Source organism: Arachis ipaensis, chromosome B2 (assembly GCF_059453495.1).
Source record: "Arachis ipaensis isolate K30076 ecotype BB chromosome B2, ASM5945349v1, whole genome shotgun sequence".
NCBI lineage: Eukaryota > Viridiplantae > Streptophyta > Magnoliopsida > Fabales > Fabaceae > Arachis > Arachis ipaensis.
This window is the reverse complement of record NC_142437.1, coordinates 73,823,008-73,895,096: the sequence shown is the minus strand read 5'-3', so window position 1 is coordinate 73,895,096 and position 72,089 is coordinate 73,823,008. Positions and strand designations below refer to the sequence as shown.

The 72,089-nt window shown below is 39.1% G+C and overlaps 1 protein-coding gene and 1 non-coding gene across 2 annotated transcripts; both read left to right on the top strand.

Annotated features, from left to right (window-relative positions):
* The first annotated feature begins 1,801 nt into the window (after positions 1-1,801).
* LOC148574399 (small nucleolar RNA R71) lies at positions 1,802-1,909 on the top strand. Its single transcript, XR_015905824.1, has one exon. It is a non-coding gene; the product is annotated as a small nucleolar RNA R71 (small nucleolar RNA).
* Positions 1,910-52,708: 50,799 nt separating this feature from the next.
* Positions 52,709-66,892, top strand: BLI (protein BLISTER). The gene is made up of 13 exons (XM_088506375.1): positions 52,709-53,196; positions 55,205-55,934; positions 56,048-56,535; positions 57,693-57,812; positions 58,758-58,823; positions 59,729-59,839; positions 61,072-61,148; positions 62,082-62,149; positions 62,854-62,958; positions 63,392-63,549; positions 63,707-63,775; positions 65,603-65,758; positions 66,173-66,892. The coding sequence occupies exons 1-13, from the start codon at positions 53,119-53,121 to the stop codon at positions 66,251-66,253; spliced, it is 2,307 nt and encodes a 768-aa protein (XP_088362501.1). The 5' UTR covers positions 52,709-53,118; the 3' UTR covers positions 66,254-66,892.
* The last annotated feature ends 5,197 nt before the right edge of the window (positions 66,893-72,089 follow it).

The window sequence follows — 72,089 nt, the reverse complement described above, 5'->3', positions numbered from 1 at the left end:
ATTCTGTTTTTACTTTTTCAGTTGTTTTTGTGACTTCACATGATCATCAACCTACAGAAAATATAAAGTAACAATAGAAAATAAACAGATATAATAAAATAAAATTGGGTTGCCTCCCAACAAGCGCTTCTTTAATGTCAATAGCTTGACAGTGGGCTCTCATGGAGCCTCACAGATACTCAGAGCATGATGATGACCTCCCAACACCAAACTTAGAGTTTGAATGTGGGGGCTCTATTTGACTCTGCATTGAGAGAAGCTTTTCATGCTTCCTCTCCATGGTTAAAGAAGGAGATCCTTAAGCTTTAAACACAAGTGAGTCCTCATTCACTTGAAGGACCAATTCTCCTCTGTCAACATCAATCACAACTTTTGCTGTGGCTAGAAAGGGTCTGCCAAGGATGATGGAATCATCCATACACTTTCCAATGTCTAGGATTATGAAATCAGCAGGGATGTAGTGGCCTTCAACCTTTACCAAGACATCCTCTACAAGTCCATAAGCCTGTTTCTTTGAATTGTCTGCCATCTCCAGTGAGATTCTTGCAGCTTGCACCTCAAGGATCCCTAGCTTCTCCATTACAGAAAGAGGCATGAGATTTATGCTTGACCCTAGGTCACACAGAGCCTTCTCAAAGGTCATGGTGCTTATGGTACAAGGTATTGAGAACTTTCCAGGATCCTGTCTCTTTTGAGGTAATCTCTGTCTAGTCAAGTCATCCAGTTCTTTGGTGAGTAAGGGGGGTTCATCCTCCCAAGTCTCATTACCAAATAACTTGGCATTCAGCTTCATGCTTGCTCCAAGGTACTTAGCAACTTGCTCTTCAGTAACATCTTCATCTTCTTCAGAGGAAGAATACTCATCAGAGCTCATGAATGGCAGAAGTAAATTCAATGGAATCTCTATGGTCTCAATGTGAGTCTCAGATTCCCATGGTTCCTTATTAGGGAACTCCTTGGAGGCCAGTGAACATCTATTGAGGTCTATCTCAGTGGAAATCACTGCCTTTCCCTCTTCTATGCATTCAGCCATGTGGGACGTGTTCATAGCCTTGCATTCTCTCTTTGGGTTTTCTTCTGTATTGCTTGGGAGAGTATTAGGAGGGAGTTCAGTAACTTTCTTACTCACCTGACCCACTTGTGCCTCCAAATTTCTAATGGAGGACCTTGTTTCAGTCATGAAACTTTGAGTGGTTTTAATTAGATCAGAGACTATGGTTGCTAAGTCAGAGTGGCTCTACTTAGAATTCTCTGTCTGTTGCTGAGAAGATGATGGAAAAGGTTTGCTATTGCTAAACCTATTTCTTCCACCATTACTGTTGTTGAAGCCTTGTTGAGGCCTCTGTTGATCCTTCCATGAGAGATTTGGATGATTTCTCCATGAAGGATTATAGGTGTTTCCATAGGGTTCTCCCATGTAATTCACCTCTTCCATTGCTGGATTCTCAGGGTCGTAAGTTTCTTCTTCAGATGAAGCTTCTTTGGTACTGCCTGTTGCTGCTTGCATTCCAGACAGACTCTGAGAAATCATATTGACTTGCTGAGTCAATATTTTGTTCTAAGCCAATATGGCATTCAGAGTATTAATCTCAAGAACTCCTTTCTTCTGATTTGTCCCATTATTCACAGGGTTCCTTTCAGAAGTGTACATGTATTGGTTATTTGCAACCATCTCAATGAGTTCTTGAGCTTCTTCAGGCGTCTTCTTCAGATGAAGAGATCCTCTAGCAGAGCTGTCCAATGACATCTTGGACAGTTCAGACAGACCATCATAAAAGATACCTATGATGCTCCATTCAGAAAGCATGTCAGAAGGACACCTTTTGATCAATTGCTTGTATCATTCCCAAGCTTCATAGAGGGATTCACCTTCCTTCTGTCTGAAGGCCTGGACCTCCACTCTTAGCTTACTCAATATTTGAGGTGGAAGGAATTTGGCCAGAAAAGCATTGACCAGCTTTTCCCAAGAGTTCAGGCTTTTCCTTAGGTTGTGAATCCAACCATATTCTAGCTCTGTCTCTTACAGCAAAGGGAAAAAGCATAAGCCTGTAGACCTCGGGATCAACCTCATTGGTCTTGACAGTGTCACAGATTTGCAAGAATTCATCCAAGAACTGATGAGGATCTTCCAATGAAAGTCCACGAAACTTGCAATTCTGTTGCATTAGAGAAACTAATTGAGGCTTAAGCTCAAAGTTGTTTGCTCCAATGGCAGGGATTGAGATGCTTCTCCCATAGAAGTCGGGAGTAGGTGCAGTAAAGTCACCAAGCACCTTCCTTGCATTGTTGGCATTATTGTTATTTTCGGCTGCCATGGCTTCTTCTTGTTTGAAAATTTCTGTTAGGTCCTCTACATAGAGTTGTGCTTTAGCTTCTCTTAGCTTTCTCTTCAAGGTCCTTTCAGGTTCAGGATCAGCTTCAGCAAGAATGTCTTTGTCCTTGCTCCTGCTCATATGAAAGAGAAGAGAACAAGAAAGTATGGAATCCTCTATGTCACAGTATAGAGATTCCTTGAGGTGTCAGAGGAAAAGATGAATGGAAGAAGGAGGTAGAGAGGAGAGAATTCGAACTTATCAAGAGAGAGTCTGAATTGCTGATAATGGAGGAGTGTTAGTCCTTAAATAGAAGGATGTAAGATGAGGGGAAGAATTTTCGAAAACAAATTAAAAAGATTTTGAAATAATTAAAAGAAATTTTGAAAAATTGATTGATGATTTTCGAAAATTAGAATTGAGAAAGTAGTTAAGTGATTTTTGAAAAAGATTTTAAAATTAGAAATCAAAAAGATATGATTGAAAATTATTTTGAAAAAGATGTGATTGAGAAGATATGATTGAGAAGATATGATTGAGAATCAAATTAAAAAAAGAAAGTTTTAAAATTAAAGTTGATTACTTGACTAACAATAAATTAAAAGATATGATTCTAGAATTTAAAATTTGATCCTTTCTTAATAGGCAAGTAACAACTTGAAAATTTTGAATTAAATCATTAATTGTAGCAAGGATTTTCGAAAATAGTAAAAAAAATAGAAAATGGAAAGAAATTGATTTTGAAAAGATATGATTGAAAAGATACGATTCGAAAAAGATTTGATTTTTAAAAATTATTAAAATTTGAAAGAGATTTGAATTAAAAACAAAATCTTATCTCTTGTACCATCCTGGCGTTAAACGCCCAGAATGCTATCTGTTCCGAGGGTTACCTGAAACTGTACGCCAATCTCGGATTAGATCTTCTTGTACTGGTCAGAGATGACGTGTCCGGCTGGCTGGTGGCAGCCGGAGCTATTGTGTCCAACTTGTTGGACTGGCTTCACTTCTGATCCTTGGTCACCGGAGGGTGGGGGTACCTGCAAGAGACTCCGATGCTTAAGTTAGCACGGGTATTAAGCAGGTTTATTGTAGAATCAGAGTATGAGTTATACCTGGGTGCTCCAGTGTATTTATAGTGGTTGTAGAGTGACCTTTCTAGATAAGATAATTTAGTTATCTTATCTTATCTTTATCTTTGAGTTGAGGTCAGCTTATCTTCAAGGAAACCGCCCTTATCTCTATAGGCTTGGACGGCCTGTGGATTTGGGTTGTATTCCTTGGGTTGGGCCCTTTCTTGGGCTTTCCCGTCGATTTGGCCGAGCTCTTTTAGGAAGAGGTCGGATAGTCTGACCTGAAGAGGTCGGTCGTTTTGTCGCCCATCATCCCAGGTCGGATAGCTCGACCCAGGGTATGAACAGTGCCCCTGCTTGAGCTCGGTCTTCTTTTTTAAGGTCGAGTCCTTGACTTCGGTCCTTCTCTAGTGAAGCCGAACTCAAGCATTTAGTCGATTCCTTCCTTTGTAGAACCTTTTTGAATGTGGAACGTTTTTCTTCTAAAAGCGCGCGCTTTTATATCAGCGCTTTGTTCTTGGGAACGTGCGAGGGTTTAATACCTTCATTAATTGGTATTAATTGCCCCGTTTCCTTTGGCTTTATTTTGAATTTCTGCACTCAGAAAATGGTTTCTCTCCTTCATCTTTCTTTGTAACTTCTCCCTTCGTTCTCTCACCTTCTGCTTTTCGCCTACATTTTGCCTTTGCGGCGTCATTCAGCAATCCGGCGATTCCGTCTTTCCATCTTCAACCCTTCTGAGGCTCTGCTTTTTTCCAGGTTGGTTCCATTTGTAATTTCTTCTCGTCTTTGTTGCTTTGTCTTTAGTTTTGTGGTGAAGTTTTGATTTTGCTTAGAGAAAGTTTGGATCTTTCTTTTTTTGTCACGCCTGCTTGCTGTTGTAATGTGTGTTCTGAGAGTTTCTTCGTCCTTTGCATGAACCTTTTCGCCTTTCCTGTTGTTTGATGCTTCTAGGGCTTTGCATGTTCTACTGTCGCTTCTGTCCGATACCCAGAAAAACTGCATCTTTACTCACTTAATCGAAGATTGCCCCTTGATTTTTTGCCCTGTTGATAGCTTTCCCTGTTTGCTGCGATATTTGTTTTGGTTTTTGTTTGATTTTGAGAAAAGGTTGCACCTTTGACGATTTCCGCTTGGCATGTTTGATGTTTGGCGATGCTTTTTGCTGATAGACTGTAAAAAGATAGTGACTTTTTGTGTTCTGACTTTCTTTTCCAAAATGTCCGTTATTTGAAATCTTTTCTTGTTTGAGAGATGCCGGGACGTAAGCTGTGGATTTTTCCCGAAACCTTGCTTTGTTACTGCCTCCAAAGGATGCCCCAGGACTTTGGTTTGAGTCTTGGGGTTTTCCTTTTCTGTTTGTTCTTCTGTATATTAGTCGAGTTATTTTACCCCTCGTCCGAGATGTTTTTTAGTAATCCCATCTTCTTTTCTTATTGTAGGATTAGTTGGCCTCATGTCTTCTCGCAATAACATTGTAGAGATGTCTTCTAAAGTTCCCGAGGGGATATCTGATTGGATGGACTCCCTTGTCTTGATGTGTGTCTCTGTGGTGGACGCTGATTTTTGTGTAGAGCTGAGGAAACGTCGTAGGATTTATGGTAGCAGTGCCCGGGAGAGGGATTATGAGCTTGTAGCGCCCGACTCTGATGAGAGGGTTTGTTTTTCTACTTCGGTCAAGGGGGAGCGTCCCTTTTTCTACGCCTATGAATATTTCTTCAGCCAGTTGGACATTACCTTTCTTTTTACTGCTTTCGAGACCGATTTGTTGTGGTCTTGTAATATTGCCCCATCCCAGCTTCATCCGAATTCCTGGGGTTTTATCAAGATTTTTCAGCTGCTTTGCCAAGAGTTAGGCATAACACCTTCTCAGACTCTTTTTCTCTATCTTTTTGTTTCTGCCAAGCCCGGAGGGTCTTCCAAAAAGAAAGCTTCCTGGGTTTCTTTCAGGTCGACCCAGTGGCATAAAATTTTTACCATGTATGATGAGTCTTTTAAAGATTTTAAGAATTATTTCTTCCGAGTCCGTGCTATTGAGGGTGCCCGCCCCTTTTTTCTTGATGAAAATGATGAGCATGCCTTTCCTTTAGAATGGAAAAAGAATGTGAGGTGTCTCGCTATACATGGGAGATGCTTGATGAGGTTGAACGAGCTTTTGTAGTTGTTCTTGAAGATTTATGGGGAAAACCACCCCATCTTGATACAAAAAAGTTTTTGAGTGACTCGTCTTTGGTTCAAACTGCTTTGGGTACTATCTGACTTGTTTCGATACTTGTTTCTTAGTTTTGCTTCTTCTGGATTGTAACTCATCACTATGGTTGATTCTGTATTTTCAAAGATGTCAAAAAACAATGATTCCATGAAGGCCTACAAAAAGGCAAAGAAGGCTGCTACTGCTCAAAATATCTCGGCCAAGGTGGCGGGAGAGGGATCTTCTCAAGTTCCAATGAAGCCGCCCGTGCCGAAGAAGGTGATCCCCACTCCTCGAGTTCATCTGGCTGACCCTCCACAGGCTTCTGTCGCTACTTCTGGTGCTCCTCCCAACAAAAAACAAAAAACAATTGAGCCTTTTAACCTTGACGCTCCTGACTTTGATGCGGTGGAGTTTGTTGACCAGCAGATCGGTCCTTATGGTGTCGTCCCTACTGACGACGCCTCTCTCCTTCGCTATTGGACTTCATAACTCGGAGTAGCATCAAGATGGCCTTCATGGAGGATGCCAAACAAGAGTTTGATCGGATGAAGGGCTTGAAGGAGGAGCTTGAGCTTGAGGAGCTTGTCAGGTCTCTTTCAGGGATTACTTTTATAACTTGTTATTTGTAGGAGGTCGACTTCTTTACGTCGTCTTCTTCTAAGTTATTTTTTGTAATCCTCTTTCTTGGACCTTTGTCAGGTCTCTTTCAGGGATTACTTTTATAACTTGTTGTTTGTAGGAGGTCGACTTCTTTACCTCGTCCTCTTCTAAGTTATTTTTTGTAATCCTCTTTCTTGGACATTTGTCAGGTCTCTTTCAGGGATTACTTTTATAACTTGTTGTTTGTAGGAGGTCAACTTCTTTACGTCGTCCTCTTCTAAGTTATTTTTTGTAATCCTCTTTCTTGGACCTTTGTCAGGTCTCTTTCAGGGATTACTTTTATAACTTATTTTTTGTAGGAGACCGACTTCGTCACGTCGATCTTTTCTAACTTATAGCAATTCTTCTTTTATAGGGTTCGCCAGACCTCTTTCCAGGGATTTGCTGATAACTTGGGTTGACTTGGTCCAACTTCTCAACGTCGGCCAGTCTTTAAGTTATTATTAGCAATCCATAAGACCTCGTCAGGTTCTTTTTTCAGATCACTTTTGATAACTTCTTGCATTATTCTGTGTTCATCTTTGCCGATTTGTAGAAGGTGGTTTCTATCTTTCTTTGGTCGACCTTTAGATGAATCGCGTTTTTATCTTTATTGGTCTTTTATCGTGATCGTGCAGTGAATCTGTTTTTCACTTTCTGCCGATCTGTTGCTTTATAATCGGACGATGAATGCTTCAGATTAATGTGTCTTGAGAATTTGTAGAATATCTAAAATATATTTTATTCAAAAGAAAGTGCAAATATATACATGTTGGATTTTTTCATCCTTTTAAGTCGGATAATATCTGGATCTCAACTTGGTGCCTCATTAAAAAACCTTTTTCAGGAAAAAGAGTGCATCATATGATGAGATCTTTTACCTTCTCTAACTATAGTACCTTCTTAGGTTGCAGGCGTGCCACGATCTGGGAAGCTCTCGTCCATCGAGTTTGTACAGTCTGTAGTAGCCCTTCCCAAGTACTTCTATGACTCAGTAGGGTCCTTTCCAGTTTGCTGCCAACTTTCCTTCTCCGGGTCGAGTTGTTCCAATATCATTTCGGATTAGGATGAGATCATTCTCCATGAAACCTCTTAGCACTACCTTTTGATTATATCTTGAAGCCATTCAGCACTTTAGCGCTTCTTCCCTGATCCGAGCTCTTTCTTGGATTTCCGAAAGTAGGTCGAGTTCTTCTCTTTGAAGTTGAGAGTTAGCTTCTTCATTGTAGTGGACTACTCTAGGCGAGCCTTCCTCGACCTCTACTGGGATTATTGCCTCCACTCCGTACGCTAATCAAAATGGTGATTTGTTTGTGGTGGAATGTGGCATAGTTCGATATGCCCATAGGACCTGTGAAAGTTCTTCAGCCCAAGCTCCTTTGCATCTTGCAGTCTCCATTTCAACCCAGCCAATATGAATTTGTTGGCAGCTTCGGCTTGCCCATTGGCTTGAGGATGTTCGACGGAGGTGAATTGGTGCTTTATGTTCAAGTCGGCTACTAATTTCCTGAAGCCTGCATTTGTGAATTGAGTGCCATTGTCTGTGGTGATGGAGTATGGAACCCCGAACCTCGTGACAATGTTCCTATATAGGAATTTCCGGCTTCTTTGAGCAGTGGCATTGGCTAGGGGCTCTGCCTCAATCCACTTTGTGAAATAGTCTACTCCGACTATGAGGAAGTTGACTTGTCCTGATCCCTGGGGAAAGGGTCCGAGAAGATCGAGTCCCCATTTTGCAAATGGCCAAGGCGAAGTTACGCTGATGAGCTCTTCTGGCGGGGCGATGTGAAAGTTGGCATGATTCTGGCATAGGGGGACATGTCTTTACAAATTCTGTAGCTTCTTTTTGTAGAGTTGGCCAGTAAAATCCCACCCGAAGTACCTTTTTGGTGAGAGCTTGTGCCCCGAGATGATTGCCACAAATGCCGCTGTATACTTCCTCTAAAACTTCCCTTGTGTTAGAGGTCGGCACACATTTTAACAATGGTATTGAAATCCCTCTTTTGTATAGAGTGTTGTTTATGATAGTGTAGTACTGAGCCTCCCATTTTAACCTCTTTGCTTCCTTCTTATTTGTGGGGAGTGTTTCTTTTTTGAGGTAATTAATTATGGGGGTCATCCATCCTTGATCCTGACTTGTTATAGCTAGGACTTTTTCCGCTTCCGAGATTGATGGGTTCTGTAGCATTTCTTGGATGAGGCTTCTATTGTTGCCCCCTGGTTTGGTACTGGCTAGCTTTGAGAGTGTATCAGCTCGGGCATTTTGTTCGCGGGGTATGTGGCAGATCTTATATTCCCCGAGTTGTCCGAGATGTTCCTTGGTTTTATCCAAATACTTTTTCATGGTGGGATCTTTGGCTTGGTAGCTCCCTGTTATCTGTGAGGTGACTACTTGTGAGTCGCTGAAGATGTTGAGTTTTTGAGCTCCAACCTCCTTAGCCAGCTTCAAACCAGCTAGTAACACTTCATATTCTACCTGGTTGTTTGAGGCCGGGAACCCAAATTTGAGGGAAAGCTCAACTTGGGTTCCTTGGTTGCTTTCTATTATCACACCTACGCTGCTTCCAGTCTTATTTGAAGACCCGTCCACGTAGAGATTCCATTATGTTGGGGTTTCCAGGGTATCTGTGAATTCTGCAATAAAGTTGGCCAAGTATTGTGATTTGATGGCTGTCCGAGCTTCATATTGGAGGTCAAACTCGGATAACTCGACTGCCCATTGTAAAATTCTGCCTGCTAGATTTGTTTTCTGCAGTATCCCTTTTATGAGCTGGTCGGTCCGGACCTTAATGGTGTGAGCCTGGAAGTACGGACGTAGTTGTCGAGATATCAGTATGAGAGCATAGGCAAACTTTTCTATTTTTTGGTAGTTCAGCTCGGATCCTTGCAGCGCTTTACTAATGAAGTATACAGGTTGTTGCCCTTTGTCGTCCTCTCGAACTAGTGCTGAGGCTACTGCCCGACTTCCTTCCGCAAGGTACAATACGAGTGGTTCTTCCTTTCGTGGTCGAGTTAGGATACGTGGTCGTCCCAGGAAACTTTTGAAATCCTGGAAGGCTTGCTCGCATTCCATTGTCCATTCGAAGTTCTTTCCTTTCCTTAGAGTGGCATAGAAAGGAAGGGATCTTATCGCTGATCCCGCTAGGAACCTGGACAAGGCTGCCAACCTCCCGTTGAGTTGTTGTACTTCTTTGACACAAGTTGGGCTCTTCATGTTGAGTATGGCCTGGCATTTATCCGGATTTACCTCAATTCCTCTTTGTGTGAGTGGTGAGAGGAACCTTTGCGTGGTCTAAAAATTTGCGGATAAATCCTCGTTGCAAGTATAGTTTCTAAACCTTCGAAAGTCCTTTCATATAAATATTTTGGTTGTCACAAGTAACAAACCCCTTTTAAAATTGATAACCGAGTATTTAAACCTCGGGTCGTCTTCTCAAGAAATTGCAGGGAGGTATGTTCTTATTATTAATTATGAGTCTTGTAAATTAAGGGTTTTAGAAAGTAAGGAAGCAGTATGTTGAATGATAAGAAAAATAAAATAATAATAATAAAATAAACTTTTGGCAAGGTATTATAACTGGAAGTCCTATCCTGGTTATCCTTATCAATTGTGATGAGAATTGGATTTTTCTCCCACTTTGTTAACCTCTAACTATGAAGGTAAGTTAAGTGGATGAATTAATTTTTATTCCTCAGGTCCTAGTCTTTCCTTGGGAAAGGCTAGAGTTATTGGAACTCGAATCAATTCTTGAAGAATTCCAATTTTCAATCAACAATGAGTTTGATAACTCAAGTGTCTCCAATGACTCACCCAAAGCCAAAAGTGAAGAAAGTCTACTTGATTGAAAATAATTTGGATAAACAGAGAACATTAATAAATTAAAGAGAGCAATCATAAGTCTGAAATACCTCAAATTATATTGAATAAAGAAATCAATTCTAACATAGATATTCATAAATTAAATTGAGAAAGTAAATAAAAAGAACATTGAACCTGGGATTGAGAGTCACTCCTAAAACTGAGAGAAATCCTAAATCCTAATCCTAAGAGAGAGGAGAGAACCTCTCTCTCTAAAAACTACATCTAGTCCTAAAATTGTGAATTGTGAAAGCTTGTTTTTTTGAATGGATGCAATTTCTCTACTTTATAGCCTCTAATCTGTATTTTCTGGGCCGAGAACTGGGTCAGAAACAGTCCAGAATTCGCTGGTTGCGAATTCAAACACGCTGATTTTCGTCACTGTGACGCGTCCGCATGGATCACGCGGTCGTATCGCCTATCGTTAGGGAAACTATGACATATTATATATCAAATCGAAGCGCTAGACGTTAGCTTTCCAACGCAACTGGAACCGCATCATTTGGACCTCTATAGCTGAAGTTATAGTCGTTTGAGTGCGAAGAGGTCAGGCTGGACAGCTTAGCAATTTCTCCAACTTCTTGTATTCCTCCTACTTTTGCATGCTTCCTTTCCATCCTCCAAGCCATTCCTGCCCTGTAATCTCAAAAAACACTTAACACACGTATCAAGGCATCGAATGATAATAAGAGAGGATTAATATTAGCAAATATAATGTCAAAGAAGCATGTTTTCAATCATAGCACAAAATCAGGAAGGAGAATGTAAACTCATGCAAATAGTATGAATAAGTGGGTAAAGAGTTAATAAAATCCACTTAATTAAGCACAAGATAAACCATAAAATAGTGGTTTATCAACCTCCCACACTTAAACATTAGCATGTCCTCATGCTAAGCTCAAGAGAAGCTATAAAGATGAAGAGGAATGGTAGATTAATATGAAATGCAACCTATCTGTATGAATGCAACTACATGCAAAATATTTCTACCTACTTGGTTAAAAGCGAACAAGTTCTCCAAGACAAACATAAATCAGATTTCACTAATCCAAATTATACAATAAAAGACAAGTAAACTTGTAAGAAGATAGCTCATGAAAGCAGGGAACATAGAATTGAGTACTGAACCCTTACTGGTAGTGTATATCACTTTAACTCTCAAGTGTATAGGGTAATTCACTCTACTCTTCTCTAGTCATGCTTTCTAAACTTTGTTCTTCATCTAACCAATCAACAAAAAATTTAATGTACCAATGCAAACATCATGAGGTCTTTTTAGGGTTGTAATGGGGCTGAGGTAAAGGTAAGGATATATGTATGGCCAAGTGAGCTTTATAAAGTGAATCCTTGATTAGTCTAAGATCTCACCTAACATATACATATTTTATACAATTTTAAAATACTTTACCTAGCTACCCAAATTTTTCCACTTTTGTATTACATGCTCATGTATCAAATTTATTTTTGAATTTTGTCCCATGTGCATTGATTCTTTTTATTTTGCATTTGGGGTAATATTATTTTTCTTCTCTTTTTTTTTTGTATCCCCTTATTTAATTACTTAATATTTTTTTTTTTCAATGCACATGGTAATTTAATTATTTTGATTTCACATGAGCATGCTTCCCAAATTTTCAAATAACTCATTTAATTCCCTACTTTTTCATATCATCCCATGTTCCCATAAAATTTCTCATACTTAAATTATACACAATAACTATCTTAAGCTAACCAAGGATTCAACTTGGGATTTTTAATTTGTTTTTCTGCTTAAGGTTAGTAATGTGGTTACTGTTCATACCCTGGGTCGAGCTATCCGACCCGGGATGATCGGCGACACAGCGACCGACCTCTTCAGGTCAGACTACCCGACCTCTTCTAAAAGAGCTCGGCCAAATCGACAGGAAAGCCCAATAAAGGGCCCAAATAGAGGAACACGACCCAAATCCAAAGGCAATCCCAGCCTATAGAGATAAAGGCGGTTCCCTTGAAGATAAGCTGACTTCATCCAAAACAAGATAAGATAAGATAAGATAACTAACTTATCTTATCAGAAAGGTCAGCCCACACTACTATAAATACACTGGAGCACCCAGGTATAACTCATACTCTGATTCTACAAAAAAACCTGTTTAATACCCATGCTAACTTAAGCATCGGAGTCTCTTCCAGGTACCCCCCACCCTCCGGTGGCCAAGGATCAGCAGTGCAGCAAGTCCAACAAGTCGGACACAACAGCTCCGGCCGCCACCAGCCAACCGGATACGTCATCTCCAACCAGTACAGAAGATCTCATCCGAGATCGACCTCCAGTTTCAGGTAACCCTCGGAACATTGGCACCGTTGCCGGGGAACCTGAAAGTCATCCCAAAACCATGGCGGACAGCCATGACAACGACCACGACTCGGATCTGGAAAACAGAACACCGCACAAGAACGTGGACACTACGCTAAAGGATACTCCGGAATCCAACGAGGACAAAAACTCACCAAATCCGGGAGCCATAGAAGCACTTCAAGATCACTTAAAGCAACTTGAGAAAGAAACCTAGCAACAACGGGAGATCGGAAAAGATCTGCAAAGAGAGGTACGGCGACGTCGAGAACTGAAAGAAAAACTACAGCAATTAGAGGCCGACCTCAAATCAAAAGCTCCACGGACCACTCCTGAGGAAAATTCACACAAAGAACAAGATCCGTTCACCAGAGAAATCATGAAGACCAAAATCCCAAAAGATTTCAAGCTCCCAGATATGGTTTTGTATGATGGCACCACAGATCCCAACCATCATCTCAGCAATTTCAGAAGCAGAATGTACCTTACCAATGCCTCAGATGCCATTCGCTGCAAAGCTTTTTCAACGACTCTCACGAAAACGGCGATCAGATGGTTCGACAACTTACCTCCGAAGTCCATCTCAAACTTCGACGACCTGGCCAGATTCTCCATCCAGAAAGATAAGGCCAAGCACACACCCAACTTACTAGGGATCAAGCAAGGAGATCGGGAGAGCCTCCGCAACTACATGGAAAGATTCAACAAAACATGCATGGACATACAAAGTTTACCAACTGAGGCCGCCATCATGGGGCTCATCAATGGCTTACGAGAGGGACCTTTCAGCCAATCTATATCAAAAAAGCATCCTACTTCCTTAGACGAAGTACAGGAGCGAGCAGAAAAATACATCAACATGGAAGAGAACGCTCGGTTGGGAGAAACCTCAAAATTTGGGGCCCCCTACCGAGACAAAGACAAGGACACTAAAAGGAAAGAAGATCGATAGGGGGAGAAAATCAAAAATACCATAACTACACTCCCCTCAAGGCATCCCTGGTCGACGTGTACAAAGAAGTCTGCCACACAGAAAAAATCCCCCCAGCGCGACCACTCAAAGGCAAAAGGGGAGGAGGAAACTGGAAGGAATATTGTGAATACCATCGAGTCCGAGGGCACTCCACCAACGAGTGTTTCGACTTGAAAAATATCATAGAAAAATTGGTAAGAGAAGGAAAATTAGATCGATTTCTGGCTACCCGAGATGATGACCAAAGAAAGAGACGAAGAGACGAAGATGATGGACGAGCTGAACGATCACCTCGAACACCAGAAAGACATGTCCACATGATACACGGCGGATTCGCAGGAAGTGGGATCTCCAAATCATCCTGAAAGAGATATCTCAAAGAAGTATATCATGTCGAGGGAAAGGAGGAAGCACCCAACATCCCGGCAATAACATTCACTAAAGAGGACGCATCCGGCATCATCTCGGGACACGACGATCCCATGGTCCTCACTATTATACTGGCAAACGCCAATCTACACCGCACATTAGTAGACCAAGGGCGTTCTGCCGATATCTTATTCAAAACAGCCTTCGACAAACTCGGCTTAGACGAAAAGGAGCTTAGAGCATACCCGAACAATCTGTTCGGACTAGGAGACACCCCGGTACAATCGCTGGGATACGTATCGCTACACACTACTTTTGGAAAAGGGAACCAATCCAGGACCCTCAAAATAGACTACATTGTGGTCGACGTAAGTTCAGCCTACAATGCTCTAATAGGTCGGACAACACTCAATCAACTCGGCGCAATAGTCTTAACTCCACATCTATGCATGAAATTCCCAACTACAGAGGGGATAGCCACGATAAAAGTAGATCAAAAGATGGCACGTCACTGTTATAACGAGAGCTTAAACCTCAGGGGCAAAGGAGAAGAGTTTCATACAACTGAGCTTGGCGGAGCTCATCGACGAGAAGAACTCCGTCCGCACCCAGAAGGTGAGGTAGAGAAGGTTCAGATCGGAGACACCTCGGACAAAACAACTAATATCGGCACGGTTCTAAGAGGAGACTCAAAAGAATTACTGATACAATTCTTACGAGATAATGTCGACCTCTTCGCATGGAGAGCCGCAGACATGCCGGGCATAGACCCCAAGCTAATGTGCCACAAGTTGGCAGTCTACCCAGGATCTCGGCCGGTGCAGCAGAAGCGAAGAAAACTCGGGCCAAAACGATCCCAAGCTGTGGAAGAACAAGTACAAGCACTGCTGGAAGCCGGATTTATAAGAGAAGTCAAATACCCACTATGGCTAGCCAACGTCGTCTTGGTGAAAAAGTCGAATGGGAAGTGGCGAATGTGCACCGATTACACCGATCTCAACAAAGCTTGTCCAAAAGATCCATACCCACTCCCAAGTATTGACGCCCTGGTAGATGCTTCCTCTGGATATAAATATCTCTCGTTTATGGATGCATATTTAGGATACAACCAAATTCCCATATATCCACCAGATCAAGAAAAGACCTCGTTCTTAACACCAAAGGCAAACTACTGCTACATCGTGATGCCTTTCGGCCTCAAGAACGCAGGAGCTACTTATCAAAGGCTAATAAATAAAGTCTTCTCAGATCACATCGGAAAAATCATGGAAGTTTATGTGGACGACATGTTAATAAAGACACAAAGCGAAGACACACTATTGTCCGACCTGGCTCAAGTGTTTGACACTATAAGGAAGCATAACATGCGACTCAACCCTGCAAAATGCACCTTCGCAGTTAAAGCAGGCAAATTCTTAGGCTTCATGCTCACACAAAGGGGAATTGAAGCAAATCCAGACAAATGTCAAGCCATACTCAACATGAAGAGCCCAACCTGCGTCAAAGAGGTACAGCAACTCAACGGGAGATTAGCCGCCCTATCCCGATTCTTAGCAGGAGCTGCGATAAGATCTCTCCCCTTCTATGCTACTTTAAGAAAGGGAAAACAGTTTGAATGGACGATAGAATGTGAACAGGCCTTCCGAGACTTCAAGGAATTCTTAGGACGGCCACCTATCCTATCTCGACCACGAGAAGGAGAACCGCTCATATTATACCTCGCAGTAGGGAACCGGGCAATAGCTTTAGCACTAGTCAGGGAAGATGAAAAAGGGCAACAACCCGTCTACTTCATTAGCAAAGCACTACAGGGATCCGAGCTGAACTACCAAAAAATAGAAAAATTTGCCTATACTCTTATCCTAACCTCTCGATGACTCCGCCCATACTTTCAGGCTCACACCATTAAGGTTCGAACTAACCAGCACATAAAAGGAATATTGCAGAAAACGGATTTAGCAGGCAGAATTCTACAATGGGCAGTCGAGCTGTCAGAGTTCGACCTCCAATACGAACCTCGGACGGCCATCAAATCACAATATCTGGCCGACTTCGTTGCAGAATTCACAGACACCCTGGAAACCCCCACGGAATGGAATCTCTACGTGGACGGTTCTTCGAATAAAATTGGAAGCGGCGCAGGCGTGATAATAGAAAGCAACCAAGGAACCCAAGTCGAGCTCTCCCTCAAATTCGGATTCCCGGCCTCGAACAACCAGGCCGAATATGAAGCCTTGTTAACTGGTTTGAAGCTGGCTAAAGAGGTTGGAGCTCAAAAACTTAACATTTACAGTGATTCAAAGTAGTTACATCACAAATAACAGGGAGCTACCAAGCCAAAGATCCCACCATGAAAAAATATTTGGATAGAACCAAGGAACAGCTCGGACAAATCGGGGAATATAAAATACGCCACATACCCCGCGAACAAAATGCCCGAGCTGATGCACTCTCGAAACTAGCCAGCACCAAACCAGGGGGCAACAATAGAAGCCTCATCCAGGAAATGTTGCAGAACCCGTCAATCTTGGAAGAGGAAAAAGTTCTGACGATAACAAGTCAGGACCAAGGATGGACGACCCCCATAATCGACTACCTCAAAACAGGAACACTCCCCGCAGAAGAAAAGGAGGCAAAGAAATTAAAAAGGGAGGCACAGTACTACACCATCATAAACAACATCCTGTACAAAAGAGGAATCTCAATACCTTTACTAAAATGCGTACTGACCTCCAACACAAAGGAGGTGCTAGAAGAAATATACGGCGGCATTTGTGGCAATCACCTCGGAGCACGAGCTCTCGCCAAAAAAGTACTCCGGGCGGGATTTTATTGGCCAACTCTACAGAAAGAAGCTACAGAATTTGTAAAGACATGTCTACCATGTCAGAAACATGCCAACTTTCACATCGCCCCGCCAGAAGAGCTCATCAGCGTGACTTCGCCTTGGCCATTTGCAAAATGGGGACTCAATCTTCTCGGCCGCTTCCCACAGGGATCAGGACAAGTTAAGTTTCTCATAGTAAGAGTAGATTACTTTACAAAGTGGATCGAGGTAGAGCCCCTAGCCAATGCCACCGCTCAAAGAAGCCGGAAATTCTTATATAGAAACATTGTCACGAGGTTTGGAGTTCCATATTCAATAACCACAGACAATGGCACCCAATTCACAGATGCAGGCTTCAGAAAACTAGTGGCCGACTTGAATATAAAGCACCAGTACACCTCCGTTGAACATCCGCAAGCCAACGGACAGGCCGAAGCTGCCAACAAAGTCATATTGGCCGGGCTAAAATGGAGACTACAAAATGCAAAGGGAGCCTGGGCAGAAGAGCTTCCACAGGTCCTATGGGCATATCGAACGACGCCACATTCCACCACGAAGGAATCTCCCTTCCGATTAGCATACGGAATAGAGGCGATGATTCCAGTAGAGATTGAGGAAGGGTCGCCTAGAGTAATTCACTACAATGAGCAATCAAACTCCCAACTCCAGAGAGAAGAGCTCGACTTGTTACCCGAAATCCAGGAAAGAGCTCGGATCAGGGAAGAAGCTCTAAAACACCGAATGGCTTCCAGATATAATCAAAAGGTAGTACCGAGAAGTTTTACAGAGAATGATCTCATCCTAATCCGAAATGATATCAGAACAACTCGACCAGGAGAAGGAAAGCTGGCAGCAAACTGGAAAGGACCCTACCGAGTTGTAGAAGTACTTGGAAAGGGCTACTACAGACTGTCTGAACTCGATGGGCGAGAGCTTCCCAGGTCATGGCACGCCTACAACCTAAGAAGGTACTACAGTTAGAAGAGATAAAAGATCTCATCATTGGATGCACTCTTTTTCCTGAAAAGGTTTTTTAATGAGGCACCAAGTTGAGACTCTGACAATCCCATATGTATATATTCGCACATTTCCTTTAAATAAAATACATTTTAGATATTCTACAAAGATTTCAAGACGCATTAATCTGAAGCATTCATCGTCCGATTATAAAGCGACAGATCGGCAGAAAGTGAAAAACAATTTCACTGCACGATCACGATAAAGACAACCGTCCGATAAAGGTGAAAACGTGATTCACCCAAAGGACGATCTAGAGATGACAACCACTTTCTACAAATCGGCAAAGATGAACACAGAATAATGTAAGAAGTTATCGAAAGTGATCTAAAAAAAGAACCTGACGAGGTCTTACGGATTGCTAAAATAATAACTTAAAGACTGGCCGACGTAAAGAAGTCAGACCAAGTCAAACCAAGTTATAAGTAAACCCGGGAAAGAGGTCTGGCGAACCCTATTAAAGAGGATTACTTTAACTTAGAAGGGCCCGACGTAACAAAGTCAGCCCGAAATGAAAAAGTTATACAAGCAGTCCCTGAAAGAGACCTGACAAAGGTCCAAGAAAGAGGACTACAAAAATAACTTAAAGGAGACCGATATAACGAAGTCGGACTCTTACTACTAAAAAAAGTTATACAAGTAGTCCCTGAAAGAGACCTGACAAAGGTCCAAGAAAGAGGACTATAAAAATAACTTAAAGGAGACCGATATAACGAAGTCGGACTCTTACTACTAAAAAAGTTATACAAGTAGTCCCTGAAAGAGACCTGACAAAGGTCCAAGAAAGAGGACTACAAAAATAACTTAAAGGAGACCGATATAACGAAGTCGGACTCTTACTACTAAAAAAGTTATACAAGTAGTCCCTGAAAGAGACCTGACAAAGGTCCAAGAAAGAGGATTATAAAAATAACTTAAAGGAGACCGATATAACGAAGTCGGACTCCTACTACGATAAAGATCCCTGAAAGAGATCTGACAAAGGTCCAAGAAAGAGGATTATAAAAATAACTTAAAGGAGACCGATATAACGAAGTCGGACTCCTACTACGATAAAGATCCCTGAAAGAGATCTGACAAAGATCCAAAAAAGAGGATTACAAAAACGACTTACTTAAAAAAATCGGTTATGGATTGTCAAAAATACAAGCAAGAACGAACCAAAAATCAAAGTTGGACCTACAACCACAAAGGATTCAAGCTACAAAGTATAAAGCAAACCAAAAAAGGTTAAGCCGCAAGGTTCCAATATTCATAGAAAAAGAGATACCAAGTCAAGCACAAAAAGCCTGATATCATCCACAAGGTTATAAAAGCCTCGGAGGCCACTAAAACCTACCTTAAAAAAGCTAAAGCAAGCTACCCTTTGTTTTTTATAAAAAACAAAAGTTGCTAGGCAAGCAACGGGAAAGTATCAGCAGTTAACGAAACATAAAGAGTTAAAAAAGCCCACAAGCCGGGCCAACTACATATCCAGAATAAAGTAAAAGCTAAAGGTCAGAAGACTTTTTAGTAGCATCAGCCCGAGGAGACGGAGGGCGAGTCTGGAGAGGAACGGCATCTACAGTACCGTCATCCCGGTTCAAGATCTGGCAGTCGGGATCAGAAGCGGGAGGACCAACCTCAGCAGGGACAGCAGAAGTCGACACCTTAGTAGAGGCTACAGGGGGAGGATCGACATCATCCTCATCCTCGTCATCATCAGGGACAACCTTGCCATCCCTGACAACGTTCTCCAAGCTAAAGAGGGTCAGGTTAGCCTCGGGAGCAATAACCCGAACTTGTTCCTTCAGGTTCTCATAGGCAGCAGTAACACTGCCAACAAGATGACCTTGGAGTTCGGAATAATTAGCCCGGGCATTCTCCAACTCTTCTCTCAGACGCAACACCTCCCGGTAAGACGTTAGATAACTGTCCTTATGACGCATAGCCGTGTCCTCGGCCAGTCTCAGAGAACCAGCCAGAGAAGTGGAACTAGCCTTTTCATTCTCCAAGTCTTTCTCCAACTTGGCCACCCTTACTTCAAACTCCTCCTTCAAGCCCTTCATCCGATCAAACTCCTGTTTGGCCTCCTCCATAAAAGCTTTAGTGGCATGGAGAGGAAGACTTTGAGCAGTTCGATATAGGGCCGCCCCCATGTGTGCCAACTTGATACCACTCCGGGTGATATAATCAAAATGATGAAGAAGCGACACGTCGTCCATAGAAAGAGCACCATAAGGGCCGATTTGTTGATCTACAAACTCAACCGCATCAAAGTCAGGAGCATCAAGGTTGAAAGGCTCAATTGTTTTTTGCTTTTTACTAGGAGGGGCACCGGAAGCTGCAACAGAAGATTGTGGAGGATCGACCAGACGGACCCGAGGAGTAGGAATTGCTTTCCTCGGCTTGGGAAAACTCGATATAGGAGGTTTAACTGGAGGCTGAGAAGATCCCTCTCCGGCCGCCTTGGCCGAGATGTTTAAAGCAGCGGTCGCCTTCTTCGCCTTCTTATAGGCCCTCATAGAATCATTATTCTTCGACATCTCTGAAAAACACAAAAATCAAAGACAAGTTACAACACAGGAGAAGCAAAGCTCGGGAGCAAGTATAAAAACAAATCAGACAGTACCCAAAGCAGCCCGAACCAAAGATGGATCACTCAAAAATCTCTTCGTGTCCAGATGGGGAGGCTTCGTGGTGCACGAATTGTGAATCACACTTTTCACAACTCGTACCACTAACCAGCAAGTGCACTGGGTCATCCAAATAATACCTTACATGAGTAAGGGTCGAATCCCACGGAGATTGTTGGTTTGAAGCAATCTATGGTTATCTTGCAATTCTTAGTCAGGAAGTCAATTATATTTATCAGTTGAATTGCGAATAAACAAGAGAGCATGGGTTAAAGGTTACTTGTTATGCAGTAATGGAGAATATGTTGGAGTTTTGGAGATGCTTTGTCTTCCGAATCTCTGCTTTCCTCTGTCTTCTGATTCACGCACGCACGTCCTTCTATGGCAAGCTGTGTGTTGGTGGATCACCGTTGTCAATGGCTACCATCCATCCTTCCAGTGAAAAGGGTCCAAGTGCGCTGTCACCGCACGGCTAATCATCTGCAGGTTCTCAGTTGTACCGGAATAGGATTTACTATCCTTTTGCGTCTGTCACTACGCCCAGTACTCGCGAGTTTAAAGTTCGTCACAGTCATCCAATCCCAGAATCCTACTCGGAATACCACAGACAAGGTTTAGACTTTCCAGATTCTCATGAATGCCGCCATCAATCTAGCTTATACCACGAAGATTCCGATTAAGAGATCTAAGAGATATTCATTCATTCTATAGTGGAACGTAAGTGGTTGTCAGGCACGCGTTCGTGGAGGAATGATGATGATTGTCACGTTCATCACATTCATATTGAAGTGCAAATGAATATCTTAGATAGGAACACGCATGTTTGAATGGAAAACAGAAATACTTGCATTAATTCATCGAGACACAGCAGAGCTCCTCACCCCCAACAATGGAGTTTAGAGACTCATGCCGTCAAAGAGTACAAAGTTTTGATCTAAAATGTCATGAGATACAAAATAAGTCTCTAAAAGTTGTTTAAATACTAAACTAGTAGCCTAGGTTTACAAAAAATGAGTAAACTATGATGGGTGGTGCAGAAATCCACTTCTGGGGCCCACTTGGTGTGTGCTGGGGCTGAGACTTAAACAATTCACGTGCATAAGGCTGTTTTGGGCGTTCAACGCCAGGTTTGGATCCATTTCTGGCGTTGAACTCCAACTTTTAATCCTTTTCTGGCGCTGGACGCCGGAATTGGGCAGAGAACTGGCGTTGAACACCAGTTTACGTCGTCTATCCTTGAGCAAAGTATGGACTATTATATATTTCTGGAAAGCCCTGGATGTCTACTTTCCAACACAATTGGAAGAGCGCCATTTTGAGTTCTGTAGCTCCAGAAAATCCACTTTGAGTGCAGGGAGGTCAGAATCCAACAGCATCACCAGTCCTTTTTCAGCCTGAATCAGATTTTTGCTCAGCTCCCTCAATTTCAGCCAGAAAAATACCTGAAATTACAGAAAAACACACAACTCATAGTAAAGTCCAGAAATATGAATTTTTCCTAAAAACTAATGGAAATAAACCAAAAACTAACTAGAATATACTAAAAACTATATGAAATTAACCCCAAAAAGCATATAAAATATCCGCTCATCACAACACCAAACTTAAACTGTTGCTTGTCCTCAAGCAACTAGACAAATAAAATAGAAGACTAATAGGTTGAGAAGCAATAATATCTCAGAGTTTTTGAGTGAAGCTCAGATTCTAATTAGATGAGCGGGACTAGTAGCTTTTTGCTTTCGAACAGTTTTGGCATCTCACTTTATCCATTGAAGCTCAGAGTGATTGGCATCTATAGGAACTTAGAATTCAGATAGTGTTATTGACTCTCCTATTTCAGTATGATGATTCTTGAACACAGCTATTTCATGAGTCTTGGCCGTGGCCCTAAGCACTTTGTTTTCCAGTATTACCACCGGATACATAAATGCCACAGACACATAATTGGGTGAACCTTTTAGATTGTGACTCAGCTTTGCTAAAGTCCCCAATTAGAGGTGTCCAGAGTTCTTAAGCACACTCTTCTTTCTGCTTTGGACCTTGACTTTAACCGCTCAGTCTCAAGTTTTCACTTGACACCTTCACGCCACAAGCACATGGTTAAGGACAGCTCGGTTTAGCCGCTTAGGCCAGGATTTTATTCCCTTAGGCCCTCCTATCCACTGATGCTCAAAGCCTTGGGATCCTTTTTATTACCCTTGCCTTTTGGTTTTAAGGGCTATTGGCTTTTTTTTTGCTGCTTTTTCTTGCTTCAAGAATCATTTTTATGATTTTTCAGATTATCAATAACATGTCTCATGTTCATCATTCTTTCAAGAGCCAACATATTTAACAGTCTTAAACAACAAATTCAAAAGACATATGCACTGTTCAAGCATTCATTCAGAAGACAGAAAGTATTGCCACCACATGTAACTAATTAGAATTTCTCTTATTAAAACTCGAAATTTTATTGCCTCTTATTCAAAAGATCTACTATTTTATTCATGTTTGCTGATGATGAGAAAAATAAACTATGACTTAATTGGAGATAAAATCAAAATAGATACTAATTACTACTATATGACTCCTAAGGTGAACTTCTCTAATGACACTATCACAGAGTTAAAGCAGAAATTGGAATTTAACAACCTTTGTTCTGGGAAATGGGTGTTCCTCTGATCCGTGGGGTGCTTGATCCTTCAAGAGATAACTTCTGACGCTTCAATTCCCTTAAGTCACGCCCTTGCTCCTCTTGTTCTTTAAACATATAGGTAAGAATTTGACTGTGTTCCTTCTGTTCTTTTATTATTTGTTCCGTAGATTCCCGTATCTTGGAAACAAATGTCTCAAGATACTCCCAGTATTCAGATTGAGGGATTTCTGGGAGAAATTCCTGTGTTTTCTTCTTGGTGGGATCATCCTGTGCTTGTTGTTTTTCCATTGATGCTTTGGTGATTGGTTTCTCAACTGAGATGTACTCAGTTATTCCCATCCTTACTCCAGCGTCCTTGCAGAGCAGAGAAATCACGCTTGGATAAGCCAACCTGGCCTCTTTGGAATTTTTGTTAGCAATTTTTTAGAGTTCAGCTGAGATCAGCTGATGAACTTCCACTTCTTTTCCCATCATGATGCAATGGATCATCACTGCTCTTTTAACTGTGACTTCAGAACGGTTGCTAGTAGGCAACAGAGAATGCCCAATGAAGTCCAGCCATCCTCTGGCGACTGGTTTGATATCTTCTCTCTTGAGTTGATTTGGGACACCCTTTGTGTTGGTGGTCCACCTGGCTCCAGGGATACATATGTCCTCTAGAATCTTATCCAGGCCCTTGTCTGTTCTCATCATTCTCCTGTTGAAGGAGTCTGGATCATCTTTCAGCTGAGGTAACTTTAAGATCTCTCTGATCTTGTCAGGGGTGGTATGAACAATCTTTCCTCTGACCATGGTCCGATATTCATAGAAAGCAGTTCCAGATAGTTTTTGCTTGTCAGTTTGCCACATATTAGCATAGAACTCCTGGATCATATTCCTTCCCACTTTCGTTTCAGGATTAGCTAGGACTTCCTAGTTCCTGATTCGAATTTGCTCCTGGATCTCCGGATATTCATCTTCTTTTAGATCGAATCTAACTTCCGGGATTACTGATCTCAGACCCATTATTTTGTTATAATGGTCTGAATGTTCTTTAGATAAGAACTTCCCTTGATTCCAAAGTGGTTTTGGAACGCTCTCTTTCTTGCCTCTTGGAGTGGGTTGTTTTCCTTTAGGAGCCATGATCTTAGTGATCGCGGATAAACACACCAAACTTAGAGATTTGCTTGTCCTCAAGCAAAAGAAAAGAAAGGAGAGGGATAGAAGGAGAGCTAGGTGCAATTGTTGATGGAGGAGGGTGGAGGCCGAACCCATATATAAAGGGAGGGGGGTAGGTTCGAAAATTTTGAAAAGATATGATAAAAAGATTGATTTGGAAAAGATAAGATAGAAGATATGATAAGAGAGGATATAGTTTAAAATTGAAAAGATGTGAAAAATTTTTGAAAAAGATAAATCTAGATTTTGCAAAAGATAATGTGGATATTTGAAAAAGATATTAGTTGAAAAAAAATTAGATTTGTTTTGAAAATAGGATTTGAAAAGAGTTGGATTGAATTTTCAAAGAGGCTTGGTGCTTATGGATTAAGATACATTTGATATTTTTAAAGAGAGATTTTCGAAATTAAGGTTCTTAACATGTTTATGCAAGAAATCATGAATTAAAAACATGAAATTTTAAAATTAGAATGAAAAAATTATGAAGAAGAATGATTTTTACCTCCTCCCCACTATCCTGGCGTTTGAACGCCCAAACACTGCCTGTTTTGGGCGTTCAACGCCCAAATGCTGCTCTCCTGGGCGTTCAACGCCCAGTTGTTGCCCTTTTATGGTGTTGAACGCCAGATTGCTATCCTTACTGGCGTTTTCTTGCCAGTGAGCTCTTTTTCTCTGTTTTGTGTGCAGATTCCTTCTGTAACCCTGTGAACTTATGCAATTGATTCTTTACCTTGTTATCAATGAACTCTATATAAACAAATAAAAATAAAAATAGGGCAAAATGCTTAGAGGATTGATGCCCCATGGCTGGGTTGCCTCCCAGCAAGCGCTTCTTTATTGTCTTTAGCTGGATCTTGCTGAGCTTTTAGTCTAGCTTCAGCCTTGAGCACTCTTGCTCAACGTTGTCTTCAAGATAGTGTTTGATTCTCTGTCCATTGACAATGAACCTCTTATCAGAATCAATATCTTGAAGCTCCACATAACCATATGGTGATACACTTGTAATCACGTATGGTCCCCTCCACCGGGATTTCAATTTCCCGGGGAATAGCCTGAGTCTAGAGTTGAACAGCAGAACCTTCTGTCCTGACTCAAAGATTCTAGATGACAGCTTTCTGTCATGCAACTTTTTTATTTCTCTTTATAAAGCTTGGCATTTTCGAAAGCTGTGAATCTGAATTCCTCTAGCTCATTTAGCTGGAGCAATCTTTTTTCTCCTGCTAATTTGGCATCAAAGTTTAGGAATCTGGTTGCCCAATAGGCTTTATGTTCCAGTTCCACGGGCAGGTGACATGCCTTACCATACACAAGTTGGTATGGAGATGTCCCTATAGGGGTCTTGAATGCTGTTCTGTAAGCCCACAGAGCATCATCCAAGCTCCGTGCCCAATCCTTTCTACGGGTACTTACTGTCCGTTCTAGGATTCTCTTTAATTCTCTGTTAGAGACTTCAGCTTGCCCATTAGTTTGTGGATGATATGCAGTAGCCACCTTATGGCGAATTCCATACCGAACCATGGCAGAGTAAAGCTGTTTATTGCAGAAGTGAGTGCCCCCATCACTGATTAGTACTCTAGGGACACCAAACCTGCTAAAGATATGTTTCTGGAGGAACTTCAGCACTGTTTTAGTATCATTGGTGGGTGTGGCAATGGCCTCAACCCATTTTGATACATAGTCAACTGCCACCAGAATATAAGTGTTTGAGTATGATGATGGGAAAGGTCCCATGAAGTCAATTCCCCATACATCAAACAACTCAATTTCTAAGATTCCTTGTTGAGGCATGGCGTAACTATGAGGCAGATTACCAGTTCTTTGGCAACTGTCACAGTTACGTACAAACTCTCGGGAATCTTTATAGAGTGTGGGCCAATAGAAGCCACATTGGAGGACCTTGGTGGCTATTCGCTCACCTCCGAAATGGCCTCCATATTGAGATCCATGGCAATGCCACAGGATCCTCTGTGCTTCTTCTCTAGGCACACACCTATGGATTATTCCGTCTGCACATCTCTTAAAGAGATAAGGTTCATCCCACAAGTAGTACTTTGCATCAGTAATTAATTTCTTCTTTTGTATCCTATTATACTCCTTGGGTATGAACATTGCAGCTTTATAGTTTGCAATATCGGCAAACCATGGTGTTTCCTGAATGGCAAATAAATGCTCATCCGGAAAAGTCTCAGAGATCTCAAGAGAGGGGAGGGACATCCCTTCTACTGGCTCTATCTGGGACAGATGATCAGCCACTTGGTTTTCTGTCCCTTTTCTGTCTCTTATTTCTATATCAAACTCTTGCAGAAGCAACACCCATCTTATGAGCCTGGGTTTTGAATCCTGCTTTGTGAGTAGATATTTAAGAGCAGCATGGTCAGTATACATAATCACCTTTGATCCTACTAAGTATGATCTAAACTTGTCAATGGCATAAACCACTGCAAGCAATTCTTTTTCTGTGGTTGTGTAATTTTTCTGGGCATCATTTAGAACGCGACTAGCGTAATAAATGACGTGCAGAAGCTTGTCATGCCTCTGTCCCAACACTGCACCAATGGCGTGATCACTGGCATCACACATTAGCTCAAATGGTAATGTCCAGTCTGGTGCAGAAATAACTGGTGCTGTGACCAGCTTAGCTTTCAGCGTTTCAAACGCCTGCAGGCACTCTGTGTCAAACACAAATGGCGTGTCAGCAGCTAGCATATTTCTTAGAGGTTTTGCGATTTTTGAAAAATCCTTTATAAACCTCCTATAGAATCCTGCATGCCCTAGAAAGCTTCTGATTGCCTTAACATTGGCAGGTGGTGGTAATTTTTTAATTACCTCTATTTTTGCTTGATCCACCTCTATTCCCTTGTTTAAGATTTTATGCCCAAGAACAATCCCTTCAGTCACCATGAAGTGACATTTTTTCCAGTTTAATACTAGGTTGGTCTCTTGGCATCTTTTCAGAACAAGTTTCATGTGATCAAGACAGGAGCTGAATGAGTCTCTATATACTGAGAAGTCATCCATGAAGACTTCCAGAAATTTTTCCACCATATCAGAGAAAATAGAGAGCATGCATCTCTGGAAGGTTGCAGGCGCATTACACAGCCCAAATGGCATCCTTCTATAAGCAAACACTCCAGATGGACATGTGAATGTTGTTTTCTCTTGATCCTGAGGATCTACTGCAATCTGGTTATAGCCTGAGTAGCCGTCCAAAAAGCAGTGATAATCATGACCTGCTAGTCTTTCTAGCATCTGGTCTATGAATGGTAAAGGAAAATGATCCTTTCTGGTGGCTGTATTGAGCCTTCTGTAGTCAATACGCATGCGCCACCCTGTAACTGTTCTTGTAGGAACTAGTTCATTTTTTTCATTATGAATCACTGTCATGCCTCCTTTTTTTGGGACGACTTGGACAGGGCTCACCCAGGGGCTATCAGAAATAGGATAAATAATCCTAGCCTCTAGTAATTTGGTGACCTCTTTCTGCACCACTTCCTTCATGGCTGGATTTAGCCGCCTCTGTGGTTGAACCACTGGTTTGGCATTATCCTCCAATAAGATTTTGTGCATGCATCTAGCTGGGCTTATGCCCTTAAGGTCACCTATGGACCACCCAAGAGCTGTCTTGTGTGTCCTTAGCACTTGAATAAGTGCTTCCTCTTCCTGTGAATTTAACGCAGAGCTTATGATCACTGGAAAAGTGTCACCTTCTCCCATAAATACATATTTCAAGGATGGTGGTAATGGCTTGAGCTCGGGTTTAGGAGGTTTTTCTTCTTCCAGAAGAATTTTCAGAGGCTCTTTCATGTCCTCTGAATCCTCTAAATCAGGCTGAACATCTTTAAAGATGTTTTCCAACTCTGATTCGAGACTCTCAGCCATGTTGATCTCTTCTACCAAAGAGTCAATAAGATCAACTTTCATGCAGTCTTTTGATGTGTCAGGATGCAGCATGGCTTTGACAGCGTTCAACTTGAACTCATCATCATTGACTCTCAGGGTTATTTCCCCCTGTTGGACGTCAATGAGGGATCGTCCAGTTGTTAGGAAGGGTCTTCCTAGAATGAGAGTAGTACTCTTGTGCTCCTCCATTTCCAGCACAACAAAGTCAATGGGAAAGGCGAATGGCCTAACTCTGACAATCATGTCTTCAATCACGCCTGATGGGTATTTAGTGGAGCCATCAGCAAGTTGGAGACATATCCGGGTTGGTTTAACTTCTTCAGTTAAGCCAAGCTTTCTGATAGTGGATGCATGTATTAGGTTGATGCTTGCCCCAAGATCGCATAAAGCTGTCTTGGTGCATTGACCTTCTAATATGCATGGTATCAGAAAACTCCCAGGGTCTTTAAGCTTTTCAGGAAAGCTTTTCAGAATGACTGCACTGCATTCTTCAGTGAGGAGAACTCTTTCTGTTTCTCTCCAATCCTTTTTATGACTTAAGATCTCTTTCATGAACTTGGCATAAGAAGGTATTTGCTCAAGTGCTTCTGCAAATGGAATCTTTATTTCAAGAGTCCTGAGGTAATCTGCAAAGCGAGCAAATTGCTTATCCTGCTCCTCTTTCCGGAGTTTTTGAGGATAAGGTATCTTGGCTTTATATTCCTCAACATTAGTTGCTGTAGGTTTATTGCCTACAGAAGTGGTTGAAGAAGCCTTCTTAGAGGGGTTGTTATCAGCATTTGTGTGTGTCTGATCCCTCACTGGCAATTGAGTGCCAGGGTTAGAAGCTGGAGTGAAATTGGACGCCAGCTCCTTGTCTGTTCCTGGCGTCTGAACGCTAGAACTGTGCCCATTTTGGGCGTTCAGCGCCAGATCTTTCCCATTTTGGGCGTTCAACGCCAGATCCTTGCCTATTTTTGGCGTTGAACGCCAGTCCTACCTTGTTTTTGGTGTTGAACGCCAGTCCTGAGCATGGTCTGGGCGTTCAGCGCCAGCCTTCCACCAAATTTCTGGCGTTTTAGTTCCAGAATTACTTTTCCCTGGGCTCTTACTGTCTTCAGGTGAATTTCGGGTGGTTTGCTCATTTCTTAGCTTTTTGCTGCCTTGAGGTGGGGTATTTAATGTTTTCCCACTTCTTAATTGAACTGCTTGGCATTCTTCTGTTATTTGCCTTGACAGCTGCTGCTTTGTTTGCTTAAACTGTTCTTCTATATGTATATTAGCCATCCTTGTCTCTTGTGGTCTATCTTTGAATTCGGCTAAATGCTTTGTTAGAAAGTCCAATTGCTGATTGAATTCAGCAGCTTGTTTTACAGGACTGAGTTCAGCAGTTGCTGTTTTAACCTCTTCTTTCATGGAAGGGTTACTGCTTAGGTACAGATGTTGATTCCTGGCAACTGTATCAATGAGCTCTTGAGCCTCTTCAATTGTCTTTCTCATGTGGATAGATCCACCAGCTGAGTAATCTAGAGACATCTGAGCTCCTTCTGCAAGCCCATAATAGAAGATGTCTAACTGAACCCACTCTGAAAACATTTCAGAGGGGCATTTTCGTAGCATCTCTCTGTATCTCTCCCAGGCATCATAAAGAGATTCATTATCTCCTTGTTTAAAGCCTTGGATGTCCAGCCTTAGCTGTGTCATCCGTTTTGGAGGAAAGTATTGATTCAGGAATTTTTCTGTCAGTTGTTTCCATGTCCTTATGCTGGCCTTAGGTTGGTTATTCAACCACCTCTTAGCTTGATCTTTTACAGCAAATGGAAACAGTAATAGTCTGTAGACATCCTGATCTATTTCTCTAACATGTACTGTGTCAGCAATCTGTAGAAACTATGCCAGAAACTCTGTAGGTTCTTCCTGTGGAAGACCGGAATACTGGCAACTTTGCTGCACCATGATAATGAGCTGAGGATTCAACTCAAAGCTACTGACTCCAATGGAGGGTATGCAGATGCTACTCCCATATGAAGCAGTAGAGGGGTTAGAATATGACCCCAGAGTCCTCCTAGACTGTTCATTTCCGCTTAGGTCCATGATGGAGAAAGGGAGATGATGTAAAATAGAGAAAATATTTTTTATTTATTTATTTATTTATTTATTTCGAAAATAAAATAAATTAATAAAATAAATAAAAATAGGTGGAGATTTTCAAAAAAATGAGGGGAGAGAAAGTGGTGAGGAAGTTTTGAAAAAAGATATGATTTGGAAAAGATTTTAAATTTTGAAAAAAAAAATCTGAATTTTTTTTTTAAAAATAATTTTCGAAAATTTGTTTTAAAATTAGAGAGAAAAGATATTTTTAAATTTAGTGAGGAAAGAGAAAAACAATAAAATAGCGCAAGATTTAAAATTTTTAGATCTAATGCTCCTTGTTTTCAGAAAATTTGGAGGGAAAACACCAAGGAACACCAAACTTAAAATTTTAAGATCAAGACACAAGGAAAACTCAAGAACACTTTGAAGACTCACAAGAACACAAGAACATGAATAAGGAACACCAAACTTAAAATTTTTAGAAAACCAAAATAAAATTTTCGAAAATCAAAGGGAAGTCAACAAGAAAACACCAAACTTAAAGTTTGGCACAAAATTTAATACAGAAAATATTATTTTTGAAAAAGATTTTAAAAAGAGTGTACCAAACTGCCACGGACTTAGACCAACGCTCTAGCCAATTGGGCAGTAAATGTAACACTTGTTTTAAAGAAGGATATTTTTAACCAAGAACAATAATACGAGACTCTAAACCAAAAAGAAAAATTTTCCTAATCTAAGCAACAAAATAAACCGTCAGTTGTTCAAACTCAAACAATCCCCGGCAACGGCGCCAAAAACATGGTGCACGAATTGTGAATCACACTTTTCACAACTCGTACCACTAACCAGCAAGTGCACTGGGTCGTCCAAGTAATACCTTACATGAGTAAGGGTCGAATCCCATGGAGATTGTTGGTTTGAAGCAATCTATGGTTATCTTGCAATTCTTAGTCAGGAAGTCAATTATATTTATCAGTTGAATTGCGAATAAACAAGAGAGCATGCGTTAAAGGTTACTTGTTATGCAGTAATGGAGAATATGTTGGAGTTTTGGAGATGCTTTGTCTTCCGAATCTCTGCTTTCCTCTGTCTTATGATTCACACACGCACGTCCTTCTATGGCAAGATGTGTGTTGGTGGATCACCGTTGTCAATGGCTACCATCCATCCTTCCAGTGAAAAAGGTCCAGGTGCGCTGTCACCGCACGGCTAATCATCTGCAGGTTCTCAGTCGTACCGGAATAGGATTTACTATCTTTTTGCGTCTGTCGCTACGCCCAGCACTCGCAAGTTTGAAGTTCGTCACAGTCATCCAATCCCAGAATCCTACTCGGAATACCACAGACAAGGTTTAGACTTTCCAGATTCTCATGAATGCCGCCATCAATCTAGCTTATACCACGAAGATTCCGATTAAGAGATCTAAGAGATATTCATTCATTCTATAGTGGAACGTAAGTGGTTGTCAGGCACGCGTTCATGGAGGAATGATGATGATTGTCATGTTCATCACATTCATATTGAAGTGCAAATGAATATCTTAGATAGGAACACGCATGTTTGAATGGAAAACAGAAATACTTGCATTAATTCATCGAGACACAGCAGAGCTCCTCACCCCCAACAATGGAGTTTAGAGACTCATGCCGTCAAAGAGTACAAAGTTTTGATCTAAAATGTCATGAGATACAAAATAAGTCTCTAAAAGTTGTTTAAATACTAAACTAGTAGCCTAGGTTTACAAAAAATGAGTAAACTATGATGGGTGGTGCAGAGATTAACCCCAAAAAGCGTATAAAATATCCGCTCATCACTTCCTCCACAAATTTTCAAGAACAACTACAAAGGCCCGCTCAACCTCAGTAAGCATTTCCCATGTGTAACGTGGCACTCTTACATTCTTTTGCCACTCCAGAGAAAAAGCAGGCTCATCATTTTCATCAAGAAAAAGGGGCAAACCCCCTCAATGGCACGGACTCGGAAGAAATAGTTCTTAAAATCTTTAAACGACTCATCATACATGGCAAAAACTTTATGCCCCTGGGCCGACCTGAGAGAAACCCAGGAAGCTTTCTTTTTAGAGGAACCTCCAGGTTTGGCCGAGACAAAAAGATAAAGGAAAAGAGTTTCAGAAGGTGTTATGTCTAACTCCTGACAAAGAAGTTGAAATATTTTGATAAAACCTCAGGAGTTTGGATGAAGCTGGGACGGAGCAATATTGCAGGACCACAACAAGTCAGTTTCAAAAGCAGTAAAAGGGAAAGTAACGTTTAATTGGCTGAAGAAGTATTCATAAGCATAGAAAGGGGGACGCTCCCCCTCGACGGAAGTCGGAAAACAAACTCTCTCATCGGAATCAGGAGCAACAAGCTCATAATCCCCCTCGCGGGCACTGTTATCACAAATCCTATGGCGCTTCCTCAGCTCTGTGCAAAATTCAGCATCTACAATAGAAACACACAACAAAACAAGGGAGTCCAGCCAATCGGACATCCCCTCAGAAACTCTGGAAGACATCTCTACAATGTTATTGCGAGAGGACATGAGGCCAACTAATCCTACAAGTAAGAAAAGAAGATGGGATTACTAAAAACATCTCGGACAAGGGAGAAAACAACTCAATACGATGCAGGCGAACACACAGAAAAGGAAAACCCCAAGACTCAAACCAAAATCTTGGGGCATCCTTTGGAGGCAGTGACAAAGCAAGGTTTCTAGGAAAATCTACAGCTCCCACCCCAGCATTTTTCAAACAAGAAAAAGACTTTAAACAGCAAGTAGTGTCAAAAGAAAAAGTCATCACAATCTATCAGCAAAAGCATTCCCAAAATCAAGTACGCCAAGAAGAAACCATCAAAGGTGCGAACTTTTTCAGAATCAGGCAAAGCAACCGTCAAATAAAGCAAGAAACAGATACAGGTTTTTTCTGGATAAACGGCATCAGAACGGAAACAACAAAGAACATGCAAAACCCTAAAAGCATTAAGCAAAGGCAAAAAAGGACCATGTAGAAAATGAAAAAACTCCCAGAACGCACAACAATAGGGCATAACAAAACAAAAGATCCAAACTTTCTCTAAAGAAAGGGTCAAAATCAAAGCAAAACAAGGAGAATATATGAAACGGGACTAACCTGGAGACGATGAGAAACTTCGAGGAGAAAGACGGAAGCGCAGAAATAAAAGCTGCCCAAGAAAATCACCAAGCAACGCCGCAACGCAAAGAAGCAGAAGAACAAAATAGCGAAGAAAGCAGAGAAAGAAGTTACGAAAAGGGCGAAGGAGAGAAACCGTTTTTGGGGTTTTCAAAATCAAAATGAAAGAGCCAAAGGGAAACGAGGCAATTAATGACAAAATTAATGAAAGCATTAAACCCTTGCACGTTCCCAAAGCTCCGATATAAAAGCGCGCGCTTTTAGAGGAAACGTTCTACATTCAAAAGCTGTTTCAAAGGAATCGACAAAATGCTTGAGTTCGGCCCCACTAGACCAAAGTCAAAGAACTCAACCTCAAAAGAAGACCGAGCTCAAGCAGGGGCACTGTTCATACCATGGGTCGAGCTATCCGACCCGGGATGATCGGCGACACAGCGACCGACTTCTTCAGGTCAGACTACCCGACCTCTTCTAAAAGAGCTCGGCCAAATCGACAGGAAAGCCCAATAAAGGGCCCAAATAGAGGAACACGACCCAAATCCAAAGGCAATCTCAGCCTATAGAGATAAAGGCGGTTCTCTTGAAGATAAGTTGACTTCATCCAAAATAAGATAAGATAAGATAAGATAACTAACTTATCTTATCAGAAAGGTCAGCCCACACTACTATAAATACACTGGAGCACCCAGGTATAACTCATACTCTGATTCTACAAAAAAACCTGTTTAATACCCATGCTAACTTAAGCATCGGAGTCTCTTGCAGGTACCCCCCACCCTCCGGTGGCCAAGGATCAGCAGTGCAGCAAGTCCAACAAGTCGGACACAACAACTCCGGCCGCCACCAGCCAGCCGGATACGTCATCTCCGACCAGTATAGAAGATCTCATCCGAGATCGACCTCCAGTTTCAGGTAACCCTCGGAACAGTTATAAAACAGAACAAATGGGGATTAAAAGGCTCAAAGTGGATGACAAGGGTGATTTAAAGGGTAGGCTTTATTTGGGATAAGTGAGCTAAAATCAAACAATGGCCTCAATCATATGCAAGCATGTAACACATTAAACATTGGACATATAGAATGGAACAAAGCAAAGATTGCAATTATAGTCATAGAGAAGAAAACACACAAGAATAAAAATTTATGGTTAAATAATGTAACCATGTAAATAAGCTCAAAATCTCACAGGTTGTGTGTTCTTTAGCTCAAAAACCATGTTCCAATATACAACTTCCAAACAAGTTTAACACAAAAAATTTTTAAATTAGTGAAATACTATAAAAATTTCTTGAAAAAGAAAATATTACTTCAACCAAGTAGTAACTAAATGTATAAAATCAAACAAATATGCAATTAAATATGAAAATGCAGCAATTTAATAAAGAAATTAAAATATTGGTATTGATAAGAAAATACTAACCCATGGAGATCGGTATCGACCTCCCCACACTTAAAGATTGCACCGTCCTCGGTGCATGCTAAGATGTACAAGTGGACAGGCTGCTCCAACTGATGTCTTTCTCTATAGATTGTGCAGATGGACTTGTCTTGTTTCCCCTTTTAGAAGTTTCTCCCTTTTTCCGTCTTTGGTGGCCAGCCTGAAAGAAGAGAAAAAGAAGAACAGTAATACCCAGAAGTAAAGATAAGAAAATAAATGAAGTATGGGTGGGTTAATACCAAATGATAAGGGTCTCATTTACATGGAAGCTTCAACATATACGTGAGAAAACAATAGAAGCCATGGAATACCAGTGGTACAAAATTTGTAACATAGGAGAGGAGTGTGGGTAATGGAAGTATCAATACAAGCTCATGTTAATGCAGATGGAATGTAAGTATCATAAAATATTGGCATTGATTTAAATAATGTTACCCAATCAGAATAAAACAAGTCATAAGCACTAAGATAATACCAGAAAAGATATAACAATTGAATAAGAACATTTGAACACCAAAGGAAAAATAATGAATTTAGAAAAGAAAATAAAAATATACAAAATTAAGATGCAATGAATAAAATATGCAAATAAATTAAGTAAAATAGAATGAAGGTGAAAAGGAATGAGAAGTGAAAGAAATAAAGTAAGAAAGAAGGAAAAAAGAATAAGAAAAGATAGAAAAATTATGATTAGAGAAGAAAAGATAAGATAATTGACACTAATCTGGATAAGTTGTGCGGCGCAGGCGACGCGGTCGCGTGGGTGACGCAGTCGCGTGGTGCGCGATAAGGTTGGGTGACGCGGATGCGTGGGGACGCGATCGCGTGACTCGATTTGTGCTAGTGGCGTGAGTGCAGCCTCGCAGTCGCACAACTCTCTGTTCAAACTCTTATTGCGCCAAATGTTGGGTGACGCGATCGCGTGGTTGATGCGATCGTGTGGATAGTCTTTCTTTTAAAATGACGCGGCCGCGTGGGGCACGCGGTCGCGTGGTAGGGCTTGGGCTTCCAGCACGAGTCCAGCCCAATTCCAGCTCAACTCTCGGCCATACACCCTTTTTACGTCGATTTACAAGGCCACGCGGTCGCGTGGGTGACACGGACACGTGGGGAAGCTATTTTTCAAATGACGCGGTCGCGTCGGCGACGCGGTCGCGTGGGTCAAATTATGCTAAAGGCAGGCCTCCAGCCACGCTCTCGCATGACTCTCTGTTCAATTCTTTTCTTCCCAACGCACTAGTGACGCGAACGCGTCAGCAACGCTGCCGTGTCGCGTGCGTGTTTTTTTTTATATGTAATTATGCATTATGCAATGCTAATGTAGATGCTATGAATAATTCCAGGTTCAATTAAAATAAAATAAAAACAAACAACATGAAATAAAATTGAAAAAGAAATAATCATACCATGGTGAGCTCCCTGTTATGGTGGCTTATGCTTGTATTCATCCAGGAATCTGCACCAATGTTTGTGATTCCAATGGCCTCCAGGGTCCCAAACTAGGCGCAAAAAGCCTTCAAGTAAGTTAAAGCAAGTGACAAGGCCCCAAGAGTGTTGATTTTTAGACTGAATTCCGGGGTCCTAAATCTTGCTTTTGCACCCGTCTTCTTGTTGAGCAATATTGTTTCATCCGGGTGGTTCAGCTTTAGAATTCTCACTGAAGCGTCCAAACAACTTCCTAGACCCATCCAATTGAGCTTTACACCAACCTTTGCGTTTAAACTTAAAGCTTCCAACCATAATGAACCTTGTAGGACAATTCTTACCACTGGCCATCTTCCTCTTACTCTTAATGCCACAAATAGCTCTAAGTTGACCATCCGTCTCCAGTAGCCCATATTCAAGTGGGATTAGAAAGCTAAGGGATATGAATTTTACCCACTTGAATGTTGTGAAGGATGATGGCAACTTAGGGGGAGGTATTTTTAACGATTTTGCAAGCTCCATTCCCTTGTGCTCTTCTCTGACAACTTCCACCTCTTTGCAAGTTTCTTCAATATCAACCTCTTCCTCTTGGTAGCTTTCTTCCAATTCAATCAATTTTTCATTGCTCACCAAGGGCATGGGAGGTTGTGCTTCTTCTTCTTTAATCTCCATCTCTTGATCGACCTCTTCCAAGTCCTTAGTCATGATATGCATTAGAGGTTGTACACCCTCCTCAACATCAATTGCAACCGTCTTGAAAGGAGGTTCTATGTCTTGACTTTCCCATGGAGGTTCAGCATCTCCTAAGTCTTCAACCACTTCTTCCTCTACAACTATTATGGCTTCCTCCACTTGTTCCAATACAAAGCCATGTTCCTCATTGTCCACCGAAGTTTCTAGTGTCTCCTTCATGCTTTGCTCTTCTTTTGATTCTCCACATGTAGCCATGGGAGTTCTTTGAGTGCTCAGATATTGGGAAGCTATTATATTTACGAACTCGCCTAAGGCGGCCGCGAAATTTAGCACACTCTTATTCATCCTTTCTTGCCTTTGAAGAATAACACGAAGTCTGTCATCCATTGGAGGTTGGGGTGGATATGAGGATTCATTGGTTGGGAGAGAAGGTTCATAATAGGAATGTGGTTCATCTTGATAATGATATGGAGATGGTGAATATTGAGGTGGTGGTTCATGAGAGTAGTTGTGTTGAAATGGTGGTGGTTCTGTGTATGGTTCATTTGGCTCATAAGGTGGTTGGTATGGTGGATGTGGGTTAGGGTCATATGGAGGTGATTGGCGGAAAGGGGCTTGTGAGTATGGTGGTCCAAAGTCATGTTGAGGAGAGGGTTTATAGGCATATGGTGGTGGTTGTTGATAGTCCATTGGAGGTGGTTGTTGCCATGAGGGTTGATCAAATCCTTGTGGCTCCTCCCATCTTTGATTGTTCCAACCTTGATGCCTGTTCTCATTGTAATTTCTTCTTCCTGCAACATAATTATAACCAGACTCATAGCCAAAGGGGTGAGAGTTCATAGTATCAAATAAAAATTAAAAATGAAAATAAAAATAATTTTTAAATTAAAAGGTTATTTAAATTTTGAATTTGAAAATTAAATTTTGAAATTTGAAATTTGAAAATTTTTAAAATTTGAATTTTGAAATTTGAATTTTAAATTTTTGAAATTTGAATTTTGAATTTTGAAATTGATTTTTAAATTTTGAATTTTTTTGAATTTAATAAGGAAAGAGAAAAATAATAAAATGACAACAAACTTAAAAATTTTTAGATCAAAACGAAGAAAACAACTAAGAACAACTTGAAGGTCAAGATGAACACGAAGAACAACTTGAAGATCAAGATGAACACCAAAAACAAATTTTTGAAAAATTTTTAATAACTAAATAAAAACCAATAACCTCTTAATTTACGAAAAAAGCAAAAATAAAAACAAAAATAAAAACAATAAAACAGGTAAAAAGCAAATATTTACAATAACCAATAATAAGGCACACGTTTGCAATTCCCCAGCAACGGCGCCATTTTGGTGAAAGGAACCTTTGCGTGGTCTAGAAATTTGCGGATAAATCCTCGTTACAAGTATAGTTTCTAAACCTTCAAAAGTCCTTTCATACAAACGTTTTGGTTGTCACAAGTAACAAACCCCTTTTAAAATTGATAACCGAGTATTTAAACCTCGGGTCGTCTTCTCAAGTAATTGCAGGGAGGTATGTTCTTATTATTAGTTATGAGTCTTGTAAATTAGGGGTTTTAGAAAGTGAAGAAGCAGTATGTTGAATGATAATAAAAATAAAATAATAATAATAAAATAAACTCTTGGCAAGGTATTATAACTGGAAGTCCTATCCTGGTTATCCTTATCAATTGTGATGAGAATTGAATTTTTCTCCCACTTTGTTAACCTCTAACTATGAAGGTAAGTTAAGTGGATGAATTAATTTTTATTCCTCAGGTTCTAGTCTTTCCTTGGGAAAGGCTAGAGTTATTGGAACTCGAATCAATTCTTGAAGAATTCCAATTTTCAATCAACAATGAGTTTGATAACTCAAGTGTCACTACAAAAAAAAAAGGCCTATGGTCACGATAGCTAGTAAAAACGGTGACCATAGATCTATGGTCACGGTTTTGGACCTATGGTCACGGTTTTTTGCCGTGGCCTATTCTCTCGTGGCCATAGGTCTATGGTCACGGTTTCAATTTTCAAATTCTGACACTTTAGGCTACGTTTTTTTACCGTGACCATAGCCTTATCTATGGTCACGGTTTTCACCGTGACCATAGCCTCTATGGTCACCCCTCCTTAAAACTGTGACCATAGCCTTATCTATGGTCACGGTTTTCACCGTGACCATAGCCTCTATGGTCACCCCTCCTTAAAACTGTGACCATAGCCTTATCTATGGTCACGGTTTTCACCGTGACCATAGACTCTATGGTCATCCCTCCTTAAAACCGTGACCATAGCCTTATCTATGGTCACGGTTTTTGCCGTGACCATAGCCTCTATGGTCACCCCACTCAAAACCGTGACCATAGCCCTATCTATGGCCACGGTTTTCACTGTGACCATAGCCTCTATGGTTACCCCTCCTTAAAACCGTGACTATAGCCCTATCTATGGTCACGGTTTGCCGTGACCATAGCTTCTATGGTCACCCTATCTTAAAACCGTGACCATAGCCTTATCTATGGTCACGGTTTTCACCGTGGCCAAAGCTTATCTATGGTCACCCCCTCCTTAAAACCGTGACCATAGCCTATCTATGGTCACGGTTTTTTGCCGTGGCCATAACTTATCTATGGTCACAGTTTTTACCGTGACCATAGCTTATCTATAGTCACCCTATTTTTAAATGGTGACTATAACCTATTTTGTTTTATGAAATTTAATTTTTTTTAAAAGCATAATCACATTCCAAAATGATGATAATCACAAAATAAATCTAAGAATGAAAAATTCAATAAATGTAAATCATAAAAGTTTCATTAAAACCATGACCATAGAGCCCTTTAGGTCACCCGCCAAAACCGTGACCATAGACCCTTTTAGGTCACCCTTTTTTGAAAAACCGTGACCATAGCCCCTTTTTGGTCACTGTAAAAAACTGTTTCCGTAGACCCTTTAGGTCTCCCCCAAAACCGTGACCATAGACCCTTTTAGGCCACCCCCCAAATCCGTGACCATAGACCCCTTTAGGCCCCCCAAAACCGTGACCATAGACCCTTTTAGGTCACCCTTTTTTGAAAAACCGTGACCATAGACCCTTTTTGGTCACTGTAAAAAACCGTGACCATAGACCCCCTTAGGTCACCCCTCAAAACCGTGACCATAGACCCTTTTAGGCCACCCTTTTTTAGAAAACCGTGACCATAGGTACTCTATGGTCACCCTTTCTAAAAAAACCGTGACTATAGCTTTTTTTTTGGTCACCCTAAAAAACCGTGACCATAGACCCTCTATGGTCACGGTTTTTTACCGTGACCAAAAAAACCGTGGCCATAGACCCAAAATGTTGTAGTGTGTCTCCAATGACTCACCCAAAGCCAAAAGGGAAGAAAGTCTACTTGAATGAAAATAATTTGGATAAACAGAGAACATTAATAAATTAAAGAGAGCAATCATAAGTCTGAAATACCTCAAATTATATTAAATAAAGAAATCAATTCTAACATGGATATTCATAAATTAAATTGAGAAAGTAAATAAAAAGAACATTGAACCTGGGATTGAGAGTCACTCCTAAAACTAAGAGAAATCCTAAATCCTAATCCTAAGAGAGAGGAGAGAACCTCTCTCTCTAAAAATTACATCTACTCCTAAAATTGTGAATTGTGAAAGCTTGTTTTTTTGAATGGATGCAATTCCTCTACTTTATAGCCTCTAATCTATGTTTTCTGGGTCGAGAACTGGGTCAGAAACAGCCCAGAATTCGTTGGTTGCGAATTCAAACACGTTGATTTTCGTCACTGCGACGCATCCGCATGGATCACGCGATCGCATCGCCTATCGTCATGGCAACTATGGCATATTATATATCAAATCGAAGCCCCGGACATTAGCTTTCCAACGCAACTGGAACCGCATCATTTGGACCTCTATAGCTGAAGTTATAGTCGTTTGAGTGCGAAGAGGTCAGGCTGGACAGCTTAGCAATTTCTCCAACTTCTTGTATTCCTCCTACTTTTGCATGCTTCCTTTCCATCCTCCAAGCCATTCCTGCCCTGTAATCTCAAAAAACACTTAACACACATATCAAAGCATCGAATGGTAATAAGAGAGGATTAATATTAGCAAATATAAGGTCAAAGAAGCATGTTTTCAATCATAGCACAAAATCAGGAAGGAGAATGTAAACTCATGCAAATAGTATGAATAAGTGGGTAAAGAGTTGATAAAATCCACTCAATTGAGCACAAGACAAACCATAAAATAGTGGTTTATCAGTGAGCATAAAACCCTAAGAACTTGCCTGCTTTTACTGCAAAAGTGCATTTTGCGGGATTGAGGCGCATGTCATGCTTCCTTATAGTGTCGAACACTTGGGCCAGGTCAGACAATAATGTCTCTTCACTTTGTGTCTTTATTAACATGTCGTCCACATAGACTTCCATGATTTTTCCGATATGATCTGAAAAGACTTTATTCATTAGCCTTTGATACGTAGCTCCCGCATTCTTGAGACCGAAAGGCATTACAATGTAGCAGTAATTTGCTTTTGGCATAAAAAACGAGGTCTTTTCTTGATCTGGTGGATACATGGGGATTTGGTTGTATCCGGAATATGCATCTATAAATGAGAGGTATCTATATCCTGATGAAGCATCTACCAGAGCGTCGATACTTGGGAGTGGGTAAGGATCTTTTGGGCAGGCTTTGTTGAGGTCGGTGTAGTCGGTGCACATTCGCCATTTCCCATTTGATTTTTTCACCAAGACGACGTTAGCTAGCCATAGTGGGTACTTGACTTCTCTTATGAATCCTGCCTCCAGTAGTGCTTGTACCTGTTCTTCCACAGCTTGGGATCGTTCTGGCCCAAGTTTTCTTCGTCTCTGATGTACCGGCCGAGATCCTGGATAGACCGCCAACTTGTGACTCATTAGCTTGGGGTCTATGCCTGGCATGTCTGCAGCTTTCCATGCGAAGAGATCGACATTATCTTGTAAGAACTGTACTAGTAATTCTTTTGCATCTCCCTTCAGGATCATGCCAATATTAGTTGTTTTGTCCGAGGTATCCCCGATCTGAACTTTCTCTATTTCTCTTTCGGGTTGTGGACGGAGTTCTTCACGTCTCTGAACTCCACCGAGCTCAATTGTATGGAACTCTTCTCCTCTGCCTCTGAGGTTTAGACTTTCGTTATAACAGCGACGTGCCATCTTTTGATCTGCTTTTATTGTAGCTATCCCTTCTATAGTTGGGAATTTCATGCATAGGTGTGGAGTTAAGACTATTGCGCCGAGTTGATTTAGTGTTGTCCGACCTATTAGGGCATTGTAGGCTGAACTCACGTCGACCACGATGTAGTCTATCTTGAGTGTTCTGGATTGGTTCCCTTTTCCGAAGGTTGTATGTAGTGACACGTATCCCAGCGGTTGTACTGGGGTATCTCCCAGTCCGAACAGGCTGTTAGGGTATGCTTTAAGCTCCTTTTCTTCTAAGCCGAGCTTGTCGAAGGCAGTTTTGAATAAGATGTCGGCAGAGCTCCCTTGGTCTATTAATGTGCGGTCGAGATTGGCGTTTGCCAGTATGATGGTGATGACCATGGGGTCGTCGTGTCCTGAGATGATACCGGATGCATCTTCTTTGGTGAATGTGATTGCAGGGATGTCGGGAGCTTCCTCCTTTCCTTCAACATGATATACTTCTTTGAGATATCTTTTGCGGGATGATTTGGAGATTCCTCCTCCGGCAAATCCTCCGTGTATCATATGGACATGTCTTTCTGGCGTACGAGGTGATCGCTCGGTTCGTCCGACATCTTCATCCCTTCTTCTCTTTCTTTGATCATCATCTCGGGTGGCCAGAAACTGATCTAGTTTTCCTTCTCTTACTAATTTTTCTATGATGTTTTTTAAGTCGAAGCATTCGTTAGTGGAATGCCCTCGGACTCAGTGATATTCACAGTATTCGTTCCGAATTTCCTCCTCCTCTTTTACCTTTGAGTGGTCGAGCTGGGGGTATCTTTTCCGTATGGCAGACTTCTTTGTAGACATCTACCAGTGATACCCTAAGAGGGGTGTAATTATGATATTTTTTAATTTTCTCCCCTTGTCGATCTTCCTTCTTTTTGGATTCTTTATCTTTGTCTCGGTAGGAGAATCCGGATTTTGAGGTTTCTCCCAACCGAGAATTTTCTTCCATGTTGATATATTTTTCCGCTCGCTCCTGCACCTCATCCAGAGATGTGGGATATTTTTTCGATATAGATTGGCTGAAAGGTCCCACTCGTAGGCCATTGATGAGGCCCATGATGGCGGCCTCTGTTGGCAAGCTTTGTATGTCTAGGCATGTTTTGTTGAATCTCTCCATGTAGTTGCGAAGACTTTCCCGATCTCCTTGCCTGATTCCTAGTAGACTGGGGGCGTGCTTGGCCTTGTCTTTTTGGATGGAGAATCTGGCCAGGAATTTTTTGGCTAGGTCGTCAAAGCTTGAGATGGACTTAGGAGGTAAGTTGTCGAACCATCTAATTGCTGTCTTCGTGAGGGTCGTTGGAAAAGCTTTGCAGCGAACAGCGTCCGAGGCGTCGGTGAGGTACATTCTGCTTCTGAAGTTGCTGAGGTGATGGTTGGGATCTGTAGTGCCATCATACAGAGTCATATCCGGGAGTTTGAAGTCCTTAGGAATTTTAGTTTTCATGATGCCTGATGAGTATTTTGGAGGAAAAATAAATCTCTCCCAAAATACATAAATCTAACCGGCAAGTGTACCGGGTCGTATCAAGTAATAAAAACTCACGGGAATGAGGTCGATCCCACAAGGATTGAAGGATTGAGCAATTTTAGCTTAGTGGTTAATTTAGTCAAGCGAATCAAGATTTGGTTGATGGTTTTGTGGCTTACAGAATTAAATTGCATTGAAGTAAAGAGAACAAGAAATAAATTGCTGAAACGTAAAGGACAAGAAATTAAATAGCAGAAACTTAAAGTGCAAGAAATGTAAATTACGGAATCTTAAAGTACAAGAAATATAAATTGCTTGAAATGTAAAGGGGATTGGGGAATGGATTTGCAGAATTTAAACAAAGAAAAGTTAAATTGCATTAAACAGAAGAGGGAAAGGGAATTGAGATTGAACCGGATATGAAGCAGAAAAGTAAATGAACATAAAAAGGAAAGAAACAGAATGTAAATTGGGGATTTAGATCTCAGGACCCAGAGACTAGAAAATCAAGTCTAGATCTCAATGCCTTCCTAGATCCAACAAGAACAATTGCAAAGAAGATGTAAATTGCAAAGAAAAGAGATGAAGAGCAAGTAACAGAAACGGAAATGAAATTCAATTAACAGTAAAGAAACAGAGAGATCCAAGATTGAGATTGAAACAGAATTTCTTCAATTCTCCAATCCAAGATCCAAGACAAATGTAAAATGAAATTGAAAGCAATGAAAACAAGAAATTAAAGTTCACTCAAGTTCAAAAGCTCTCCGAAAACTATTATGAAAATTCTAAAAGGAAAGCTCCCCGAAGAACTTGAATTCTATCCTATTTATACACTTTCTTCAAATGATCTTCAAGCCTTGAGTTGGGCCTTTGCTCTTGGTGGAATTGGGTTGAAAGAGGCCTTGGTTGATTGCTCTTGAAGTTTGGAGAAGAACTGAAGTGAACCAATTGAACCGGTTTTGAGGTTAGCAAAAGTTGGACCAAAAGTTTGAGCCAAAGTTAGGGGTCTAACTTTGGCTCCAACTTTTCATATCAGCTTAGCATATTCTGCTGGTATGGACGTTGGTGCCAACGTTAGGGGTCTAACTTTGACCCTAACGTTGGCAATGCCTTATATGCTAGTGGCGCCAACGTTAGCCTCCAAGTTAGGGGGCTAACGTTGGCGCAAACGTTGGCTCCTTCCCCATTGTAATTCATGTGCCAACGTTAGCCTCCAAGTTAGGGGGCTAACGTTGGCGCAAACGTTGGTGCCCAGGGGAGAAACTCTCAAGTTCCAACGTTAGCCTCCAAGTTAGGGGGCTAACGTTGGGGCTAACTTTTGCCTCTTCCTTGAATATTCATGTGCCAACGTTAGCCTCCAAGTTAGGGGGCTAACGTTGGCGCAAACGTTGGCCCTTCTCCCTTATGTTTTCATGTGCCAACGTTAGCCTCCAAGTTAGGGGGCTAACGTTGGGGCTAACTTCTTGCTTCCTGGTTCAATTTCACTTATTCCATTGTCCTCTCTTCACTCCTAGCCATTCCTCTTTGCTTCAACCTTTCTCCAAGCTTTCTTCACCTATCATTAATCAACCAAACTCATCAAAGCTATGCTCAAAATCATGAGATATTCATTCTTTCATAATATGCAACAAATATAGCATAAAACCTCATGAAATGGCATAAATTCATATATGGTTGGTTCAATCAAGGGAAACATGAAAATCTACTCAATTAGCTTGCTTGTAGCTCAAGAAAGTGCATAATTCTAATGAAAACAAAAGAAAAAGACTAGTTAAAATAGGCTAGGATGACTTGTCATCAATGCCCCTAATGAATGGATCTTGATCTTTGCGTGAATTGTCCTCAGGGGTGGTCTGGGTAGCCTTTGCTTTGAGATCGGCTTCGAGTTGTAGGATTTTATCTTCTAGCTCTCGACGTCTCCTTACTTCTCTTTGTAGATCCTTGCCAACTTCTCGTTGATGCTGGCTTTCTTTTTCAAGTTGCTTTAGATGATCTTGAAGCGCTTCTATTACTCCCGGATGTGATGAGTTTTTGTCTCCGTTAGATTCCGGAGTATCTTTTAGTGTAGCGTCCGCGTTTTTGTGCGGCGTTCTGTCCTCTAGATCTAAATCATGGTCGTTGTCATGGTTGTCTGCCATAATGATGGGATGACTTCCAGGTTCCCCGGCAACGGCGCCAATGTTCCGAGGGTTACCTGAAACTGTAGGCCGATCTCGGATGAGATCTTCTTGTACTGGTCGGAGATGACGTGTCTGGCTGGCTGGTGGCGGCCGGAGCTTTTGTGTCTGACTTGTTGGACTGGCTTCACTTCTGATCCTTGGTCACCGAAGGGTGGGGGGTACCTGCAAGAGACTCCGATGCTTAAGTTAGCACGGGTATTAAGCAGGTTTATTGTAGAATCAGAGTATGAGTTATACCTGGGTGCTCTAGTGTATTTATAGTGGTTGTAGAGTGACCTTTCTAGATAAGATAAGTTAGTTATCTTATCTTATCTTTATCTTTGAGTTGAGGTCAGCTTATCTTCAAGGGAACCGCCCTTATCTCTATAGGCTTGGACGGCCTGTGGATTTGGGTCGTATTCCTTGGGTTGGGCCCTTTCTTGGGCTTTCCCGTCGATTTGGCCGAGCTCTTTTAGGAAGAGGTCGGATAGTCTGACCTGAAGAGGTCAGTCGTTTTGTCGCCCATCATCCCAGGTCGGATAGCTCGACCCAGGGTATGAAGAGTATCCATTCTGGCATTTAACGCCCAAAATACTACTTTTTTGGGCGTTTAACCTGGCTGGCGTTTAAACGCTAGTTTTCCTTCCTCACTGGGCGTTTTGAATGCCCAGCTTTTTCTATGTAATTCCTCTGCTGCATGTTCTGAATCTTCAATTCTTTGTATTATTGACTTGAAAAGACATAATTTTGAAAATTTTTTTGAATTTTTAATGATGAGAAAAATCAAACTGTAGCTAATCATGGAAAACTAAGATTAAACAAACAATGTATGCAAGACACCAAACTTAAAAATTTTCATATTAGAGACACTAACAAATTGAGAATGCATATGAAAAATAACAAAACACACAAGACAAGAGAATTTAAAGATCAGAGCAAGGAAATCATCAAGAATAACTTGAAGATCAATGAAGAACATAATGCATGTAATTTTCGAAAATTAGAAGAATGAAGACATGCAATTGACACCAAACTTAAAATTAGACACTAGACTAAAAAAACATAAAATATTTTTGATTTTAAGATTTTATAAAATTTTTTGTGATTTTTCGAAAATTATATGGAAAAGAAAATAAAGAGATTCAAAATTTTTAATAAGAATTCCAAGAATCATGCAATGTTAGTATAAAACTCCGGTCCAGGAATTAAACATGGCTTACTAGCCAGCCAAGCTTTCAGTGAAAGCTTCGGTCCAAAACACTAGATATGGCCAATGGCCAGCCAAGCTTTAGCAGATCATTACGTTCAACAGCAAGATTGATAGAAATTAACAAGCCCTTGTGATGATAAGTTGAAACCTCGGTCCAAAAGATTAGACATGGCTTCACAGCCAGCCAGACTTCAACAAATCATCATGAAACTCTAGAATTCATTCTTAAAAAAACTCTGAAGAACAGAATAGAAATATTATTTTTTTTGAAATTTTTCGAAAAATAAAAAGTAAAAAGCTTAAACATAAAATAAAATTACCTAATCTGAGCAACAAGATGAACCGTCAGTTGTCCAAACTCGAACAATCCCTGGCAACGGCGCCAAAAACTTGGTGCACAAAATTGTGATCATCAATGGCGCCAACAACTTGGTACGCACAATTGTAATCTCAACTCCTTGTCACAACTCCGCACAACTAACCAGCAAGTGTACTGGGTCGTCCAAGTAATAAACCTTACGTGAGTAAGGGTCGATCCTACGGAGACTGTCGGCTTGAAGCAAGCTATGGTCATCTTGTAAATCTCAGTCAGGTGGATTCAAATGGTTATGGAGAATTGATAATTAAAGATGAATAAAATATAAAATAGGATAGAGATACTTATGTAGTTCATTGGTGAGAATTTCAGATAAGCGTATGAAGATGCTTTGTTCCTTCTGAATCTCTGCTTTCCTATTGCCTTCTTCCAATCATTCATACTCCTTTCCATGGCAAGCTTATGTTGGGTTTCACCGTTGTCAATGGCTACCTCCCGTCCTCTTAGTAAAAATGGTCCAAATGCACTGTCACCGCACGGCTAATCAGCTGTTGGTTCTCGATCATGTTGGAACAGGATCCATTGATCCTTTTGCGTTTGTCACTACGCCCAACACTCGCGAGTTTGAAGCTCGTCACAATCATCCCTTCCCAGATCTTACTCGGAATACCACAAACAAGATTTAGACTTTCCGGATTTCAAGAATGCTGCCAATTGATTCTCGCCTATACCACGAAGACTCTGATCTCATGGAATGGAAGGCTCGGTTGTCAGGCGAGGCAACCATGCATCATGAACCAGGAGGCTAAGAGATACGCACTCAAGCTATTGCAAGTAGAACGGAAGTGGTTGTCAGGCACGCGTTCATAGGTGAGAATGATGATGAGTGTCACAGATCATCACATTCGTCAGATTGAAGAACGAGTGGTTATCTTTGAGAAGAAATAGGCTTGAATTGAATAGAAAAACAATAATACTTTGCATTAATTCATGAGGAACAGCAGAGCTCCACACCTTAATCTATGGGGTGTAGAAACTCCACCGTTGAAAATACATAAGAACAAAAGGTCTAGGCATGGCCGAATGGCCAACCTCCCAAAGAGGGTTCAATCATCAAAATATGATTAAAGATTGATTGAAAGATGAAAATACAATAGCAAAAGGTCCTATTTATAGAAAACTAGTAGCCTAGGGTTACGGAAATAGGTAATTAATGCAGAAATCTTCTTCTGGGCCCACTTGGTGTGTGCTTGGGCTGAGCATCGAAGCTTTCACATGTAGAGACTTTTCTTGGAGTTAAACGCCATCTTTTGTGCCAGTTTAGGCGTTTAACTCCAGCTTTTATGCCAGTTCTGGCGTTTTGATGCCAGGATTTCTATGCTGACTTAGAACACCGGTTTGGGCCATCAAATCTCGGGCAAAGTATGAACTATTATATATTTCTGAAAAGCCCAGGATGTCTTCTTTCCAAAGCAATTGAGAGCGCGCCAATTGGGCCTTTGTAGCTCCAGAAAATCCACTTCGAGTGCAGGGAGGTCAGAATCCAACAGTATCTGCAGTCCTTTTTCAGCCTCTGAATCAAATTTTTGCTCAGGTCCCTCAATTTCAGCCAGAAAATACCTGAAATTACAGAAAAACACACAAATTCATAGTAAAGTCCAGAAAATATGATTTTGATTTAAAAACTAACAAAAACATAATAAAAACTAACTAAAATATACTAAAAACATACTGAAAATAATGCCAAAAAGCGTATAAATTATCCGCTCATCAGCATGTATATCAAGTAATTCAATAAGCATTTAGGCAGGTTAAACACTTAGGCAAACAATACAAGTCGGCAAAACAAAAAAAACAGATAGAATATGCACATGATGAATGCCTGTCTTATTGGGTTGTGATATCACATTGTTGGTTCAACTGCCAACCCGACACATCTCCATGGAGATGTCGCCTTTCGGTCATGAATAAAAAGTGGGATCCCCCTACGAATATAGTATCGGGTACACTACCCACGGATATAGTGCCGGGCACACTCTTGTGATCCGAAAGGATGTGAGTGGGATACTCTGCCTCAGATCTCACATTTCAACGTAAGCGGGATAAACCAACCGTCTTTACGCCGCCGCTGCAACCTTGACAAGCGGGATTAACCAACCGTCCTTACCAGGCGCATAACGTCTCATCAATCTCAGTATAAACAGTAATTCAATGGTTTTCAAAAATCATTTTATTCAGTACTCAGTAGTTCACCACTTCCACTATTCGTATTAATAATCATCAACACAATACTTCGCCCTCTCACTCAACTAAATCCGTCCTCAGTACTCCAGAAACCTAAGTCTCCGTTTTCTAAACTTTTGCAAGAAAATACCTAATTGAATCCACCTAGAGCCTTCTCTATGTTTTGACACCTAAAAACAAGCTAAAGAGTCTTAGATAAGTGTCACGGAAGTTTACAAGCTTGTTGAGAAGATAAAATAGTTGAAAACAAGATTTTTATTGAAAAACAGGGCAGTGTGCGTACGCACTCCCTAAAGAGTTTTCTAAAAGTATGTGTACGCATAGAGGTATGCGTACGCACAGTAAGTAAAAGTTTCTATTCTTCGTACACGCACAGATACGTGCAGACACCCTCAACAGAATGTACCTCCCAGCATGTGCGTGCGCACGAGGTTGTGCGTATGCACAGCTTGCAAATTTTGCAGGGTGTGTGTGCGCACCAGAGTGTGCGATCGCCTTCAACAGAATGCATGTCCCTGTGTGTGTGCGCACCAGTGTGTGCATACGCACGTTTTCAAAAATGCACAGGTTGTGCGTGTGCACAAAGGTGTGCGTATACACAAGTCATGACATTGCCCCTGCTCCGAGCACGCGCACAGCAGTGTGCGTGCGCACATAAATCAAAACTCATAATTTCTGCAACCATCACAGAAATCAGATTTTTGACACAAACTTTCAACGATCATATCTTCCTCTATAAAATTCGGATTTCTACAAAATCTATATCGTTTTAAAGCTCTTTAAATTATCTTTAATTTGATATAAAATTCATTCAATTTCAATAACCATAGCAAAAGATATGATGCGTCATAGTTCACCCAAAAGCTAGTTGTCATGAAAGTTCACAAGTTCTCAACACCTTAAAGTTCACAACCAAATCAAAATAAAAGCCTATTACATCACATCATCAAACACTACCAAATATTATACTTTACCTTTCCATCACATTTCAACCATTTCAACACCTATATCAATCAATTCCACCTCTATAACCCAACAAATTCCAAAATTTGCACATCAATGTTCAATATTAACAACTTGCACCGAATCTCACTACTCATAAGCTTCATTTATCATACCTCATCATAATTCTCATCTCAACACATCAAAACCATCACAATCATTAACATCATCACACACTATCAATTTAACAACATCATCATGCATTATCAAATCCAATAATAAATTCAATCAAACCTATCCTGTGGGTCACTAGCCTAAGTGTCTAGAAATATTATATATTACATAGAAAAAAATGAAACCATACCTTGGCCAATTCTCAATATGCCAAAATCCCAAAATTGAGTCCAGCTCAAGCCTCCAATCACCAACAATCAATCCAAAGCTCCAAATAAATGCCAACAATCACAACTTCAAGCTATATATACACATAATTTATAACCAATTAACCTAGGGTTCATCATAATCACAATTTCATAAGGTAAAGAGTTTCTTTACCTTTTTTGATGGTGTTTGGAGCACAAACCACTAATAGCCCAACCTTAGAGACCACTTAATCAATCAAAACGCAAAAATTCACTCAAAATCAACACCCAAAATTTCAAATTTCTTAGGGCTGCTAGAAAGAGAGGAAATTTCGAAATTTTACCTATAAAAGTTAGATGAGAGTAACGGGCTCGGCAAGAGCTTTGTGTAGCCGCTGACGGCACGCGAATCGGAGCACAGTAGCTCGAGATATGGTCGATTGAAGTTGTATGTGAATAGTAACTTTTCTCTCTTCTTCTCCTCCTCATTTCTGCAGGTGTATGTTGTGTTTGGTGGTGAATGAGATGAATGGGGCTCATTTAGTGAACTTATATATGTGGCCTTGGCCCCAACTTGGGCTCGGTCTAATCCATTAAAGTTTTTGGCCCGTTTGGCCCAATTTTGGGCCAAACTTTTAAAATTAATGCCCGATTTTTAATTCTAAATATTTTTCCAAGGTTTTCTACTATTTTTATTATTCTTGCTCAGTATCGGACCGATTTAAGCCGATATTGCCGGTTAATTTATTGGTTCACGATTTTATGCGATTTTTCGCAGAAAATTACATTTTTTAACTTAGAAAAATCTACTGTCTAAATATCATATTTAAATTTCCTAATTAATATTCTAAATTTTTGGATCCTATTTTTGGCAGTTAATTTAATTTAATTAAGCGGTTAATTAGTCGCGGTTCTTACATGCAAAGCTTCAGCAGTCTTGCTACTAAGCCAGACTTACTTCTTTGACTTTAATAGGCTAATAATAAAATATATAATAACAAAGTTCACATGAAAATGCTATAAACCTATAACCATTAGGGGTGGCAAAGCGGGTCGGTCCGCCCCAACCTGTCCCACCGCCTCATAAACGGGGCGGGCCGGTCCGCCCGCCAACTAAAATGGTTTAAAATGCTAGCCTGCCCCACTTTGTGGCAGATTGGCGGGTTGGCGGGCTAGCCCGCTTCTTTTTTTTTTAAAAAATAAAATTCATTAAAATTAACCAAAAAATAATAATTAAAAAATCAAATATAAATAAAAAATAGTCAAATTATAATATAATTTTTTATTATTTTTTTTAATTTTTAACTTCAATAAAATTGTTCAAAATAATATTTGTCAATAGAATCATCTTTATTTTAAAAAATAAGTCACATAATTTGAGCATATATACGAAATTGTAAAATAAAATAAATAAAGTTAATAACTAAAAGAAGAATAAAAACAAAAAATGAAAAAAAGTGTTTAAAACTTCTATAATTATTAATTTTATATTAGTAATCACTCTTTTATTTAATAAAAAAAAGAAAAATAAAAATCTTTGGCCCCGCGGACCGGTCCGCCCCGCTCTGCCAAAATCCGCCAATTTGGCGGTGCAGGTTTGGCGGGCTCCAAATCCTAGTCCGACCCGCCTTTTTAGCAGGTTTAGCGGATCGGCCCGACGGGCTCGACCCGTTTTGCCATCCCTAATAACCATACACTAATTCATATGTGTAACGTTAATTTTATTTATATGTAATTTTTTTTAGTTTTTTTTAGATTAGACCCATTAAATTAAAGGCTAATAATTTATATAAATTATATATCATATTAAAGTAATGAGTTAATGAAATTTATATATAATCTATTTAAATTTAAATAATATAAAATATTAAACAATAATTTTTATTTTTTAATAAATATTATACTATAATTTTATATATTTATTTAATTATCATCGAGTTAAACGGTTCGACCAATGACCCATCGATTGAATCAATAATCCAGTCATCTAATAAGTTTATCGGGTCGATAATAACTATAAAATTAACTGCCCATATTAATGGACATCCATTTTGATCTTATCAAAATAATAATAATAATAATAATAATAATAATAATAATGTTGTTAATAAAGAAAACCGAGAACACAGAACAGCAGCTAGAGAGAGAGAAAAGGAAGTGCCCTTTTATAATTTGATTTGATTTGCCCCAACAAATCTCTCTCTCTCTCTCTCTGATCAGATCGGACGCCCTCTGTCTGAAAAACTCCCGAATTCGACCCCTTTGTACCTCCCAACGTCTCAAATGTTCAAAATTCCCTATTATTTAAAAATATTCAGAATTCGATCCTGTTGCTAATTTGAATTCGGCATCGTGTCGTTTTCCTGCCCATTTGCTGTGATCTGCGTCGGCTCGTTCAGGTAGGATACATCGCCAATTTGAGAAGGGGAATGTTGATTCGAGAGATTTTAGTTACGCTCTCTCTGTAGATCGCACGTGAGTCTCACATGGCGTCGGCACAGGTGCTGCCGAACTCCGCCTCTTCGTCGCGGAAGCAAGAACATCTGGAAGCTGGCAAGCGTCGTGTACGTATTTATATGTATTTTTTAAAAATTGTTTTTTCTTTTGCCTTTTTTTTAAAAAATTATCTTGAGCTTGCTTTATTTTATTCTATTTCTATTGATTTTGGGTTTGGTGGAAGTTATGTTATTGCTGTGCGTTTGTCTCTGTGATGCTAATGTGCTCATTGTTTTCCCGGAAAAATGTGATGGTGATGGGATAGAGATTAAATTTTGTGTATATATGTGTTTGCTATTTTTTTTTTTAAAACATTACCATGTTATTATCCTTGAATTGATTGGGATTTTGGGTTGGGTAAACTTGAAAGGAAAATGGGAAAGTGTAAATGGAAGGTAATTTGAAGGGAGAGAATTCTGCAATTTTCATATTTTTCTAGAAGAAAAAATTTGCAGATTTTCGTCCCGTAGTTGTGTTTAATCATTTATGATTGAAGATCTGGGGGTAAAATTGGGATTCTTCTTTCTAAGAATTCAAGAGAAATCTATCTGTTGTTGGAAGGAGTTAGGTCATTGAGTTGGTATTTGCATGAGGGGGTCAGGTTCCTTATTTAAAGATAAATCTATCTGTTGTTTTCCTTGTTCACTTCATTTCCTAATGAACACGTCTGGTATAAGTTTAAATTTTGATGGATTGTTTATGTTTATGAGCTTGGTATCTGAGGTGCTAAATTCTGAGAAGGCACAAGCAATCAAGTTTTATATCCACCAAGGCAGGGTTAGTTGCATGAATTAGTTAATCTCATTTAGGTTTATCTATGTAAAAGCTTTTTTTTTTTAATTTTGTTTTCTGCATCATAAAACCAGTTAGTTTTCTTAGGTTATTCCCTATGGTTTTATCAGACATGGATTCCTTTGGTTTACATTTCTTATTAAAGGCTTAATTGGTTTTCTTCTTACATGACTATATAGCTTAAGCTTTGTTTTCATCATCATTCCCTAAATAAGTTTTACTCCAAGTCTCCAACTTTCTTCTGGATGCCATGCAATTCTTCTTAATCTCTTTTTTTCTATTCCCACCTATATATTCCAGCATTCGTCTCTGCTAAATCGTTTTTCTAGTTGCCATTATGTTGGATTTCATTACCCAACAACATGCATTTGCTGCTCTGATAATTTCCTGTTATGTACCCTTACCCGTTATCTATTTGGCACACCATTTGCGACTTACATCATACGATTGAGGAAGACAATAACCTGTTGAACAAATATTTGCAGCTTATCTCACAAGGATCGAATTCCTATGTCAATAAGAAATATGAATCAAACTGCTACTAAGCCCATAATTAAGACATGATGATTAAAAGTAGACTCAGTAATGCTGAAAAACATAATTTCATGCCTTTACAAATCTGTTTCAATTGCTGCAAAATTTGTGAAATTCTGATGTCAACCAAAATTATTCAATGAATTACTTTATTTCAGTCCATTATATGTGATGAGGCATGTTTGTACAGAACCAAGTGCTGAATATTTGGAAGTTATACTCTTTTTGTGACTATGAGATGCTTCTTGCATATGTTACCCTCATTTGGTTTTTCAGTTTTGGTCACTTTGTCTGAATAGATTAGACATGCCAGGTTTTATAGCATATGCCCCTTCATATTTATTGATGACGGGGATTATGGGTTTGAAGAGTGTTAGTCAAGAAGACATATGGGTGTTGGTTATGTCTCCTTCACCTCATAGAATTCTTAGTTATATTACCATCAGAGATGAGGGAGTCTCTTTTAAATAAGAAAAGAATGGTGTTTCTCATTCTTAGTTAAAAGCTGTATGCTTTTTGCACAATCCAGTGCTTTTGTTATTCATCATGTGTAAAATATCATAGTGCTGACAATAATTTAGTAAGTTGTTTCAATGAAACATTGGCTGCTTATAAGAAATTGATTTCGTAAATTTTTCAATGCAATCTTACGTATTGCACTATTATGTGCTGCACTTCTTTTCAAAGTACAAATCATTAGTCTTTTCCTTGCTTTTGTTAAACTAAAAATAATTTTATTTTTGTTTGCAGCTTGAGGAGTTTCGTAAAAAGAAAGCCGCAGAGCGAGCCAAGAAGGCTGCATCCTCTAGCAATGCTCAGAGCTCTGATGCTAGCTTGAAACAAAACCGAGCTTCTGAAGTTGAGAATGTACGAGTTGATCAGTCAGATGGAGTTACCACATCTGATGGTATTGGAAGAGATGTCATTGAGCCATCAACTTCAGGGACAAGTAATGATAAAAGTACGAGTTTAATTAGCCAAAGTACTAGTAGTAAGCAAGAGTCTCTGCCTGATATAAAAGGTTTTGCGAGGAATGATCTCAATACAAAGTCCACCAGCCTGGTTGAGACATATTCTGATATTGCTGAAGCTAAGGGATACAATGCTTCTGCTATTACTGCATCTGCTGATGTAAGTCAATGCAACGAGGCAGATAAGGTGAAAGATACCTTTGGAATTCATACCAGTGGTCCTGTTGGATTCCCTTATGGGTCAACAAACAACCAAAGCATTCTTCTACACTCGCAAGGAAGTCAAGATTTTGATAGCAATATTACTCAATCTAGTCTTCAAGATATTAATGAAAACTATTCAAATAAGAGTAATGGTCCATCGAAGGATTATGTGGTCACTGATCATGGCTCTTCTTATTTTTCTTCAAAAATCTCACCTCAAAACTCTGTTAATACACTACTGCAAAATAACTCAACAAATTCCAGCAATTTAAACAGTGATTACTCCCATGGCTCATTTTCTGGTGGTAATGTGTTATTTTTTCCGCACCTGTACTCTGAGATTTTTATAATATCTTTTTCTTCCATTTTCATACATCTCGATGTAGTACTATTTGCTGAATTTTTTCTTAATATGCAGGCTTCGGTGATTCTTTCAGTTCTAAGTTTCCAGAGACCCATACTAACATTGATAAAAATTTGTCCAGTCTTAATGAATCAATGCCAAAATTCGATTTGACAAGTTATGATGGCAGCAACTCCTTTAACCATACTCCAATACATTCAGTTTCAGTGGAATCTAGTTCTAGGAGGACTCGTCCATCTTTTCTTGATTCTCTTAATGTCAATAGAAATTCTTTGGGTTCTCCATTTCGGCAGCCCGAGCAAGATTCCTCATTGTTCAATCATTTAGAATCAACCAGCAATAATGTGTCAGGATCTATCTATTTGCGCAAGCCACCCGAAGAGACCAAAACTGTGGCACCTCTCCCAAATTTTACAGCTGCAGGTTTCGATAATAGTAGTCAAAATGCATTGATGATAAGTGATAGTGAAAATGGTATGGAGAAGAAGCATGATTATTATGCACCTCCTTCAAAAAATGAGGACTTTGCTGCTTTAGAACAGGTGTATTATGCTGGTCTTGATCTTGGCATTTCTTTTTCCCTCCTAATGAGTGTTGGCTGTTGTTGAAGTGCTTTATTGCCTGTTCTTTTGATGAATTGGCATCAGAAAATGATGTATTTGATGCTACTGTCTTGTGCTTGACTTATTTGGTAGATTAGGGTTTATAACTAACGAAAGCATTTGATTTGATTATTGGGAGTATCTAATCTATGATATACCAGATTTAAGCTAATGCTGAAATGTATTTGTAGTTATGCGGACCTTTTTGACAGCATCATTTTGTGCATTTATTATACAGTAAGATCAATCGAATGGAATGATCTCAATTTGATTATACATTTTATTATGATTGTTTTAGTTTAATCCAATGAAAATTGTTCATGGTATTCTTTTGCCAGTTATAGGCACAGAAGATTAGCATATGTTATGCACAAAGAATGTAATGTTATTATTCAGGGCAAAAAATATTGATCTTTTTCTAGTATATAATACATTTCTTCCATTTGACAATTATCAAAGGTGATTCTTTCTCTGAATTTGTGGGAGTACAAAAATTTATAGGTCAGTCTGTAATGAATTTATGACTTTGGCAACTGGTTTTTACAAACTTAATAATGTTTCTCTTCAATCCCTCCTTCCCTCCCCCCCCCCCCCCCCTTCTCTCTCTCTCTCTCTCTCTCTCTCTCTATATGAATCATTGGATAACCATTGCGCATATGTTTAGTAATGAAAATGATACCCAATTTAAGTTATACTTTCAACTTGAAAAGGTTTTAAGTTTGTGGGTGTAGCAGTTTATTTTCTTCTATTAATTATTTATATTTTTTTATTTTTCCATAAAAATGACAGGGAGGACTATCAGTGTGCTTGTGATGTGATGAGCGATTCACCTTATCTTTAATACATGTTTTGGCATCCCTTTTTTTGTATGCTCATGGTCTATTTATTGGTCTTTCTTTATCTATCATATAATCTGAATGACATGCTTTATTGAATGGTTTATCCACTTAGTATTTAGTTGTTCATTGTGGTTTCTCTGTGTTGTGCATTATGCTCCTTTGATTTCCTTTTCTCTCAATCTCTGCCTATAAAATTTTCTATGAGAAGTTATTATTTATATTTTCATTTCCCCCTGTTTCCTTGTTATTTCTCTGCAGCATATTGAAGATTTGACACAAGAAAAGTTTTCTTTGCAACGTGCTCTTGAGGCTTCTCAAGTGTTAGCAGAATCACTAGCTGCAGAAAATTCATCTTTGACTGATAATTATAATCAGCAGGTTAGCTTGTGGGTTTAGTGTTATTTTCAGATATCAATCTTGGGAACTGTTGTAGTTTTTTATTTTAGTTGCACACTTATATATAATGTTTCGTGGTCAACTAGATGTCCTAATTATAGTTCTTACCAAATATTTTTAATACATGTTTCAGTGTTTCAGAATTCAGTATCCAATTCCATTCAGCATGTTATGTTGGCTGATGTTGAGATCTTCAATAGTTAATTTGAAGACTATCATTTCTGTGATTGTAAAATCAACGCTAGTTATGACACTAAGGTCAAATACTTTGTAAAATAGTAACATTTTGCAGGTTAAAAGGCCACATATGGTTATTTCTTAGGATGTGTGTGTTCTGTGTGGTTGAATTCTGAACCAATATCACAGTTGTTTTTGCATTGTAATAGAATGCATATTTAGCTTATGTGATATGAAGGGCAGCCTTTTATCAACAGTTGAATTGTCTTTTGTGCGACCTCAAGGTCATAGGTTGAAGCCATGGAATTAGCCACTGATGCATGCATTAGGTTAGAGTGTGACCCTTTCCCAAACTTGGGTAACACGAGATGCTTTGGACGCTTTGTTTTCCCCTATTTTTTAGTATGTTTGATGTATGTCACTTGATTTTGGGTCTGCTTGTGCTCCCTTGGCAAGAGATCTGCATTTAGAATATTGTTGAACTCTGTTGTGTGGGTATAGAAAAGGACCTGAACATGTTTTAAAGTGATAGCAATTGTGCAAATGTCTCAAGTAGCAGATTAGTTTACTCCTGGGTTATTGCTTTTGATAGAACTGCTTTGTTCCATACTGTTTGGGTCATTACTAAGAATCAGAATTTCAACTAAAATTGCTATATTGCCTCTACTTTAGACGTAGAATAGTTGCCCATGAGAATAAGTAATAATATCTTCTAATTTGTTTTAATGAATTTCATTCATGTTTTTGTAGCGAAGTGTTGTCAATCAATTAAAATTGGACATGGAGAAGTTACAAGAAGATATCAAAGTGCACCTGGTTTGTATAAGATTCCATACCTAAATGTGTAATTGTATTGGCTGTGCTCGTGTTCTATTATATGCATTCATAGTCTTGTTTTGCATGTTCATGCGCACATATGTCATTTATGATACTGAATCTCATAATGAAAATTAATTTTAAATTTTCGTTTAGATTTGCAAATTTACAAATTTTAACATTGTTATGAGTTGCAAATGTCCTAAATGATTGATCAAGGTGGATTACAATTTTGATCTGATAGCACGGTGTTTGAGCTGACCTCCAACTATATAATTGGATTTTGTATCAAACTTGATGTAGCCAAGCCTATTGAACTTGTTACATTGAACATCAAAGTAGAATGTAAAAAGATTTTGGTTATATACATGGGATGGATCTTAATATCTTTTTGCCAAGATATCTTATTCTGGCATTCTGGAAGTGGTTTTACAGTTTACATCTGATTTAGTCATTGCCTTTTAAATCAACTGATGTTTGATACCATTGATTTGAAATGTATAACTAAGGGCATTATATACTTACCAGAATTCTTAGAGAAGGTGTGAAACCAACGCAATTTGTTATTTTATTTGTGATAATCTAAAAAACTTGTATCTTTCTTGAAATCCACATAATCTTTTTTTGTTTGTGATCATCCCATCATCATTGTGGTTTACTATTTGGGAACCTGCCCATGTTCTCATGTTTCCAATGGTAACTTAGATTGTCATGGTCATGTTTTTGAGTTCAAAATATTGGTGTAATTAGATGACTTTTGAATAAGTTAGACATTCTATATATTTGATTCTGAATTCTCTCCTTGATTGGAATGGACTGATTTTTTCATATCTCTGTAAAATGCTTTCTGGTGCTGCATTCTTCTTTCTGGTATTGGTGCCACTGTGTGACCCTTCATGCAACAGGTTGAGCTTGAGTCTGTCAAGAGTGAATACGCAAATGCACAACTGGAGTGTAATGCTGCTGATGAGCGTGCAAAGTTATTGGCATCTGAAGTTATTGGCTTAGAGGAGAAGGTACTAAACTTTCTTGATATGTTGTGTGATTGTTATTTACTTTTAAGAATAAAAAATATTTTCCCCTTTTTTTAGTTAAGTCTTTCAACTGAAATTACTTTTGAACTGTCATTCAAGATGACAACATTTTTTTGGGCATGTAACTACTCTACATCTCTCTCCAATTAGGTTACAACTACAGTGAGTATTTTAAATAAACGGAAAAATTTAAGATAATAAAGAGGATTTAATTAACTCTTACAATCCTTTTCTTAGAAAATGTTGAAATAGAAAAATCACCTGCGCTGTTATAGGTAAAGTTGACCTGGGGAATTTCCATTCTTGATGCCTAATGGCCAAAGGAGTTAAGTTCGTTGAAGAAGGGAGTGGGAAAGGTGATAAAATACATCCACTATCTTTTATTTACAGCTGGTGAGATAAGAAAAAGAGAACCGAGGGAGAGAATCAAGTGGGATCAGCAGTGTAACAAATAGGATAGCTGGCATAAGGGAGGGGAGGATTCATGCAAAGTGAGGAATTCTGTTAGAAGAAAGAGAGGATTGAAAGTGTTTATAAGTGATAGCAGGGGAATTAGAGGAGATCTATTGAGGATTTGGATAGAACAGGACCCTTAGGAGAGTGGTGGCCTCTTGACTGCCACCTCTATGCTCGTTTCTGCATTTTCTATCTTCAATAACACCTTCACAAGAAAAGAATGATATCATACTGATTTCATTATGCTCTTCTGCTTCTACATTCATTCTTCTGTTTTATTTCTCTACTGTATTCTCTTGTTCCACCTATTTCTTGTATATATTCTGCTACTGCTGTTCTCTTACAACTGAATTGTTAGGGACTTGGGTAACTATGGGGTGTTCAAAGTCCCACATTGAGTAGTATTGGATGTTTGATGTTGTATTTCAGGTGAGTGGTCTCTCTCCCCCCCCCCCCCCCCCTCAAAAAAAACCCTTATCAACTAGCTTTTAAGGCGTGGTTCCCCACTTCCCTTACGTACCTGACAATGTGACGACACATTTCACTATTCTAATATGAATTGATTTGGTTAGACTATGTTAGAGATGGGTAGAATGGGGTCCTTGATGTTACGAAGGAGAGTGGTTCTTCCCCTTTAATAGCTATCCTTTAAATTGTGGTTTCCCACTTTCATTTGGTACTTTCTAAGCTATTGTGTACGGATTTGGGATATCAATTAGATTCCAAAGTTAATTTCTTGTGTTGAATAACCTTTTTAGGCACTCAGATTGAGATCTAATGAGCTAAAGCTTGAGAAGCAGTTGGAAAATGCGGAAGCAGAGATTTCTTCATACAGGTATTCTTGAGGTTTTAAATTTCAAGCAAAAGAACCACATATTCAATGATTGAAATTTGTTAAATATTTGACGATAGTGCTGCCTGAATTGTTGGCGTTCCTGTGAAGATAATCCATTTTCAAATGTCTGCTTTAGCCTCGATTTCAAATTGTAGATGGATTTGATAAAAGTTCTATCTTTACTGAAATCATTTCTCCTTTGGATATTGTTTTGTATACTATTCTAAAGCATCAAACACTGCAAATCCCTGGATTTGACATTTTAACCTAAAGAGTGAAAAGAAAAAGGGAAATTAAATAGGGAATCTTTCGTGCACTACTAGTCCTTTACATTTGTTTGTCATATTAGGAGTTTAAATTGAAGTACTTAACTTCCTCAATAAAATTCCTCCTTAATCTAAACGGAAGTAGATGGCTGCTTTCCTCTCCCCAACTTTATTTTCTTCTGGTGGAACATACCTTATTTTCCCTAATGAAAGTATTTATTATTGTCTGAGAAAAAATTATCAAACTTCAATCTGCTTTTGAATAAATGGCACTTAATTTTTCGCAATATTCAAATAACTTCCATGATTGATATAGAGACGGTATTTTAATTTTATTTTATTTTTTAATTAAAGAAGAAATTCATTAAGATGAAGATAAGAATAATACAAGATAGAAGATAAGAGTTCCTCTATACAAGAGCAAAACAACCAAAAGATCTATCTAAGAAAGCATAGCTTTCCAATCTCTCAAGTCTCAACATGTTTAAGAGGGAAAGTCCTCTATAAAGATCATGAGCTCTACACCAAATGTTATTGCCATCTTTTCTTTTTAATTTTTAAATTTAATACTTTAGCTCCCCAATGATGAAAGGTGATTTCATGTTTGTTTTCATTGTTCATTTTGCTTAATTTGTTTATATAAGGATTTTCTTAATAAATGTTGCAGAAAGAAAATGTCAAGCCTAGACAAAGACTGCCATGATATGCGGACGACCATTGAAGCACTTCAAGAGGGTAAACAGATTTTAACTGTAAATTATCCCTACTCATGTAATTTTCTATTTGCTTGCATCTGTGTAATACTTTTGTAAGGCTGGTGCTTTCACTTATTTGACGCTTATAAGAGGAAGGAACAAGCATTAAGAAGGAATATTGATGTGCAATGGTTATAACCAAAATTGGCAAAACAAGCTGTATATTCGTTAGGGTCATTTTTCATCTGAATGTATCTTTTTTGGTGATTTCTCAAACTAATTCCTATTTGGAATGCTACCTTGCGAATGAATATGCATATATAGGTGTATGCATAGATGGGGAATGGGATGGAACACAACCTTTAATTATTCCCAATAGTTTAAGGTGTTAGTTAGAAGCTAATAAATGAATTTATATTCTAGCACACCCTTTGAAATTCATTCATTTGTATTCATAAGAATGTCACTGGAACGAAACCATTGAACCATGTCAAGAACCATACCTTCCAAATGTTTAAGCTATTGATGGAGGCAAATCAATGGATTTATGCTTTCACAAGAACAATGTTCAGACATGCTTAACAAAAAATGCTAACCAACTGATAATTTTGTCCACTAACTTTTGAATATATATGTTGAGATGACAAAAAAGCACTGACCTTTCAAATTTGATGACAAATTTTACGTGAATTTAGTCATATATGAACTCAGTTGATGTTCATTCTCTTCCATTCATTGATACAGAGAAGAAAGTGTTGCTTTCTAAGCTGCGAAAGGCGTCAGGCATTGGAAAGTCAATTGAGAGTCATGTTTTGAAAAAGGATATTTCTACATCCACCCAGGATTTAGGTATGTATGCCTCGGTTGTGGTTGTTACTTTGTATATTCTAAATAAGCATAATGGTTATGGTCTATATGTGGATGTCCAATCAAGCAAGTGTTCATGCTAATTTCAAGTCAAATTAAGCCTGTTTTCATGGTTCTGTAGTTTTTTTTTTTTAAGGAATAACAGAAGTAATTGGTTTAATAAAAAAATTCTTAACATGAAAATGAGAATTCAATTATTCAAAAATGAGAGGGAAATGGACTTGTTTTGGCAAACAAAATTTTTACCATTTGCCCTTTTTCTCTTTTGATAGAACATCATTTATCCTATTTCAGTTTGTCTCCCCTTGCATATACTACAAAAAAATGAATAGATGATGATGATACATTGTTTTCTTAATCCATGTTTTTTACTAGTTTAATATCTCTGCTTATTTTTTTATATTATGCTGTGCAGCAAGCGAAGATGGTGATGCAGAAAACAGGGGTGCTCATGATGCTGAAGCATCTAGTTTATCCACAGTTCCTGATACTCCACACTCAACTTCTGGAGTTTCTCCTGTTCCTCGTGATCAGATGAGAGTGATAGAGAACATTAATGCGCTTATTTCTGAGGTAGCTTGGTCTATTGGAAACTCAGTGCCAACCTCTCATTGCTCATTACTGTTTTTATTTATTGGTTTTTTCCCCTGTCCTGCGCCATATGTTTGTTCCAAGTATTCTTGTAATTAAATAGGCTTGGCATATTCATGTGTCTACCTTTCTTATGTAGTTGGCACAGGAGAAAGAAGATTTGATGAAAGCCTTGACACTTGAGTCATCTGAATGTTCCAGGATGAGGGTAAGTCAGTCAGGGCCATGTTTTTTTTTATGTTTGAACGAGGAGCTTTTTTGTTATTTTTATTTTTGTTCTTAATCATTTTGGCATAACTTACTATTGTTTCTACCATGGAAGAGAGCACTTCATTGAAAGCAAGTTTGATGTGTTTGCTATTAGGGGATGAATTAATTAAGACAAAACAATAACAGCCAAGCTTTGTTCTACTTAGTTGAGTTAACTTCAAGGATTATATAATGCCAGTGTTATGTCATGAATTATGTGAATATTTAAACTATTGAAATCTGAATCTTTTAAGAATGGTTAAGCAAATTGTTGGGTCTCCCTCTATCTCTATTTATTAGGCTACTCTCCATTTCTACCATTTTTCCCTTAATAAATGCTACTATAACTTTCTCCGCATTGCATTCCCTAAATGTTATTTCACTGTCCAATATTCGAATGATAAGAATTTAGGTGCTTTACATAATATCAGACATTTTCTTATACTGTTACACCTATAATAGTCCTTGCTTTGGTTGAAGTTTGTGCAGTTTTCTAATATTTATTTTTTCAAATGAAAGACCTCCGATGAAGGCAACAACAACAAAGCTGTCCCACTAGGTGGGGTCGGCTACATGAATCAAACGACGCCATTGTGCTCTGTCATGTATCATGTCTATAGAGAAATCGTCTACATGTAGATCTCGTTTGACCACCTCATGGATGGTCTTCTTAGGTCTTCCTCTACCTTTCACCTCTTATCCATCTTCCATCTCATCCACCCTCCTGATTGGGTGTTCTGTCGGTCTTCTTCTCACATGTCCAAACCACCTGAGACGCGATTCAACCATCTTTTCCACAATAGGTGCTACTCCAACTCTCCCTTATATCTTCGTTCCTTATTTTATCCAATCGCGTATGACCACTCATCCATTTCAACAAAGACCTCCGATGAAGGCGCCACTGAAAAACAAATACTGCCCAAAATATAAACCAAAAGAAAAGTTTGGATTGTTTATGGTGTTTGTCCAAGGTATTGAATTCTTATAAGGTGACTTTGGAAGCAAAAAAAAAGTGCTATTGAAGAGAAGCAATTGGTGCTTCTTTTAAGAAGGGAAAGAAACACACTTTTGGTTTTGGAGCAACATTCAATCTGTTTTCTTATTATTATTGTACCCGTTTATCTGTTAATTTTAGTCGGAGGATGCAGACCACAGATTTTTCTTGTGTGTTTTCATATAAACCATTTCATCACTTTTCAACTCACTCTCCAAGTCCATCTAGGTTCCTCCTTGATCAACTCAATTGGAATTGGAAAGCTCAGCCTAAGTTCAATATTGTTTTGGACAATGATACTAGATAGGGTTAATACAAATAACTTGTTGCATATTTGTAGTCCTTACTATAGGGAAGCGATTCCGTGAATCGATATTTCCAGGTATTCTTGGGTGACAGTGTACCATACGTAGCTTAATGAAAGAGGCAAAGAGCTCTTATATCAGATGGTGTGTTTAGGAAGCATTGAAGCCATTCACAAGTCGTCTTCATCTAGGCGATTTTGCTTTTAGCATAGTTGATCCTTGATACAAACATCCACATGTTTAGATTAGATTGCTTTGATCTCTGATCTTTTCTTTTCTCCTTTAGCTAATAATATACTGTACCCAAATTAACTAGACACTGTAGTATGTCTAACTAATGCCCAATTAATGTGTTGGTATGCAATTTGTAAAAAAGCTCTTTGTCGGATCTTATAAACTTTGTTTTATAATTCTGGTCTATAGTTCCATTCCAGTTCACTGTTAGTCTTAACTGTGCTATTTCTTCTGTTTGCTTTCCTGTTTGAAGGAGATAAACAAGGAATTATCATGGAAACTTGAGCTCCAGACTCAAAGATTAGAGCTGTTGACTTCTCAAAGCATGGTCAATGAGAATATTTCAGGAAAACAACCAGAATTTACTCCTATGTACGAGAACACCCCCTATGCAGATGAGGGTGATGAGGTAACTTTTATGTGTTCAATTTGCTTTATTGGGTTATATGAACTTCATATTATCTTGAGTTATGACTAGAGCATATCCTTTATACTTCTATGAATCCTTGCCTCTTGTTTACAATATCCCCATCTCAAAATATCTGTCAATTTCGGCATAGTGACTAAAAAATCAATGTATTTCGAACACTCCTTTGTCTAGAATATGTGTTTCACAGTACCACTATAAAATTTATATATCTTTATTGAATTTGTAAGGATTCCATGGGTGTTGGTTGAAAATTGAAACCTTGATTATATTATTAGGAGTGAAGATAGTTGACCTGTAACCGTTAGTGGTTGTTAAGACTTGAGAACAACGGTTGGAAAACTAGAAATCTAAAGAAAAGAAAATAGGAATTGATTTCTGTTTCTTTCTTACTAGGTGGTGGAGAGAGTGTTAGGATGGATTATGCAGCTGTTTCCTGGTGGGCCTTCGAAGCGAAGAACTAGCAAACTTCGTTGATTGGATATACATTGAATTTTTAATTGTTGTGATCAAACTCTACAAAGCTACCGGGATGGATTGTTATACCATTTCCCAGTAATGCCACCAAGGAAAAGGAACATCAAATTTCAACCCAGATCCACAAGTAACGTGTCGACAGAGTTTCTACCAATTTGCTTTTTTGTTGCTTTTCACCTCCTCAACACTGGAGGCCGTGATCTGTATATTTTGAGTGAACCACAGCGAATTCTTGAAAAAGAAATGAGCTGCTTTTCGGAGCTGCTTATTGATTGTCAAATCCGGCTGCAATTATTTTGGAAGATGGCAATAAAATCTGTTATGCGGTTTAATCTCTTGACTGAGTTCCAAATTTTTGTGCTAATAGTATCTGGATATGAAAGACTGCCCAACCAGAAGCTTGGTGGGGGATGATGGAACCATCTGGTCAACAAAAGACTTAGAAGTGGTAATGTGAATGTATTGAATGTACTAGTGCAAAACGTGATATATAATGGAAGTCTGTGTTTTTCAATCACATAGATATATCTTTTAAGTTTGCACTAACATTATATCGCTTATGGACGTTATGCCCTGAAGCTTACTATATATAGTGAAAACAGCATTCCCCAGCTAATGAAACCTTTAGCATTTGAAACATTTTGCTAATGAGTGGTATGTGATCTATTTTCCATAGTAGTAAATGACACGTTGCTATCAAAAGGTTGTCAGATACCTGTTACATTGACACCCCCGAAGTCTTTGTACTCTTCGCTTCGTTATTTCTTGTTTGAACTGCTGTTAAAATACAATGTGATTTACTATAGTTTATAAAGAGTAAACTACAAAAATGCTCGAATAATTAAATCGCTAATAAAAGTATCTTTAATTTAGTTAACAAAATTAACTTCAAAATTTTTTTCACAAAAATACTCAATCGTCAAAGTAGACAAATTCGTTCACCCGGATGGCTGGTGTGGCGCCGTTGTTATAACTCCATTCTGTTGCACCTCAAACCTTAAGGCAGCGTTTGGTGCACTTCACACAGACACAGAGACATGGATACGTCAAAATAATTAAATCGCTAATAAAAGTATCATATGTTTGTTTGTTAAGACACAAATTTTTTATGGACACGTTAGTACAAAAGTATACACAAAATACATGTATTTAGTATACTTTTAAAATAATGAGACATAGAGACAATCAATTAGATACAATTTTTTACTCATTTACCCCTTATTAATTTCTTAATCCTAGTTTTTTTTCTCTTTCTCCTTCTCCATCCACGTGACCATTCTCCTTCCTCCCTCCTCCCTCTTTCCGCCGTCGCATCCCGTCGTCCAGATTCGCTGTCAGCGTTGCATCTCTTCGTCCAAATCCACCGCCGCCGCCGCCACATCTCCCCCTTCGCCCAGATTCGCGTGCCGCCGCCGCTGCGTCTCCCACTTCGTCCAGATCTGAGCGCTGCCCTGTGTCTCCTCCTCCGTCCAGATCCGCGCGCCGCCACTCGTGTCCTCTTTCGTTCAGATCCGCCGTCGCCGCTACGTCTCCTTCTTCGTCCAGATTTGCGGCTGTCGCCTCTCCTCCCTCTTCACAACGGCCGCCTCTCCTTCTTCCTCTTCGAGTTTGCCATTGCCGCCTCTTCCTCTACATTGATTCTTCTCTTTTCACAGTTTGCTCTTTAGTTACCTTCTCCTCCCTTTTTGTTTTTCTGTTGAAAAATAAAAATTTTTGTTGATTCTTATAAATTTTTTGCTGATTGATTTGTGGTGAATTGTGTGTGATGATGAATCTGTAGTGGTGGAGATGGTGGATGATAGTGGTAGCAACGGTGGCTGATATTCTTTTTTTTTTTTTTTTATAAGGATACTATGAACTTTTTGTAATTTTATTGTGTCTTGTTCAATGTTTACCAAACACAGTGCATAAACACTAATAATTTGTGTCCATGTCTTTAATATCTATGTCTCTGTGTCTCTGTCTCAAAAGATACATAAACCAAACGCTGCCTAATATTCACCACATTTTCTTCTCTCCCAAGTTGATCTTTCTTTTTGTGTTCCTCCACCTTGTGTGCTTCACCATTTGCCCTTCTCCCTCTTCCTTCTAGTGTTGTCTTTTCACTTCCTCTTTAGTTATGTCATCCTCTTCCGCTTTTTACCCTCAGCCCATCACCCTTCATCCTATGTTGCTTACCCTTCAGTCCTCTACCCTTTACTTTAGTCTTCTCCTTTTTCTCTTGTAGCTTCTAGATATGTGTTGGGGTGTTTCTGTCATTTGCACTTTACTCTCTTCACTGGCCTAACAAACATATGATATTATTAGCCATAGGGCAAGCATGCATCACATGCATATGTGTGTTTTGTTTGATTGTGTATTAATTGTGTTTGCCTATGTGATTATTATGCTTACTTACTATATTTGCTACATGCTGTATTTGTATTCTACTTGTGTTTGCTTTGTTTGTATTGTTTGTCTGTGCACCAGAATTTTGGAGGACTGGAGGAAGGCGAAAATTAGGGCTTAAATTAGAAAGTAATTAGAAATAAGAACCTTAGATAACCTACCCTGTTTATGGCTTTCAATTTATAAACTTTAATATTTAAATCTGAGTGTCAGAGTTCTAGGATCGCCTCTGACTTTTCCAGGACCTTATATATTATATATGTGGGTACCTCTACTATGCTGAGAACCCCCGTTCTCATCTCATATAAATGTTATTTTTAGATGCAGGTCGAGAGGCACCTCGCTAGGCATCTGGAGTTTCGATCGCAACAGAGTTGGGGCTTTTTGGCTTTTGTCTTTTGATATGATATATGTATACTTATATATGTGCTAGTCTTCTCCTATATGTATGTTTTATTTTTCGGCCTCATAGAGGCTTGATGGAGACATAGGGTCTGTTTTGGAGTATTTTGGATGTTGGGATTGTATATATGTATATAAATATTCTCTAGCCAGTCTTAACTTTGCAGGTTGAGCCCGGAGCTTGACTATTTTGTATCCTTAGCACTCCGATCCTATTATATATATATATATATATTCTTTGTACGCAAGTAATCGTTACCTTAAGCGTTGAGCTTTTATTTTTCACGTTTTTGCTTAACCAACTTTCAAGACTCCTTGAATATTATATTTTTTCAATTATGTTATGTATGTATATTTTATTTTACAAGTCGTAATATCACACTACCTCTGTTTTACGGCTTAAGCGTAAAGTTTTGTGTAGTAGGGTGTTACCCTTTCTAAGTTGAATGTTTGATTGGGTCCCGCAAACTACAGATGGTAGAAAGATCATCTAGAGTTAGAGGTCTTCATGTTGTTAACACCAATGATGATGATGACAACCATGCTGACATTCATGATGATTTGTTGATGCCAATGTAATGGCGGTGGACAAAACCTTTCATTGAGAGGGATGAAAGTAGTGTTGCTGATGAAAGGAGATAGATGTTCATAAATGTTAAGCCCAACTACTCCTTAGCCCCCAAGAAACGGTCGTCTAGATTGACCCATGAAGTCAAGTCCGGATACACCCAACAAATCAACCTACCCAACCTTCGCTAGTCTCAAGTTCCATGACCTGAGTCCAACCCGACTTAGGGAACAAATTTGAAACCCCCTACTTCAATTGTAGTGGCATAATTATCCACTCAACTGCAACCTCCATCACAATAGGGAGATAACTTTCTACTACGATTTGATAAAGATCATATTGTTGAAGGCCATATCCATGAACCCACTTTATAAATACTCTAACACTCATATATTTTATTCATTCATTTTACACTTACCATTCTTAAACCTTTCTTGACTTAAGTATCAGAGTTCATTATATGTACCTTGAATTGTCGTTCTAAAGCTGACATGAAGGAACTTCAGGCGAATTCACCACCATAAGGTCTCGAAAAATTATAAAAAAATAATTGAATAATTAATCATTAAATTAAAATAGTTAAAATGCGTCTGGAAGGGTTCAAAAATTAAAACTTAAGAATTTAAAAATTTAACGATGATGATTGAATTCAAAGAATTTTTTCAAGTGGAAAATTGTAATTTATTTCGGAAAAAAGTGAAAACACGCGTATTGGTAATTTAAGCGGCTGTACCGGCTTAAATTTGCCTGGTACTGTGAGGGAGAATTAATTAGGAGTGAATGAGCTTAAGAAATTAAAATTCATAATTTGGGGAAGAAAAAATAATTAGAATACAAATTAAAATACTAATCTTAAAAGTTTTAACCTAGAATTGGACCAACGGGCTAAAATGAGTGAACCGAACCCAAATTGGACCTAAACCCACACTTTATAAAGCCCAATTTTAGCACAAAACAATCAATTCTCCCCTATTTCTTTGAGAGATACATGGTTAGAGAAGAGAGACGAAAACTCAAAATCCTAACTCCATAAACTTCAATCCTCCATAACTTTTAATCCAGAGCTCCGATCGCCACACTGTTTTCAGCCACGCGAAGCCCATCTCCTCCTCTACAATTTTATTCAAAAATTTTGGTAAGCATCTCCCTAACTAAACTGTAGTTTCGTTGTCCCCATGAGAATTACGTTTTTGGCTAGTGTGTTCATGAAACTTAGTGATTCTTGTATTTAGGGAAAACTCTAGCTTGAGTTCTAACTAGGTTCCAACTAATTTTAATGGGTAAAAGTAAGAGCCACTTTTTCCATGTGTTCATAAAACTTTATAAAATCCTAGTGATTGAATATTGTGTATGTTATGTGAAAATAGTGTAGATTGGTATTAGAAGCATTAAGTTGATCATTGGTGATATTTGAGTTTGGTGGAGGTAAACTTGGAGCCTAAACTTAGTGAAATTCAAGAATTGAAGGTTTGATCTTGGCTTCTTAGAGGTATGGTTTAAGTTTCATTTAAATACCATGTAATATGACATGAAGTCCTAGGCTAGATGCCCATAGGAATAGAATTGAATTATGTGAATTGATGGAATTGAATGTTGTTGATTAATTGTTGAATTTGATTTTGGTTGGTGTGGTTGCTTGTTGTGGGTTTAGTGTTAATGTTATGATGGAATGGATGTTAATGATTGAGATTGTGATTTGATCTATTATCTATAACAATATATAATGCTAAAACAAATTTTGGTGTCCAAATTTTTTTTCAATTTTATCCTTTCTTATCTATTCCACTATATGTCAGTTATTCCACGTTAAAAAACTACCACTACCTCATCTTTTTTCTTATGACATACATATCAGTCAGATTCTCTCCTATTTCAAACATCTACGTAACTATTATAATTATTTCTTTCTCTCCTTATTATCTCTCACCTCACATTACGGTTTCTGCATAATTAAAAAACTTCCTTCATTTTTTATGCATTTTTTCATGCCTCTTTCTCATTTCACCTAAATAATATTGTCCTAAATTTAAGTTTCAATATTATTCTAAATGAGAGAAATTTATTATTAAAAAGAAGTTTTTTATATAACCGTCAAGTTACTTTAAATAAAAAATTTTTCGTCTATTTTAAACAGCAATTCATTAAAAAATTTCTATTGGATATAAATCATTGTTGCAATTTTTTAAACAATAAAAGTAAAATAGTTTAAATAGGATAATTTTTTTTAAATAAATGTACAAAGAATAATTTTTCTCTTTAAATTATAATTATTATCGTACTATCTAATATACTCTTAATATTTATACAGTATATGATGACAATTGGTGTCTAAATTTAAGTTCCAATATTATTCCTAAAGAAAGATTTATTATTAAAAATTATTTCATCAATTATGTTAAATAAAAAAATTTCTACCATTGACGATGGCCAAATTGCATAGGTTAGGAATTTTCCATCAAAATAGAATTGACGTTGCAA

Excerpts from the sequence above, each read along its gene's own strand:
- BLI (XM_088506375.1), top strand. The coding sequence starts at position 53,119 with ATGGCGTCGGCACAGGTGCTGCCGAACTCCGCCTCTTCGTCGCGGAAG. Across the intron at positions 58,824-59,728 it reads AAGATATCAAAGTGCACCTG|GTTGAGCTTGAGTCTGTCAA; the intron begins GTTTGTATAAGA and ends TTCATGCAACAG. Across the intron at positions 63,550-63,706 it reads TTAATGCGCTTATTTCTGAG|TTGGCACAGGAGAAAGAAGA; the intron begins GTAGCTTGGTCT and ends TTTCTTATGTAG.